This window comes from Indicator indicator, chromosome 20, assembly GCF_027791375.1.
Source record: "Indicator indicator isolate 239-I01 chromosome 20, UM_Iind_1.1, whole genome shotgun sequence".
Taxonomy (NCBI): domain Eukaryota; kingdom Metazoa; phylum Chordata; class Aves; order Piciformes; family Indicatoridae; genus Indicator; species Indicator indicator.
The window spans coordinates 17711901-17783633 of record NC_072029.1 but is presented as its reverse complement, the minus strand read 5'-3'; the positions used below and the strand labels follow the sequence as shown (position 1 = coordinate 17783633).

The window sequence follows — 71733 nt, the reverse complement described above, 5'->3', positions numbered from 1 at the left end:
GTGTGTAGCCTGCACTTAGGGGTGGGCACAGACTAAGTGCAGGTCACCCCACTGAACACCTCCCATGGCATTTCCCCACCAGGTCCCACAACCTCCACAGTTGTTTTCAAGGTTCCCTTTGCAACATGTTCAAATCATTCAGTCTTACAGGGGCTGAAATACTATCTCAGTGTTTGTTCCTTGCCTGGCTTCTTTTGGGGGTGTTCTTTTGGGAAAAGAATCAAACAAAACAAACAAACAAACAAAAAGCCAACCAACCAAACAATCCTAAATGCAGTGGGAACTGGGAGAGGCACTTGGAGGAGACCAGGAGGAAGTCCAGGTCTATGCAGCCTGAGGGTATGGCAACCACAGTCCCAGGACACAGCATGCCACCGTCTCCTGCAGAAGAGTGCAGCAGTGACATTTTGAGTCTGAGAAAATAATGGCAGCCTTCCTGAAAGCAAAGCCTTGTTCAAAACACTTAGGGGAGACCACCCAGAGAAGACATTCCTGGAGATCCCCATGAGCAAAACTCTTACATCCTAAGCTATCCTTCATCTAAGTTGCCCAAGGCAGGATGAGACCCATTCATAGGTTGTGCCCTTCGCTGCTGCTGGGAGCCAGTTACATTGCAAGAGCAGTCAGCAGTCAGGAGCAGTTACACAGAATTATTTATCCACATAGAGATCTTTTCATGAACAGTATAGTAAATCTTTTCATTCAACAATTTTTAGACAAGAGCTATTTGTTAATATGACATTTTTCAGCTGTATCAGTGCAAACATCCATCCATTTAGTTTTTCACACACAGAAAACTTCTTTCTCATTGTTTCCAAAAGAGAGGAGGAAGATGAATGAAAACTGGCTGTACATTTGTTGTTGTTGTTGTTGTCTGGAGTGTGTTTTGCTGCAAAAAGAAAAGAAGGTCAAAATAAGATATTGCTCTGAGCCTTTGATTTAAGGGAAAGGCCATTTTTAACTACCCAAAATGGCTTGATTCAATAAACATTGTCCAGCTCTAGTATCATGTTTTGCTGGTCAGGTTGCAGATGTTCAGTAGATCAGGCTGCCTTACCTTATCAGCTAACCTAAATGCTGTGGTTGCATCGTGCAGCAATATCACAACAAGAACACTCAGTCTTCATAACCAGCTCTTGTAGCATGCTGAACAATGTGGCTTGTTTTCTGCACACCCTTAAAACCAGTTTGGTTCCTTTTAGGCACAAAAAGACATAGGGGAGACCAGGAAGGGGATTGTGATGGTCAGCAGCATCCTTTGGGATGCTCTGGGGCTGAGATCCACCTGGCCTTAGATCCCTGTCCTCACTTCCCCCGTGGCAGTGACTATAGAAGGTGGGAAGGGTGCAGTCCTCTCCACTTGTCATGTTTATTTTGCCCTTGTGCTAAGAAGTTGTAATTTCTGATTGTTGCCTTTTCTTCCATGCCAGTCCACACTTTCAACAGGATTCCTTCCCCCTTCGCCAGCGGATGTGAGAGTGGCTTACAAAGTGATTCTGAAGGGAAAACTGCCAAGAAAGGAAATAAACAACCTAATAAATTGTTTTTTGCACCAAAAAAAAAAACAAAAAACCAACCAAACAACCAAAAAAAAACCCCAAATTCTGGCTGAAATTTCTAGAGCTGAAACACCACTCAGAGGATTGTGTGCAGTTATCTCCAGCCACTGGGTTTTCATATTTTTCTCCTAGAGTGTTTCTCTGCCCACTGTGTGGGTCTTAACAGAAGATAAATTTCTTTGCTGCTGTTTCTGGGGCTTCTGTGGTGTTGCCATGTAAAACTTGAGACGTGATGAACTCGAGATGTGAAATTTACTTCACATAACCAAACAAACTGCTTTGATAAACAGCATTCACTACAGCAAAGTAAGGACAGACTTGATTTCTATCATGCAAAATCAGATCTGGTGTCGGGATTCGAATAGCAATCAGCCAGTTTCCTGGGAAAGCCTGCTTGTTTGCAGCAGGCAGGATGTCTTTGAATATTTTGGGTGTGACTTGTTTGACAAGAGCAGACACCTTGAATTGCTCCTCTGAGTGAGTCTCCCCAGCCTCCCTTTGCTGTTGATGGAGATCTCACCATGTCTCATCTCCCCCATAAGCAGGCAGCTACACCTGGCCTGATGCCCCACGTTGTCAAGCCCTGAGCATGGAAAGGGTCCCAGGCAGTTAGCACAGATGTTGGGCTGAATGTGGTGTTTTCTGTGCTGGAGCAAATTCTGGTTGTTATAGCATGCTGGAGGGCACCTTGTTAGCAGAAATTATAAACCTAGACCTTGCACTTCTGCAAGAACAAACCTCCAGGTTCTATGTCAAATTTAACCCTAGCACAGATCTGTGTTCAATGTGAGCTCTGATTTGATGTGAAGTATTCATGAACACAAGCTGCTTTATCATTTGCCCATCATTCAAGGTCACATCTTCAGATAGCTCAGATACAAGGCCTTGTATCTGCATGGGAGACTTGGCCAAAATCTCACGGTTCTTGGTCAAACCTTGAGTTGGTGGCTAGGTGTCTTCAGGGTGAGATATCTCCCTCACTGATCCTGGTAGCCTGGTGGGGGACTGGAGGTGGTCTGGGAGTAATGCCGTGCAAAGACTGAGCATGCCTGCACATGTCCCAGCTCAGCACACCTTGGGCACTGGCAGACCTCCCAAAATATCCACTAAAGGATTAATTCCACTGCTCCAAAAGCTGCAAAGGGCAATATCTCCTGTCTTGCCAGTGAGAAATTGTCTCTTCTTGGCCAAGGAATTTCTGTGAACATCTTGGGGCAGGAATTACAAAGAGTAGCAGGTCTGGTTTGGCTGAAAGTTAAATCATTCCCAGCTGGCACCTGGAGCTGTCAAGATCCCAACCAAGCCCACCTCAGCATTTCCAACAAAAGAATCGAATTGTACCTGTGCGCTGCTTTGAAACCCACCAAAACTCACACATTACGTCCACTTCCTGCTCTTCTTGTGCTGTGCTGAATCTGTATTTGAGCTATACACAGCCTTAAGACACAGCATTTAATTTCTCCTGTTCAGACAGAGACAGCCTGTCTCATCCCTCTGCCTTGCATCCTCCAGCACAATGTGGTGTGGGTTATAAATGAACCTGAAATTCATGAAGCTTCAGACTTCCCAAAAGCCAGTCTTGACCCAGCCTCACATTCTGAATATATTAGTGGTTATTTCTGGTTTAAGAAAAAAAAAACCAACCCCAACCCATTGAAAAATGTTAAAGGGAAATTGCAAATGTTATGCTTGTCTGAACAGGAGTCACTCTAGGAAGCACACTGCAGACATATCAGTTTCTGAGAGATTTTTTCCCTCCCTCATCCTGTGTATGCTCAGATGAGGAATGCTCTGCTTTGGCTTATTCCCATCTTCTCACACACACACACTGCTTATCAGAGATGCACTAGTTAAGGTGGAGGAAATTAAGGTGACCTCTACTAGTTCAGGTCTTTATGCAATTTGAGATGGTCATTAGTCACATATTTTGGCATGCTGTGAATTAAAGGGAAACCCAAACTTCACGAGTTATTTCAGACCTTTTATTTTATATTTTGCTCTCCTTTGTGTGACTGAACACCCAGGAAAGTTGTTTTATTCATCTGGCTTTTCAAACAGATTATTTAAACAATTTAAAACAGCTATGTATGTATTCTCTGGCTCTTTTGGTCAATAATGTGTGAAAAGTCTTTACAGACTCAGTGGGAAAACAATTTCCCAGCTATTAATCAAGCCACTGATTTAGGAATTTTGCTCAGGGAAAGAACTTAGCCCTCACACAGGGAAAGGACCATAAATCTGTAAGAGGAAGAACTTCAGGGGCTCCGTTACTCATCCTCTTCCTGCCTGCACAAACAGTGACTTTTGCAGACCAGATGCAGGAGTCAGGATGGCAAGAGTGGCAGGGAAATCCACAATACCCTCTGAGGGTGGACGAAGGACAATGTAAACATGTTTGGCTGAAGCCAAGGAGGAAAAGGCAGAAAAGGTGAAAATCACTCCTGGGCACTTCACTTTGTGCTGGCACAGGGATGGACAATAGAAAATGCTGCTGTAGGGGTTCCCATATATGTGTCTAAAGGCTGCACAATGAGATGCCACCAAACTTCCCTTTGCAAGACACCTGAACCCACACCATGACCCTAACCCCGATGACAAGGCTTCAGAGACCACCTGCCCCTCCACCACCACCTCACCCCATCCTGGCCAGGACTTCCACTGAGGCTGAGCTGCCCCTGGGGACAAAATACCCAAAAGAAAAAAAAAATGTAATTTGAAAGGGGAGCAGTCAGGATCTGGGAGAGGAATCGATTTTGTGCCTTTATAGCTAAAAAGGGCTGTCCACAGCCACTCTGAGGAAGTTACCTCATTGTTGAACACATCTTTCTGTTAAGGAAAACATTGCCCAAGACAAAAAGGGCCAGAAATTGCTTTTTGTAGCTGACTTTTTGTGGGGGCCTGCTCAGTTTTTGCCTCTGTCCTAAATAGCACAACTCCCACTGACTTACTAGAAATATGAAGAACTAATGACTCAATTCCTAAGAATAATTTTGTGTGTCTCTATTTATAGTTACCAGTACTAACCTCAAAAGCATTGGCAACACCCAGTCCTTTATTTTTCCATCATGCTTTGATATCACACCAGAATAGCCTGGAAATCAACACTTTCCATTGCTCCTTGTTTATGGATATCTGCCTTTTCCTATCCCGATAGCTCCTAGCACTTAATTTCTCAGGAAGGGACATGAGCTGTCAACTATTTTCAGGAAGTGTCTGGAAGTTCAGTTTAAAATAGAAGTAGAGATGCTGGTGGACAGATGCAAACTTGTCCTTCAATGGTGGATTAGAGGCATGAGAGAGTACTTCTGAAGGGCAGCTGTGGGCTGGACGTGTCACTGTTGGAAATGATCTGGGTAAAGGCAGTCTCATTGAGGTAGGAGATGGAGAAGGAAGGACAGGATGGAGAGACAAGCATGGAAACTTGGCATGAAGAAGAAGATGTTGGAAACTATTTCAATTTACGGCAACCAAAGCACCTTCAGAATTTCCCAAACTGGAGTAACCAAAACTACCCTGATCACTTTTCAAAGGTAACCCATGGTCTTCTTGGGGAAGATACTCACCGGGCATCAAAATATTGAAGGCTACAAAGCCACTTTTGAGCATTTAGACCAAAGAAGTCAGCAGTGTGTATCTGTAACTAAATAGTGAAAGCCAGCAGCTGCGCAACTTCAAAACTCTGCAGAGAGTAGAGTGATCTTTTTGTTACAGAAAGGCCTCACCCATTAGGTGTCCCCTTTCAGGACACCTGTTGCTTTAGGGGAAATTGCTCCTGTTTATTCTTTAGGGGGGTGATCCCACTGTGAAAGTGCTAGTGGAAGGATGGGCTGCATTTTCCTCCCCATGGTGCTCAGCATGGCACCTCCACACCCACAGCCATTGCCAGCACACTGATGTAAGGTTACAGAGCATGTTGATATGGTGGTGGCATTGATGACTTCAGTGCCAAGACGCAGTTGGCTTTTCTTTGGAAATCATCCGATGTCCTTCCTGTGTCCTGCCATGGACTCCAGCATGAAAGGCAGGATGCTGGCGACGCCAGAGCATGATTCATCCTCTGGGAAAATGAACATGATGTGGATTTCTGAAGAAAGAACCCATGAGTAAGGGCTTTTTCTCTTTCTCTCTTTTTCTTTTTTTCAAGAAGAATCAAACCATGCAGTACAGAGGCACACGAATGAAGGTCACATCAGTTTGTCAGGGAAGAGAGACACTGTGGGAGTTCCAGTGCTTCTCCCCTCCTCAGAAGCCACAGAGCATCACAAAGTGCTGTGGGGATATTGCTTTCACAGGATACAAAAGCCCATTCTGAGCAAAGAGAAACAATATCAGATAAAGTGCCTTTCCTAACAGCTCACTGATAGCAATTGCTTCTCTGAAGTTTTTGCCTCTCCTGGTACAATATAATTTCTTTCAAATGTTTGACTGTTGCAGGATATTGTATGGAGGCTAAGATCTGCATGAATCACAAGTTTGAAACAGCAGAATTTCCCTTTGCAAAACTGCTGGTGTGTCTTTCCCTGCAGGGTTTTAATCTTCGTTTTTTTCTTTTTAAATTATTATTATTTCTTTAATATTACCAATTCTGCTTAATTACTGGTTCAGACAGCAAAACCAGCCCCTCTCTGATTTTTTAGGAGAAGTGAAATAAGCCTTTCAGTAGCAGCACCTCCCTGCCACATCAGGTGCTGTGAACCTGTTGCTATTAGGAATTATTAGTCACAGAGATGACTGATAGCACCCTCAGTGCCAGGAGCACTGACACATGTGCCTGGATGGGTTACTCTGTTCATTGGAAATCCTCTGCTCAACGCCCTCTTCCTGCCATCAGCCACCAACATGCTCTGGAGGCTGCTGGCTAACTTCTGATCAATGTGCCACGAGTTAGCACCAGCTTAATACTTACACAAGCCCATTTTGGCTATCCCTAGTGCAAGGAGGTGAGTCAGCAGCCCCAAAATGGGGAGGAAAGCAACCTTCAAGAGGAGTTACACTGGGTGTCACATGGGAGGCTGGTGGGACCTGGTGTCCATAGAATCACAGTGCTGCAGAATTATAGAATACTAGGCTGGAAGGGACCTCAAAGATCATGTGGTCCAACCTGTCTTGGCAAAAGCCCAGTCTAGACAAGATGACCCAGCACCATACCCAGCTAAATCTCAAAAGTGTCCAATGCTGGGGACTCCACCATCAAATGGGGAGATTATTCCAGTGGCTGATCATTCTCCTTGTGAAAAATTTTCCTCTTGTGTTCAACTGGAATCTCCCCAGGAGTAACTTGTAGCCATTGTCCCTTGTCTTTTCCATGTCACTCCTTGCAAAAAGTCTCCATTTTCTTTATAGCCACCCTTTAAATACCAGATCTCCTTTCAAGTCTCCTCTCAGAGCAGAGGATCTTGGAGGAGATGTGACCTGCAATCCTGTTCATGGTGAGATAGGGACTTGCCAAGGAGCACCTCCCAAGGGAAGGCAGAAATAAATCAGGAAGTCAAGAAAAAGCCAACTCAGTTTTCTAATGGGTGGAGAAAGGCTGGAGGAAATATCTCACCTGGTCACATTATGTCTAATGAAGGGATTAAAAATAAAAGGGAAAGAGTCAGGGCTGGTGACACACCCTATGACAGGAAAGTAGTAGTTAACAGCTCTAGAGAGGGGGATCATGACAGCATGCCCCAAATAACTACCCAGCTTTTGCAGGAGAGGTCATGCACTGGCAGTGCTGGCATAGAGAAGGGTTAAGGCTTGTACAGGTGTTTCCCTGTAATAGGCTCTGTCAGGTACCTTTGCAGCCTTGATGACCATCTGGTTACTATAAAGAAAGGTTTATGGGATCTCATCTTGATTTTTGACTACTATAACCTAAGTATTGAGAGACTGTAAGTTATGGCTTCATAAAAATAACAGCTTAATAATGAGAATGACTTTCTCCTTCCAGACCATGGCAAATTCAGGTGTATTTTCTCCCTTCATTAGGACTGTAAAATGAGACAATAGGGACCCAGGCACCTAGAGGGAAAAAAAACAACTCCACAAACTTCTCAGACCTCTGTTTTACAGCAGTGCATAAGCGTAGCTCAGCACTGTGTTCAGGGCAGGACTGAATCCCAGGCTCTGTTTTGATAAAGATGAAACTGAGGCACCAAGCTGTGAAATGGCTTGAACAGCATCATCCAGGCAGTCCTTGGTCAGAGCAAGAGCCACATCCTCAGATCTCACTCTCACTCCAGCCTACACTGCTGTAATGAAAGATACCAGCCCAGTTACCCAAGAACTGACCCCTTTTTTCACAGCTGTATTTAGGCTCCATCCTGGTCTTTCAAACTCCCTTTGTATTTCCAGAAAGCAATAACCCTCCTCAGACCCAACTGTGTCAAACCATCACACCAACTTCTCTGTGTTTTACAGAGTATCAAGACAGTGTGCAAATATGTGACTTTCTCCTTTCAAGAAGTGGCAAGCCCAAAACTGCTTGTCTTTCACCAAGGTATGGATGGGGGAAGGCCTTCTGCTACGTATTTCTTTAGGACACTGCAATCCTGGAAATATGAAATCAATGGGTTTGAGACTTTTCCTGGCATTCCTCTCAAAAAAAAAAAAGGGTTTAAATGAAAGATTGCAATTCAGATAGCTGAATTTTGGTGGGGAATCAGAGGAGTACACATAACTTCCCAGTTAAAATTAAGCTCCATATCCCTGCCATGTTTAGTCTTATACCACCAGCATCGCAGGATATCTGCACACAGCCTGTAAATTCTTTGAAGCAAGCCTTTAAAGACAATGGCATTGCTGTGGGAGAGAATCAGGAGGTATCTGTTTGCTTGAATTTCAGGAAAGAGCTGATAGTGTTATGGGCATTAGTGCTGAGCATGAACTGCTCTGCATCTCTTCAGATGAAAACCGTAGACAAACAAAGGACAGAGGACACACATCATACAGAGGAAGGATGAACATGTTTAATAGGTTGGATCACCTCCTGGAAGGCTCACTCTTGGTTTCAGCAGTTACAGAAAATCTACATGACCTGCAGAAAGGCAGCACCTCAGTTCCTGTGAAAGGGAACTACCAGGAGAATAACTGTGTGCAAGACACTGGGGTTGTGGGGGCCACTGGTAAGAGTAGGTAGGTTGGGAGGAAGTCATCAGCCCTGATTTTATGTTCCTGTAGTACAAATGACTCCATCTGAGTCAGCCAGCCTTTACAGGCAAAAGAGACAGTAAAATCATCTGAAACAGAGATCTGGATCAGGAGAACCACCCTGTTTCTATGACATGATGGGCCAGACACGTAAACCCAAGGGTGAGCTTAGAGGGACCAGCCAACCTCACCTCCACAAGGATGGCTGGGATTGCAATACCCCATGGGGCAGGAAAATCCAAGCATCTGGTCCTCCCTAAACCCTGCCTTTGCAAACTAATTCAAAAGAGTTGAGCAACCATGAAAAGACACCCAGAGCAGGCTGGACACCCAGTCCTAGCTGTAGGACCATTCCAGCACTTAACAACCTGTTTAGATAGCATAGCCATTAGCCCCCTGCATGGGGGCTTGACCATCCCAGAGACAGGGAGGGCATCACTGCTCCCATGTCCCATCCTTTATCCGACAGGGAAAACTCCCTCTCTTTTTCCGTCTTAGAGGCAGCCAGCTCATGGTCTCTTGAGATAAGCTGGAGGAGCCTAGAGTGGGCTGGGGGAGCTTGGAGTGGGACGAGGCACTGGAGACCTTTGGCTGCATGTCTGGGAGGAGGCAGGGATAGGATTATCTTTCTTATGCCTCCAATTTGACCTCTTTGCCAGCAGATTGTTCTGATTTTCCACATGGAGGAATCTAGGGACCCTCTCAAAAGTTCAAACTCCTGTCATCCTCCCCATCAGCAGCAGGAGAGCCCTGGGCTTCTGCAAAGCCCTGTCCCATGGGGAGCTGGACTGCAGAGCAGCCATAATAAACTCAGCTTGCTTCATGCACAAATTTGGGCATTTTATGTTGCCTTTATACTGGACCATGCATTTTTTTACTAGCCAGAAATTTCCACGGAAAACTAGGAATGCAGGTTTGCATTTTCTGCCTGTTTTACCCTCTCAGCCAAAGACCTGGGGGAAATTGCTAAGATGAGCTCAAGTCAAAAGCATTCCCATTTTTCTGATTGCAATGGAATTTTCTTTCAAATTTTCTGTGCAGTCAACAACCAAAAACCTTACAAGTAAAACAAAAACAAACAAACAAACAAAAAAACCCCAACAACCAAACCCCAGAGTTGTTTCTTTCAGGTTTTTGCTTAGCTTGGAAAAGCAAATTGTTTCCATCTTTAGTCAACCTGAATTCTTGCCATTTTTTTTTTTAACTTCCTTGGTTGAGCCAGCAAACCTGAAAGATCAGCTCTTTGCACAGCTTCATCTGACAACCTCAGTGACTTCCTACATGCTGGTGCAAGAATATGGACTTGGGTTAACCGAGTCTTGCCCATCAATGCAATAAAATACCACACAGTAAAACACAGGGGAACACCAAGTGCTGTCCTTCTGCCCTTTCCAGCTCAAGGAAGCATCAGGACAACTAAAACCAGAATTTCCCAGTCTGTGGCAGGAGCACAGAGGCTCTACAATCACCTATCTTAATAACAGGTCTTACCCAGCACAGGAGTGCTCTGTGGCATGCACATTATTGCTCCATCTGCCCTGGCTGCAAACATTTATTATTCTCCGTGACACATGCTGTAAAACTGCACTGAGGTAACTACATCTAGTTAGTAATTTCCATTCAGATGAGGTGAAGGAATTAATGAATTTGGAAGATCTCAGATCTTTGGTGATAGGGACAGGCGATGGCATGCTCTAAAATAACCACTCTCAACTGTGCACAAGCTTGAAACCACCCTGCTAAGCACAGGCAATCTAAGTGCTTAGCAAGGCAGAGGGAGAGCTCAAGCACCATTCAAACTCTCTAATAATGGTAAACGATTCCACAAATGCACGTGTTCAGGACTAGGACTGCTTCCAAAGCTAAGTGCTTATGAAAACTCCAAGTGCTCCACTAGTTTTAAATCACTGTGCAGGGCTGACTGATGTAAACTACCAGAACACTCCTCTTTTTCTTGCATTTTCTTCTCCCCCCCCACCCCCTTCTTCTTCTTCTTTATTTTTTTCTTAATGCACACTTCGATTTAGGAATAAGTCAAACACTTCAGTTTAGTAGTTCAGGACCATATTGAAGCGATTTAGAACTATGTCAAGAAAGAAACAGTAAATTATGGCTTTAAAGCCTTTTGTTTCAGAGCGTTTAAGGGGTGAAGTTTGCTGCTAGAGCTGGGATGTATTAGCAAGGGCTGGAAGACAGCGCCGGGCTGCAGGCAGGGAAGCTTATCTGTTTGATCACATACCTACTGCAGGACAGATCTGCCCATGTGCTGCTCCCTGCCCTGTACCTTTGATGTGCTGACTTCTCCTCTGATCCTTAGTGGCCTTTTGCTGCAACTGGAAAAATTCCTTGGCTTGTAGGTGTAATGCTAAAAGCGGTTGGAAGTTTAAACTTTGTGCATGGAAAGGGGGAAAAGATGCAGCCTCCCACCTAGGCTTTTAAAATGAGCTCTGCTGCAGTCTTGGCAGTCACCAACCCCGACAGAAAGTGAAACTTTCTGGTGAATTCATACCTCTCAAAAGATGGGATAAAACTGAAGCAGACAGCATAAATAATGGAAAAGTGAATTAGACTTTAAAAATTCTGTCCTGTTTAATAATTCAGAATGATTATAATAACACTGAAGGGAACTTTTTTTTTTCTTTTCTAATTACTTCTAGCTTGGCAATCTCCCATTGGTGCACACACATCTTCATCAAAAATCATCAGCTAACGAGAGCTGCATTAGTGTGAGACAAGTGGCAAAGTACATCCCTTCGGACATTTCCTCACACCAATGACCTGTGCAGCCTTCCCACACCAACGGCCATGCTGGGAAGGGAGAAGATGCTGTGCAGGACCAAAGCCCTGCCTCTGGCTGCAGCCTCATTTGGGTTTGCATAAAACATTCAGAATAAAACTCCCTCGGAGCCAGTAAATTGAAGCTGCTTGTCACCCTTGCTGGGGAGTGAGTGCAGCGGGAAGGAAACCAAGCTTATGGTCACAGAGAGGAGCTGAGGTTTCCCTCTCATGTGATGTGGTGAGGTTGAGGGACTGATCCAGCCACAGCAAGTGGGGGAAACAAGGACATGGGAGCATGTCAGGCTGAGTGCTGAACACAATAGCAGCAAAGCCTGAGCGGTGAGCCCTGCCTTCCTAGAATGATGGCAATCCTCCTTTGGTGACTCAGGTTATGCACACTACCTATACCCTCCCTTAGGAAGATGCTACAGGTGGAGAGAGGTGTTGGCTGCTGCTGGCATTGTCTTGATAGTGAAGATTTTAACATGGGCAGACCATCAGCATTCTCATCACTGAGTGGCATGTCTTCCTATGGGAACAAGGAGTTTCAGTACTGAGAGTGAGGAAACATTGCCCAGGTGATGCCTTCCATGAGACATGCAAAATGGCAGGTGGGTGAGGAGCAAAGCTCTGCAGATGTCAGAAAAGGAGAAGAGCAAATGCCAGGAGAGCAGTGATTGGTGTCTCAACTGACAGCTAAGAGCTGTAGGTAGCTGAGAGTCCAGCTGAGTCACAAGCACTGGCATAGCTAGAAGGAATGAGGCTGAGGCACAGATTGGGACAGTGAAGCAGCTAAGAAGCACACAGCTTGAGAGGAGCAGGAGAAAATGCACAAAGGGCTCTTTTGTAGCTTGTAGGTGAGCATGGCTCCACTTGTGAGACACAAACCTGTGGTCACAGGAGCCAGGCTGTGCTCTGAGGTTGCAGCCAGACTCATTTAGCATTTTTCAAGGCCGTAATTTACAAGCAAATATAAATACTGGCCACCCACAGAATATACCCAGCTCCTGTAGCAGAGCTGGTAGGTGGGGGAACATGGCCACCTCTCATCCACTACCTTCACTGTGCCATCTGGCTTGCTGTTGCCAAGCCCATGATGGCCATCTGCCTTGTGGCTGCCTAGAAGAAAATTAATATTTTTTTTTCTTGGAGACACTACGGCAGCTGGAGACATCAGCCAAGCAAAGAGGAATAAATTAGGCTCAAATTCCATTGCCAGAACTCAAAGAGAAGTGGTTTCTGGGTTAGCCATGCCTCAGCCTAACCACACCTGCAAGAGCAAGGCTTTCCAAATGTTAAGGAGCTGCTGCTATGCCGTGTTCGTGTTTTACCCTGGTACCTCAGCATGAGGGAAGCTCTCCTCTGTCAGAGGATGCACAGCGGGGCAGTCTGCTCCAAACTCTGCCTGGACTTGCTGGGGGACAGGAGGAAACATCCCTTCATCTGATCTGCCAGTTCCCACATCCATCAAATGAGCTCAACCATTCCCATTTCCTTTGCAAAATGCCTCAAGCAGGAAAAAACAGTGTAACAACAAAGCACAAGAAAACCAGAGTTTTCTTTGGTCCTGTTCAAACAACTGTGAGAAAATGCCACTGTGCAGGAGCATTTAACAAGTTATTTTCTTTGTAAAACCTCACCTTTTTGTACCAGCCAACATTCATTGGCCATCTTCAGCTAATTGCAACTCACAGATGCCCTTGCTACCACTGGCACATCAGCATGGTTCTGAGCCAAAAGCATCTTTCCTTTGGGTGAAGGCTCCTGAGGGTATGGGGACAAGGCCACACTCTTGCACTGAGGCCATTTTGGGCTTCAGGTTGGCATCCCCACACTCTGCCATCCTATGCTGTGCTGCCCTAACTCTGCATCTTTACATTTTCCTCCACAGGTGACCCCCTAGCAATCAGATCTTTCCTCTTCTGTGATTTTCAGGACACCAAACATATTCCAGCAGACACTCAAGGCTCTTGGTTTCATTCAGGTCTGGAGGAAGCTGTGTCCTCCTCTCCTCACACAAAAGAAGCACCAGGGCATAGATGAAACCCTCTGAAGGGATGGGAGTTTTCCAAACTGCTTCGTAAAGGGAGCAGCGCACTGTGAGAAGAGAAAGCTCCTTTGTTTTGGACAGCAGCTGTAATCTCCACATCAAGCACATGTTGGAATTTGTAAGTGGCCATTTAGCCATATTCTGACAGCAGAATGAGCAACCTCGGGGCGGCAGCCAGGACCTATTTATAGAGAGGAGGTCTGTGGTCATAGCCTTACCTTGGATGCACTGCCTCCACTCAAGAGCCCAGCTTACAAGGGAAAGTGATGCCAGACAGGCAGACAGTGAGGAAGGAAAAGAGTCACCGCTCACTCTGTCTGGCTTGCTTGGAGCAGAGTGCATGAAGTTTTACAACAATAGAAATCTCTGAAAACTCAGTTTCTTCCCAAGCCTAAGAAGAAAAGGAACAGCAGAAGGTAAATAGCTCTAGAGGTTCCTCAGGCCAAACCAGTACAAGCATATCAAGTTAATGGATCACTTTTGTCACAGTACCAAAGCATTGGGAAACCATGACCCATCCAGAAGGTCAGAGCTTAGCACACAGAGTTTACTGACCTTTTTGTTGACATTACTGATGACACCCAATGGCTTAGGAGGGTTCTTGGAACACTCATTGGGAGTTACCATGATTTGAAGCTGTCTCCTCCTATTGCATCAAATGTTGACACTTTGAGTCTGCTAAGTACAAGGTATTGGGTAAAACTCACACAGTGTGAGCTTAGGTGTCCTACAGAGATGGGCTGGGGCCCAAATCCAGTTGGAGGTGGTCTGGGACACTTGAGAAATGTAGGTTTTTTTCCATAACAATCAGGAGTCAGGAACCCATTGAAAGCATGAAAAGGGGAGGGGATACCAAGGTGGTGGTGAGAGCCCCTTTCTTTAGCAGAGGTCTGTGAAAGATTGTACTCAGAATAACAGGATGTCTTGGTCATGGCCTGTAGATGTGATAATCCAAAGGTAAACTTCAGCTTGGAACAAGGCATGGTAGAATAAGATTCAGCTCACAGCCAGAAAATCTAAATTGAGACATTTTGTTTCAATGTATTGTCTACACTGCACGTAGGTCAGATAGAAGTCTGAGCTCCCACTGCTGCTTCAGGAGGGATCACACTGGCCAAACATGGGTGGGTCCCTTCAGATATGTGGAACAGATCAGGTGTTTATAGAAGAGTGGGGTTGAATAGCTTCAGCCAGGTGCCTTCACCAAAAGATCCCCTTCTCTTGCTATAACGAAGAGGGAATATGTGTGACTGCTCCTGGAGAGCCCAAGCCAGAAGTAAGAATCATTAGAAGGGTTTGAACAGCAGTTGGGGGTTAGGGTTCAGAGCAGGTCTTTTCATTGCCTCGGATCACCCACGCTTCTCAGAGAAGAACTCATACTGTTGCTGCTTTTGGCTGGAACAGCTGCCTTCATGACCTGCATAGCAAAATCTTCCTAGGATCAAGAACCACAAGACATGTCTCAGGTCCATATGGACCAGAGGAAATGCTTGCATACACAACCCAAGAGCCTCGGCACTGATTCTTCCAAAGGAAGGACCTTCCCTTACATCTGTTGCTGATTTTTGTTTACCCCTTCAGTGTAAGAAACCATGCCAATGTATGGTGAACCTTTAGATCATACCTGGGATTCTTCACAGAGAGACTGATTGCCTATTGGAATGGGCTGCCCACGAAGGTGGTGGAGTCACTGTCCCTGGAGGTGTTCAAGAGGGGACTGGACGTGGCACTCAGTGCCATGGTCTAGTTGATTGGATAGGGCTGGGTGCTAGGTTGGACTGGATGATCTTGGAGGTCTCTTCCAACCTGGTTGATTTCTTCTGAATCTCCTCCTCCATGGAGGTACAATGCTCTCTGAATCAGGGGGACAATTATTTTATCCATTAGGTAAGAAAAAAGACTATTTATAGGAATCTCACTTCTAGCATTGAAGCTGCTCGAAGAAGCTTCCCTGTAATTCCCACCAGCACATACAACAGGGGGAAATAACCCTCTGAGATACCTTCTTTTCTTCTCTGAGTTAAAGTTGCTATAGCTGGTGCTGCAGGAACAGCTGAAAAAACCCTGGTGTGGGAGGGAAGCAGAAGCTGGCAGGTATCCAGTATTAGCTTCTGCTGTGTGGGGAGAGTCCTGCTTCCCAACAGATGCTTTGCTTTTACAGCTCCCAAAGCCCAGTTCCCTTATCTTCCAAAGACATCTCTAGCTACTTCTTTACTGACTGAATTAAGCACAAGCAAGGATTGAACTGGGAATATGTGTATTTTCTAATGTGCACACAAAAATCAACAGACTGAGAAGAAAATCCATACATATGGACACACACGTGTGTGCATGTTTGAGCTGTTTAAAATCAGTCTCCTAAGGCAGCTATCAAGCAAAAAAAAAAAAAAAATAAGTGGAAAGAAATAATTTAAGTACAAATAGCACTGATAATTACAAATGGGCCATATTTTGGTCTTGTCCCAAAACCCCACATTTGAGATGCTGACCCAGGTGGAGAAGAGAGTGTGAACTAGCTATAGTGTGATGTCTGGGTGTCCATGAAGAGAGTCAAAACATGACAGGGGAGTGAGAGAGCTGATTTTAACAATAAGTAGAAATGAGAAGTCAGAAATTGTAGGATATTGCTACAGGAAACAAAAGGACAGAGAGAAGAACTGTTCAGCAAATATCTCTGTACTAGACAGGTGAAACAGACCAGTGACAGAGTCCTATTATGTGTTGAAAATTAAATACCTTGACTCTCCTTGTGGTCATTAAGCAGCAAGTGACTAAAGCTAAATGGATAACTTGAACCCCAGGATTTTCACCAAGCTGCCCAAGGGCTATTAGTATTGAATTTCATTATTTCCAGGGTGTCTGTGAGTTAGAATTGGAGACTGTATCAATCCTAGCACCATAATAAACCACTGCTAACTACCTCAGTTCAGATTTACTAGATTAATAAAGACACTAATGTAGTCAATACCAATCTGCACTGCTTCATGGAAAGGAGATCCTGTCAAAGTAAACTTACCTTCTTGCTGTTGATAGGGACAACACTGTTAATAGAGCTGGCACTTGATAAGGTATCGATAGCACAGGGTATTTTAAGCTGATTAAATCCACTTGGCATACATAAAATCTGTTAACATTTGATAGATCTCAAACCCTAATTGCAACAGGAGACAGTTCACTGAGCTCTTGTGCTTCCAGTGGTACCTTGCAGACCTCAGGTTTTGGCCTTTCACGTTAACCTTTTTTTACCAATATTCTGGAGACAAACACATGAAGGGAGGTTGTAGCCAGGTGGGGGTTGGTCTCTTCTCCCAGGCAACCAGCAGCAGAACGAGAAGACAGTCTCAAGTTGTGCCAGGGGAGGTATAGGCTGGGTGTTAGGAGGAAGTTCTTCACAGAGAGGGTGATTGCCCATTGGAATGGGCTGCCCAGGGAGGTGGTGGAGTCACCATCACTGGAGATGTTCAAGAGGAGACTGGATGAGGTACTTAGTGCCATGGTCTGGTTGATTGCTTAGGGCTGGGTGATAGGTTGGACTGGATGATCTTGGAGGTCTCTTCCAACCTGGTTGATTCTATGATTCTATGACATTCCTTGTGTTTGTGAATAATGGAGAAATCTGGGAACTGCCAAAGAAAGAAGGGGTTGTGGTAGTGCTACCTTCATTGCAGGCAAACTATATTCAGTATATATTTTGTACATTTAATGTGCATGTATTCTTTGAGCAATGAAGACTTTCCGTGCATATTTGCTCTATAGGACAGTGCACCAGGAGGCAGAGATTTTGGAGAATATCTTCCAGGGGTTTAGAAGGATCATGAAGGTAAAAACCAGATGTCTGTATCTGGCATAGGTCCAACAGATGCAAGATTTGACTCAGTTGTACTCCTGTGGTTGAAGAAATATTAAGCAGTCACAGGACTGATAAAAGGGTTTGAATGTGTGTGGCTTTAAAGGGCCCTCAAGATATCTAGAGAAGTAAGGAAACAGCCGAGGGGTGATTTGACTCTGGTAAGTCATCAAAATATGACTCAAGGATATTCTGCTCACCTGACATGGGCAACATAAGATCAGGTATCAAAAAAACTAAGCTGTATAGCTGTATAAATTCATATTATAAAGAAGATATCTATTTTTTAGCAATAAGAACTATTAACTCCAGGAACAATTTCCTAAGATTTGTATTTGATTTTTCATCCACAGATTATTTTATTTTAAAACAGATCAGTTATCTTTTTTTTTTCCTAAAATGTATATATTTGAATGACAAAATTAAGAGTCATTTGTTTCAAGATGTAGAACTAGTACTTACTATTAAATAGAGAATAAATCTATTAGCCTTATATTTGCCCAGGATCCTGGAGATACCTAAAGGACCACGAAGCAAGCTACTCTTTTTCTTCAGCTTGGGCCAGAAGGCAATGAGCTGCTTGAAAGTTCAGAGTTAAATCAGTTTTTCTGCAGGTCAGTCTTTATCTGACAGGTCACAGAAATTGTTTCCACTTTGGTTTTGCTTTTCAGGTCCTGCTGGAAGTAGGCAGATTCTGTGGTGTGTGTGAAGCCTCAGATGGGCTCATCCAAATGGAAAAGTTTTTTAAAAAATAGAGAAAATAAATCTGGAGTAATTCTGTGGTGTCCTGTGGTCTGCATCTTCTGAATCAGGAGTTAATGACATACGTAATCACATTAACATTTTCTCTAGTTCAGATCAGTTTTGTTTGTGTGCTTAACTTTACACTTTACTATGTTGACCTACTCTTTAATGTAAAACAGGTGTACATAAACTTCCCACTGGACTCAGATAAATTCATCTGCTAACACACTAATAGTTACTGTATCAGAAGGGAGAGTAGGACCTGGCAGCTAGACTTTATTTTTTGTGTGTGTGTGTAATTAATTAGTTTGTCAAGCTTATTTTATAAAGCAGAAACTTGAGCCTAACTTTGCTTGTCAAGCAAAAAATACTATGGCTAGCTAGATTTTCCAAAGCACTAAAGAGTTTTGTTTCCCTTTGTGCCTTTGAAGAGCTCTCCTTCATATCCAAGAGCTTTGTCTTGACTAATATGCTCTATCCACTTAACTACAGCCAGGCCAGGGACGCCTTGCTCAGCTTCCAGGACTCACTGTGACCAAAGGACTCCTGTGCTGGCAAAAAGGCACAGACCAGTCAGAAAAACTGCAGCATCTTTAAGGTTCATTCCCCCCTCCCTCCTTTTTTTTTTTTTTTCCCCCATGTATTTAAAGACTCAGTCACAAAAATGCCTTTGGCTGCACCATGAAGATCAGACCACCACATGATGGCTCTGACCTATTTCTCTGTTGCAGGACGTGTGTCAGGTTGACAGCATGTTCTGAAGAGCCCTGGAGTTTTCTAGTCAGCTGGGCTCAGAGCAAAGATGGTGGATATGTGATGGTGGGAATTGAGAGAGCCCTTTCCAGACCCTTCCGTCAGGCCCAATATGAGCTGAATCTGTGCTGCTATGGTTTTGATTAGGCAAACAGAATCTGGGTGGACTGCATGTCAGATCCATGTAAAACATCTTATTTTCTCATTCCCAGCAGGGATTCCAACAGAGCTGCTTTGCTGCAGAAGAAAAGGGAAATTCTCCATGCCACTAGACCATCACAGATGCAAAGAACAAGAGGCAAACTTCTCATAATGCTGATCCAGATGTTTTCATAGTGGATTTCAGCTGAATGGAAGAAATTTCAAAGTTTTAGATTTATTTAAACTTCATTAAATAGGTGACTGAATGCGGGCAAATGATGGAAGCAAACTTATGTGAAAGCATTAAAGCAAAGCCTTCACATATCTCATACAATATATTTATCTTACACTTCACCTTTCTTAGCTTTAGGTTCTTCTGTTGGGCAGGATTCTGATTTGCTTTGCAATGTCAGTGATAAGCTCTGCTTTGTATATGGGGATTTTAAACCTTCTAAAGTTCTGAGAAGGTCTTTCTAATGTGAATGCTTCTTGTACAGTGAGAGTTAACCTTCAAAACAACTTGTGCCTACAAGATGAATCCAGATGCTTATTGTGCACCTTGTCCTCCTTGATGTGCTTCCATTAATGTTTCTCCTCCCTTTTTCACAGCACCATAGAATAATTAAGGTTGGAAAAGATCTGTAAGATCATAATGTCTGACCATCAACCCAACACCACCATGACCACCATGTTCCAAACTGTCATGTCTACAAGTTTTTTCAACACCTCCAGGGACAGGGACTCCACTGCTTTCCTGGGAAGCCCATTCCAATGCAAATACTCTTTTTTCACTTTTCCTAGCATCCTTTCCCCTTATGGAAATTGAAGTGCAGGATCAAGCCTTGACATACAGGAGCTACTTTTTGTCATGTTGCTTAAATTAAATCACCTTTCCCACTTCAGAGAGTATAGCCAGATTCGGTGGATCTGTGTGAAGACCAAAACATACCCAAAAGCTGGGCCTTCCAGAGAATCCTTCAAATATAAGGAAGTCAGCAGCACACTCGATGCCCTAAGTTGCTCCTAGCTGGAACAGAGAGAGAGCAAGAAGTGAGATGAAGTGCAGCAAAGGCTAATGCCTTCAGTGAACACGGATGCATCATGCATATTTTATTATTCCCTCTTTGTAGGATTCTCACAGGACTTCCTGAGAAGGAAAACTGCAGCACATGCATATCCTGGGCTTGTCAGACTGCTGCAAATGCACTAGATGGATGGGCTGTGCATGTAGAATGGATGTGACTGGGGCAGGCTGAAATCCCAGGCAAATGCCTGACATCCCAAACTCACAGAGCCATGATCTCCACTCAGAGGCACAAGGGCTGGCTGAAGAAATCTGGGGAAATATCAACCTCCCCCATTTCTCTTTCTTTCATTTTCTTACTTTGAGGTTTTATAGAGAACCAAAACCAGTTTTGAAGAAGGATTTTCACACGAGGAAGGGAGTTTGATGTGACTGGCCATAGCTCGAGGAAGGCTCTAGGCATTAGGATCCCTATCTGAACTGATGCTTGGCTAAATGTGATGGTTGCCATTTAGCTGACCATTTTTCTTTTAATATGTCTTCTTAATATTTAGGCTTCATCTCTGACTCCAGTCAGAAGGCTTGGCAGTCCATGTTGGCTGTGACTACAGCAGGAAACCAAACAGGGTCAGCTTGCCCTTGCCATTTTTCTGGCCCTAAGGATGAGTATCAGGACATGGCTTACATCCATGTGGTTACCCACAACACAGATCATATCCACACTGTTATCTCCTTTCTTCCCCCTTCCACAAAGGGCACAGAGTGGTCTTGCCTACAAGGTCACATATCCTGGCCCATTCAGCACCCTGAATCATGCCCAGATGGGAGCCTGGTAGTTTGCATGGGCCAGGAATCCTGCCAGGGAGTGAGCTAACTTTTTGGTGATCACAGAAGAGTGTTTGATCCTGTGCCCTGCTTCTGGTTAGTTTACTAGTGTAGACATGAGCACTCAGACCACCTACTACCAACTCTAATTCAAGTGTTGCCATCATCTCCATCCATGGTGTCTATGAGGAAGCAGGAACAAGTCTGCCAGCCTGGGGTGGCAGACAGCAGCTTTGATCCTTGCAGCAAAGGTGCCCCAGTGCCGATGTGTGTAGGCAGCCTGAATGTGACCTGAGTTCTTCTATCACTGACCCCTCCTGATAAGCCATGTCTGGGATAAGGAAGTGTTATTGCCCTATTTATACCTGACAGATCACACAGGGAGGTGGGTAAAACCATCCTACACATCTCCCCAGCTCCCTACCACCCTTGCATTGTGCCAGGTGGGTTCAGTCCTGCTCTGTTCCTTTTGCAGTTTAATCTGGGGTTGTAGATCAGTGACTTTTCCTCCCAAGATGATGGAAATCATCTGCTTTCAGGCTCTGCCCACTATTTCTTCATGATTTATTTATTTTTTTGGTGAGAATATTTATTAATATACCACTATTGCCTCTATTGTATTTTGGAGTGGCGAGACAGATGTTGTGTTTTAATTTTCATTTAGACATGAAGAATCAGCATGAAAGCTTCAAACTTTTCATCTTTGATGTCAGAGGAGCATGGAGGGGTGTTTTTCAGAGGCAGGCTAGCTAGGGAGTCTTGAGAATATATGAAGCTATTTCACTCCTCAGCCAAGCAACTTTCAGATATTAAAGAGAATTTCTTCACCAGATCTCAAACTGCTTCTTCCATCCAACCTCTAACTCTAAAGAAAACTGCCCTTTTTTAGTTTTGAAATTTCAGCTTCCTAAGGAGTCTGCTCAGTAGGATGTGCAATGTAGCAATAGCTTGCACAGCTTCCAATATGCCAGTGTTATAAACTGTGTTTTAAGGGCCTTCTTTTATTTAATGACAAAATAGGGGTTCGATCTGCTGCTGCAGACAATTTTACCATGCTCATTTGCACCCCACTACAGCAGCAGAGCATGGTTGCTCTTCTGTTAACATGGTGCTGGCAATTTGGATGATTTCTGTGCTTTTACTGTGCTTCCCAAGATCCCGGGAACTTTATGTTTAATTGATGATTTCTTTGCTTTTCTGGTTGCAGAGGAAAGCTCACTTACTGAGCAGGGAGTGATCTACAGACTCAAAAACCAGAAAGCAAGAAGAGAACTTAAAAGATGATTATTCTCCTTGCAAGCCTCACAATTCTTAAGCCAATCTTTTCCTTCCAGGGGGGCTCACAAGGCTGAAGTCTGACACAACCACAAGTGGATTTTGCTTTCAGTAAAGATACAAAGCATAAACTGAGTACCTGCAAAGGGGTGGGCCATTCTCAGCTCTCCCAGCCATACTGCTGAGGATGGGGACAGGATAACTCTCAAATCTTGTTCATTATGGACTTGATGGTATCTCTCTTGTAAGTTACTAAACCCATTCTGTTCATTTTGCAACACATCAATTTTATGGCTGAGGCTGAAGTATTTACTTGTCCTTGGGGTTTGCAGTTGTTGAGATACAGGATGGAAAAGCCCTCATGTAAAATGTGGCTGAACTCTGCTATCCATACAATGGAGAGTCAATAGTTCAGGAGTTAATTCATGAGAAGAAGGGAGTAAAAACACACCAAGGTCAGGATCTCATGACCCATGGTCTGTCTACAAGTCTATCTGAAAGGTCTTGTAATAGATAGGTATGTGGCTTGGAAAATGCATAATATTGTGGTTAAGAGAGGCATTTCACAAGTCTTGTAGCATCACACTACTGGCAAACTCTCTCAAGTGTATATCATATTCAGATCAGAGTTCTCTGTGGGATGAAGAAAGTTAGGGTGATGAGGGCTTTAAAACTCATGACACAAAAATTGATATGCCAAAAAATATTTACAAGCTGGTGAGCGTCCTATAAAATCCCTCCAGAGCTTTTTCTCTTCAGGCACCAAAGGAGCTGTGCTGATTTACACCAGAGCGTTGATCCTCTCCACACCATCTCCCAGCAACCAGGAAATGACAAGACCAGGTAGTTTCTCCTGGTTACCCATTTGCTGCTCCTCCTCACAGTGCCATTGAGATTTGCAGTGTCAGCAGTGACAGCTGATTTCCTGGCTTTCCCTCAGTTCCTCACTGGATTCATAAGATCCAGGTTTCCAGTTCTGCAAATCTCAGGGTGCAGGAAGTCCACCTTGAAGCATGATTTCAAGGTATCCTCCTTTCTGCTTTGCCTTTAAAATGTCAAGCTGCCCAGCCTAAAAGAGAAGCCACCACCTCTCATGAAACATGAACCTGGTGAGGCATGACAGCAAAGATAAGCTCAGCAGGGCTCAAAGGCTGCATGCTTTCTATCTGCCCAGCTGCCCCTTACCCTGGTGACCAGACCTTGGGATTCCATGCATCAACCTTGTTCCATGCCATAGCTTGCAAGCTGTAAGGGACTGGGCACGGTCTAGGAGCTGGAGCACCTTTGCAGGCTTGCAGGTTTGCTGTGTGGACAGCAGGTTGCAGTGATGGCATCCAAGGGGTTGATGGCATGGTCACACTTGGCCAGATGCTTTCTGCTGTCTTTGTGCTGAAGTAATTTTCCTAATTGGACCCAGGAGATGACTTAGCATTAAAAAAAACAAAGGGAGGAGGATGGGAGATGGGGTTCCTAAATCTAGGCAAGATTTCTGAGCAAGATGGCAGCACAGGCTGCTGTGAAAGGGGGGGCATGGGAGGGAGCAGGGAGGATTGGAAGAGGGGATGTTCTTGGCAGTCATTGCCTCAAGCACTTGCCTTATGATCCTGAGGTTGTTGCCAGCTTCTTGTGAACTGGGGTAAAATCACTGACTTTCTGTTCCTCATGTGCAAAACAATACTTTTTATACTTCCCTTCAGACCTGTCCTCTTTGTTTGCAGTGTGGGATGGTTATGACAGAGCATGTTTCTTGTTGTATGCAAGTATACAGCTCTGCTCACCAGGACCCAGGGGTGTTGCTGGAGCATTTATTCAGAGGAATATTCACACCCCAACCCTCAAGGAAGCCTTTGCCCAAGGAGGGCCTCCTCTTTTACTTGCAGGTTCTTCTTGCAGCAATTCGAAAAGAGGTAGGAGGAGGGAGGGAGAGAGCATTAATGGAACAAATGGTCCTAAAGCAGTTCCAAAAACATTTCCATCTTCCGGCAGAATAGCAGCTGCAGCATGTCCAACGCTGTGTTTGGTGTAATGGTCACCAGCTGTGAGGAACTGCTTTTTATTGACCAGAGCATTTCCTCAGGGCTGCAATAGATACCAAACACCTCCAGCTCCAAGTTTCACAGGTGCCTGGAGCTGGCTGTGCCTTCAACCGACGGCTTTGCCAAGGAACTCCTGAGGCTGCATTTCCCCCCACGCCACCCCTCTGCAGCCTCCAAACAGCAGCACTCTCACTTGGGATGGAAAGTTGGTGCTCTCTCTCCTTGCTCAATGCTGCCTGAAGCCCAGGGTACACCAGTCCTAAAGCCACAACAATTAAAAGATATTTAAAGAGGTAATATCAAAGATAAATCATGTTGCAAGAATAATTAAAAAATAATAAACCCTAAGACTTTTATTTCAGGAAGATCTTTTGAAGAAGGGGGCTGGATATGATCTTTTTGTGTGCTCTATTATAAGCTCTGAGTTATAAATAAATCCATATTTTAACATCTGGGATTCATAACATCTTGCTGACAGTCAAATCTCATAAAAGATGTGGTGAGTTCTACAGATGTGGGAAATCTCATTCAATGAGCTTCATAACAAAGGGAATCTAGTTATTTCTCATTATTTGTTAGCTCCGTGTCTCTCTGGCAACCAGTCAAAGTGAGAACCTGGCTCCAGAGAAGGGACAAAGTTGCAGGGTCATCCATGCTTTAATGCACCCTTGCTCAGAAACTCACAGCAGCATCATGGCCTTCAAAGCACAGCTGAAACGAGTACTCTGTGCATTGCGGGCTCCCTGCAGAGTGTAGGATTTTGATCTGGTAGAAGATGTCCCCGACCACGGCAGTGGGCTTGGAACTAGATGGTCTTTAAGGTCCCTTCCAATACAAACCTTTCTATGATCCTCTGATATGATCCCTCCCAGATGCTCAGGATTGGATATCCATGCAATAATGAGGAGTCCCTGCTGGGGGATGAGAAGGAAAGCACTGTGCAGGGTGTCAAGAAGACATTAGGCTAAGGGATGTGCCCAAGATTTGAATGAATGTCTTTTCAGTCCCAGCATGGGATTTTTTTGCAAGGTGAAACACGGGGAAGAAAGTTAAGAGAAAAGGCAGGACACCCCACCAACCCCTCTCACAAACCCTCCTGAACCACCACAACTCCTCACTGAAGATGCAACTAATCAAGGCTTCGGCCCCAGCTAACATTTTACAAGGAGCTGTTTTACTTTCCCAAAGACAGAAGGAGAAAGTATTGAAGTGTTTTCTAGCAGAACTTAATAACAGCAACCATACTACCACAAACTAGACCCAACACTTGTACTGTTGCAGGCGTCACAGCAAATTGGAATCTCCTTTCTCCTGGGTAAACCCAAGGAAAGTAAACAGTTTATTATGGTCACGTTTAATTTGAGCTTATACCAAGCTGGAGCATTGAAGCCTGTGTTTAATGTGTTTGTGGTGGTTGGGATGGGGTTTTTTCCCTCCCCAAATAGCTTACAATTGATTTTCCTCTTAACAAGTGTTCTTGTTCTGACAGTCTATCTCACTCTCCGTGTTCAGACTAAGAGGTTGTAATCTTCCAGTTGGTGATATCTGAATCCTCTAGCCACGGGCATGGCATGGTTATGTTTTCACTAAAAGAGGATTAGGACCTATTAATCAATACAGATGAAGTGGGCTAGCAGAGCTGTGACAAAGACGTGGTTATTTTGCACTGTCCTGGGGGAATGGGCAGGAGTGACAAGCATGAAAGAAAACAGCATCTCAACGGTGTTGTCCTCAGCCATGGGTTTTCTGCATTCAACAGAAAAAGATGGTGGCAAAAGAAAAGGTCACTCAAAGAGCTGCTGTAGATCTTTGAATGATCAAGTCTGCTATTTCACTGGGACTCATGCAGTACAGGTGCTGAAGAGAGAGAGTGCAGTGCGTGAGAGGTGACCAAAACACTCTCCTGCTCTTCTTGGTGCCAAATGTCAAAGCAGTTCATGGCAGAGGACAGAATTGCTTGTATCAGACAGAAGGGGAAACTGAAGGTGGTGGGATTTGTTTGTGAGCCTGCAGGAAATGGGAGCCAGGGCTGGATAACAGAAAATAGGCTTCACAAGTATAGTGAGTCCAGCCCAGCAGGCTGTGTTGTATGACTTACACTAAGAGGCTGGCAGAACTGTAGAGCTGAGCTGAAGCACTGGAACTATGAAATTCCAAGCCTTCAAATATTTGGATAGCCTATAAATATAATTTTAAGCTCCTAAACCCTCCCTGTCAAATTGTGTAATTTTATTTTTTACTTCTTTTTGGTTTCAGCCTTCTTTTTTGGTTTTGCTGAAGCAGCCTCAGCTCTGATGTCATCTGAGAATTTCATTTAACACAATGTTTTGAATCATTTGTGCTGGTTCTGGCAACTCTGCCAATGGAAACATCCCCTGTAGCAAGTGTGATTTTAAACTTCAAATGTGCATTTTTCCCCCCTCCCTGTTGTTACATTCAGCAAATCTCTTCCCTTGACTCCTGGCCAACTGTCCCAAAGGTCGCTTTGGGATGCCAGGAGAACATGGCTTGCCCAAGCAGGGAGAGCCCATCTGGAGAGAAGGCAGCTTCCTTGCATGTCCCTGTCCCCATCAGTCCAGCCAGGCGGGTAAGAGGAGAAGGAGGATGGGCTGAAACAAGGTCTGCTGCATGCCTTGGTCTTTGAACATGGCACAGTGGCTGCATCACCAAAGTGATAATGAAACTTACCAACTGCTAGAGGGAGAGGACACTGCTGGGAATGAAAGCTATGACCAACCCACACTCCATGCCTACCATTTTTTCCTGCTTTTATTATATGACAGTGTTTGTATCTCCTACCAACCAACATTGCTCCAGAAACTGATGTCCTTCTATTGGGTTCTTCTTTACCTTCTTTTTAATGGTTGCATGGAAGTAGGAACACCATGTTCTGAAGCCAAATAAGGCACAGATGCAAGGATCCTAGCCCTTGAAGCCACATTTAATACTCAACAGCCTTCAGATACCAAAAGCAAGCAAACAAACACGGTAAGCCTCAGATATCCCTGATGCACTACTGCCAAATGTCTTCCTTGTCACGACATCAGTAGTTGGTCCTAATGTTGCCTTTAGGAATCCTTGACCCTCACTGATGTGTCTCTGGCTTACCAAACCCAAAAGAGATACACTAAAATCCTCTTCATAAAGATCAGGACTGAGGGAATGAAGCTATGTTATTTCTAAACAAAATCCTCCCTGAATGCTCCTGCACAACAGAACCACCCACGAAACTACATCTAGTTGCTTCTCTTCCAACAGCACGAGACTTCAAAAAGGGAGGCGTATGAGATTTTGTGGCACTGTTATGGCTCTATGGATACTATTTGAAGCAAATGCAAACACACTGAGGCTTATAATAAGAGGGTGTAATAGATAGTAAGTGCAAATGACTCATTCACTGAGATTTTCCAGGATTAGACAGCAGCAGAAGGGCAACGGCTGTGTAAAAACGGACTTTAAAAAAATAATCTTCTAATAAGATTTTTATAAACTCATTAGTAAATTATCATGCTTGACTTCAAGAACTATTTCTCCCCTGCAGCGTTTTTCTCCGGAGTTAGAGCTGTGAACGTCTTCAACGTGCAGGACACAACTTTGCACCATGGGCAGAGCTGGGCAGGAAAGCGATTCATCAGGTGGGTGGATGAACAGCAAATCACACCTGTGGGGAGAAGCTGAGCCCTAAAAAGCTGTTTCAGGCCTTCTGGAACATTACCTTATTGAATTAAACTCAACCTCCTTTTCTATACTACTCTTGTTATCTTTTTTTCATTCTGTTATCTTGAGAAGAATAATTTCAAAACTCAAATCAGTGATATTTTTTTGAAACCAACCCCCTCCCCTTTTCATTGCCCTCCAGACTGTACAGCAAACGCTGGCTTACCACAGCCTTCCCCTAAATCCCATGTCTGGACACGCATGTGCATACTGCCAACACAGGGAAACTGCCACTTTTTTGGTACTTTTCTTAGAAGTCTCCTGGTGTCAAGTCATTACATGGTAATCTTGGCTTTAGTTTGGAGGAGAGAGCTCATTTTTTGCAGCTGCTGCAGTTGAGGAGAGAAGCCTTGCATGTGCAAATATTTAGGAGCCCAAAAAACAGAATGGAAACCAAAAGGACCCAGGTTTATTACTCTTCCCTGAACTCCAGCATGGTTGTGTTCCAGCTGGACCTGGCCAAGCTGCTTTCATTTTCTCTGAGCTTGTTGGCATTTTGGCCACAGTAGGAAAATGTTCATCTCCCTTTCTCCCTCTCTGTCTCTTGTTAAATGAGTTGTCAGTCATGTATCCTTGTTGTCTTATAAAGGTTTCTACACCCGGTCTCTACCACCCACAGATATCCCCACCACACATGCATTATGTTAGTAAGTGTTTCTGTAAGTGTATATATAAATCTCCTACGTTTTCATCTGCACTTTTTGGGGAAAGTAAAGGGGAAGAAGCACAAATGCAGTTCCTCAGTTTTACAGGATCATTGGGGAAAACGACCTTCAAACGAGGTGAGATAGATCAAAGCTCAAATCACCCTCCGTGCTGCAGTGGGGATGGGTTACACCTGTGCAGAGTTAATGTGTGAATCACAAGGTTTTGTCCTCCAGGACTGTGAGTCCTGCAGACTTTAGGAGACATACATACTTTTGATGGCAAGCATCCCAGAGAAGCACGATGTACCCTCATGCAGATACACAAGGCCAGATCAGGACACCATTGCTGTCCTGACCAGACCTGATCCACACTGCTGCCACCACCACACTGCTTGCCAGCCTTCAATGAAAGAGGTGCATTAAAATTTCACATTTTTTTAATGTGTAGTAAGGAGGCTAATGGCTCTGACAGAGCAGCCCCCAGTGAGGCAGGAGGTCTGCCCCAGTCTCTGCCCTTTGCATCCCACACAAGGCCAGGTGGGTGCTGAGGTGGTGGAGGCACAGGCCCCATCTCTGGGGAGGATTCACCTCCCACAGACTCTGCAGCAGGTAGCTGAGGGTTCCATAACTGCTCCATGGGCATGGAGCCAGAGCTCTAAAGCATTTTGAGATAAGAGCAGTATGCTGGGGTGCCAGCATCTGCAGGGACAGCAAAGAGGAAAGGCCCAAACTGGTCACAACTGAGCAGAACTGATGCAACTGGCTTCTTGTTGCAGATGCTGGGAAAGGTGGATGCTCTCAGATCCTTTAGGGTCAGGCCTCCAGATTTTAAAGGTAACCTGTTTTGGCTGGTAATGAAATTGCCAAAGGATCAATGTTTGGTCATAAATTATTAAGTGGTATTTTTCCCATGCAGCTTCCACCTTGCAAGGCTGTGCTTGCTCTGCCTAAGTGTGTGTGTGGGCAGTAGGTGCTGGCAGTGAGAGCGTTTAGGATTCCTATAGAAATTCCTTAGCTCCTGTGCAGGGTAATTCAGAGTCCTTGTGTTTAGATCTTGCCCACTGCATTGATTTAGAATCATAGAATGTTTTGGGTTGAAAGGGAATTTTAAAGGTCATCTAGTTCAACAGCCCTGCAGTGCACAGGGACATCTTCAAATAGATTAGGTTGGTCAGCATCACATCCAACCTGACCTCGAATGTTTCCAGGGATGAGGCTTTTACCACCTCTCTGGGTAATCTGTACCAGTGTTTCACCATCCTCATTCCTTCTACAGGATAAATCTCTCCTCTTTTAGTTTAAAACTATTACTCCCCATCCTGTTACAACAGGTCTTGCTAGAAAGATTATTTGCACCTTTCTTACGAACCCCTTCAAATACTGAAAGGCCACAATAAGCTCTTCCTGTAGCCTTTTCTTCTCCAGGATGAACAACCTCAAATTGCTCAGCCTGTTCTCACAGTAGAGAGGTTCTAGCCCTTGGATCATTTTTGTGGCCTCTGGACATGTAAAGGAAGCTGGTTATAGCTGACATAGGCTCATCCTCAGATGCTTGTGCCTATAGCAATCATTCAAGTCCCCAGCTTGGTGCCTCAGTTTCCCACTAGTAAAAACGAGGGTAAAAGCCAGATGCTGCTTGGCAGAGAGCAATGAAGGTGACACAGTCACACTGGGGAGTGCCAAGACCCCTGGAGACAGCAACTATGTCAGTGGCATTTCTGAGAGCTAATCAGCTTTAGAGTAGACCTGAATTTGGCTTGGAAGCCCCAACGTTGATCACAATCACTTCAGGAGCATGATCTGTCACCAAGACCATAAAGCATCAGGAAAGACAAATAATAATTAACCCTCCATGGCTAATTTCACACACTTACCCTTTTCAGAGCAAATTTTCCATGCTGCCAGGATCTGACAGTAAAACTCAGTGGCCCTGGGCATCTTGCAAGTGTCAGAAGGATAGTGATAGCTCACAGAAAAAAGCTAGCACAAAAATGCCCTTTTGATAGTTTCCATTTTTAAACAGTCATCCATAGCTCTGGAAACAAGAATAAAGCACTGAAGTGTCTCTGGTGGCCACTATGGCCACCAAATGCTGCTTCAGTTCTTGGTGACATGGGAGCAACCTTTTTTGTTGCAAGATTTGCTGTGAATTCAATCAGGTTAAATACACAGAGATGCACAGGCATTTACTTGTACCTATGTAATTTATGCCTGTATTTCACTGCTGGTTCAGTCCAGCTCAGGTATCATAAATGCTGCCCAGGACAAGTAATGTCCTAGCCCCATATTGTGGGCTTGCAAAAACCTTCTTTAGAGGAGAAAACTGAGCTTTAATCATACTGTTATTTTTAATGGCTTTGGATCCTGTCTTCTTTGCTCTGAAACAAGCACTTGCAGTGGCTTAAGGAGCCACTGCAGCCCTCCAGGAGCCTCCAGCCCTCCATTGCATTGGAGGCTTCACCCAGACAGTCATCAGTGGCAGGGGCAGGTGTGCAGATGCCCCAGATGTTCCCATTCACAGTCCAGCCCATTCACACAAACTTTGCATCAAATTGGCCTTTGCTGGGGGCAGGGTGGGGGTGGTAGTTTTTCAGACAGCTCAGCTATTTCCTCCAGAGCTCGTCTGTCACATCATTCTGAATAACTTTGCCCTGGACGGTGTTTTAGTGGGTGTGATGAAGACTTCAGGATTTCTCTTGCAAGGAGGGAGAGGCTGGCAGGGACCTGCCAGCAAAGTCCCATCCCCAGCCTGCAGCTGGGTAAAGCAAGAGAGACTGTGATGACCCCATCACGTGTTGTCCCCCCACCAAAGTTACAGGTTGGTGGCTTATCAAAGCTCACAGGGAGAGACTGTGGCAACAAATCTCAAGCGATGCCTGGCCAAACCCACTGCCCTACCCAGAACCAGGGCTAGAGCAGTTTCACTGCAAAGTGGCAAACAGACAACAAAAATTGCTTTTTCTCTTTAAAAGTTGCCACGAGCTAACTCAATGGAAGGGAAATAGCCCTCTCACGCAGTCTCTCTTGTAGTTTACAATAAAGAGCCTTTTGTTGCATTTTAATTTGCAAACTTTCTCTTCTGCCATTCTCATGTACCACAGTTCTGGCGACTCACATAATTATTTTTACAAGAAACGCTTTCAGACAAATAAGTCTGGGGAGGTTTGTAATTTCTATTACCTCATGGCGACTCTATTGATAGACAGCAGCACACCTTGGGAGAATTAGAGAACATAAAGTAATGGAGGTTTTTGTCCTCTCAAGACAGAGCTGCAAGAGCTGCCTGGCTCACTGCCAACACCACCAATTACCAACCTGGAGCAGGAGACAGGTCCTAGCGCTGAAGAATTACTGTTTTCCAATGAGCCTGGTAATGATGGAGCTGCACTGTAAGCTACCATTTCCCCCAGAGCCTCTTAGGCATCTGGGACTGTGACGCATTTTGGGTTGCCTTGATGTTTAGGACAGTTGTTATCCCTACTTGGGGGGAAGGATGGCGTTTGTGCTGCAGCTTCTTGCCTCTGCTGCTGTTTGCAACTCTTCTCTGCCTTCTTTATTTTTCCAGAAGCTTTTTCTGCTAGGAGACAGAACAGACGAGCAATAAAAGCAACTTTGGAATCACTGTCATTGGCAATTACTCTTGAAAGCCAGAGATTTAATTATTGTGAGGGAGAGATGCCCTTGGAAGAGAAATTGCAACAGTCCCATCACTTGAGACTTCTCAGAGCTAAAGCAGGCAACACACAAAATGTCAAGGAGCAAAAAACACAGCATTCCTGTACTTCCCACCTCCAGATCCTGGTGCCAGGGTTTCTGGTGACAGCAAAAGTGAACTATCGGTTGGGTTAATTGAGGACACAGGTGCCCCACTTGAATTCAGCCAACAGGTTGGTTGTTTTGATTTTTTTTGTCTGTCATACTTATTTTCCCTCCCTCTAACCATTACTAGCAAGTGCCTGAAACTACACAGTGCTTTCACAATTCCCATTTCATGCCTGCATTTTAAATTAACACTTATTCACTCAGGTGGATGATTTTTGCGTGTTTGTTGGGAATATAACAATTACATCAGCCCTCCCCTGCAAAGAGGTCACATTCTCCATCTCTCTCAAGCCCACAGAGTGCCTGTACATTAAGGAAAGCCCCATATTACAGTGTTCCTGTCTGCATCAAGGACTGACAGCATAGCAAAATGCATGAAGAAAGAACATTTTGGTAAATACTACCCAGCAGGTATAGAACAGCAAAGCATATAGGGCCTAAAATGCTATGGGTCTGATGGTCTTTCAGCATCATCATCACAGAAGCTCATGGAGTTGTGCTGGTGTAAAATCAATGAGGAAAACATAGGACATCTTCTGTCACATTTGCATGGCCAGAGCCAGTCAGTAAAGTGCACATCCCTTGCAGAGTTCCCAGTACAGGTGAACAGCCCAGAGTGTGGCTGAAAAGTCTTTGATTTGCCACTTTTACATCCATCTTTCAGGAGAAAAACAAATACAACACAACAAAAAGTCTGAAACAACTCAGTGCCCTTGTTCAACTTGTGTTTCAGAGATCTGGGATGGGAAGGAAGCCTGGCACCAGGCAGCCCATGCCACGGGAGTTCACTGCGATTGCACAACACGTTATAAAAGCTGAGGGTTCGTTTTATCTGAATATGAAACAGGAGGAGTTGGGGCCATAGGGTGAGTCGGAGCCACGGGGCCAGCTGGGGGTGATGCCAGCTGGACATGTGATTGCTCAAGTGGGGTTGGGTCAGTGGTGGTTTCTTTTCTCATGTGCCTGTATCTTCATTCTCAAATGGGTTGCTACAGCTCCTAGCAACACATCCACAGATGGATACAGCCCATAAACCCTTTCAAAACTGTGTTCATTTATGTGCACATAAGAGCAGGAAAAAATATTGTTTATCCAAGCCCAGATATTCCTGATTTATCCATCCCTAAGTACCAAAGGGCTTTGTACTCCAGGGAAAGCACTTCTGCCTCTGGGGCAAGCACAAAATAGGCATCAAGGAGCTTGACATCCAGCTCACACCTCTTATCTCACTGCCCTCTGAATTATGCTGCATCCTCCTTGGGTTCTTTCCTGCTGGGCTCCCTGTTCCCTGTGCTTGGTCTGAGGCTGCAGCTCTCTGCCAGGACACTTATCCCTGCCGCAGTCAGTCAGCAGGGAATTTCCTCCCACTGGAGCAGCACTGACATGGCACCCAGCCAGGGAAACCAGCTCCAGGCCAGTGCTGCCAGCAGCCTTTGCCAAAGGAGAAAGGGCTTTCCTGGGTGCAGAGGTTGTGAGCTGCTCTGGCTGCATAGAGAGGAGGATGATCCTAAAGCCATGTTAAAAACCAAACCAACCTGGCTAGGGTTAAAAAGAAACAGATTATTTTTTTTCCTCTCTCTCTTGAATTCATTTGTTGGAGGAAGGAGGCTCAAAGACACAACAACGTTGAGTCAAACTGAAATATTTCATTCAACCTACACAGGAAAACATTTTATTTTGGTTGAGGGCTATTTATTCCTCTGTGTAAGCTTCCAGTTATTTATCTAGTAGTGCTTTTAGGTTTATTTTAAAACAAAGGTTTGTTTCAAACCCCTCTTCTCTTTCACACACATGAATATGGGCAGTTTGGGGGCAGAATTGTTCATTGCCTGACTGAATCTGTAGATGATTTCTGCCCTGCATGGGACTCTATCCCATAGTGTCTTCACTTTCATTCAAACTAGTAAGAGATAAAATGTGCAACCTAGAGGTCATTGGCAGCCTTTGCAAACAGTTTCCAGGGTATTCCTTTTCCCCTATACCCTGGATTTCACATCAAACTCAGCTCATAGATGGTGACAATGACCCCTTCTTCCTTTCACAGACACAGTGTATAGATAGGTGATATTATGCATCTGGTCCCAGTTGCTCTTCAGTTCCCCAGGGTTTGTGCACTGAGACCTGCCCAGCGCCGGGACCTGTTTTGGGCTCAGTGATGGTTGGATGGCAGCTGCCAGGCTGGCAGGGAGGCAGCAACTGGCCAGGGTGTAGCCTCCGACGCAGAGGAAGTGAGGAGCCAGTGTATAACCTGAACTTGGTCACCCTCAACCCAAAACCTGAAGAGGAAAGCCTGCACGCATGACGTCTTCCTGTTAGGAAATATTAATCACAGTCGTGACCAAACATGGTAAATGAAACCTCAGGAAAACCGCTCCTTTGGTGATGGGGAGCTGCACACCAGCATATTCAGGAAGGCCATTGTGCCTCAAAGACAAGACCCACCCGTCATCAGGGCACCATCTACATTATGGATTGCCTGCACAATATTTGCATCTTTGAAGTAAGCTCTCAACTCATCCCCCCTGTGCTTCTGTACAGCTTGGACTGTCACCACTGTTTCATGTGTTGGAGACACAGGGAGGTGAGCCAGAGGTACCAGGGTAAAGCACCTGGAGATGAGAAGCATGAGGCAACCATAGGGGCATGGAAACAAAATCAAGCACATCAGCAAAATCAACTCAACAATGTTCTCAGTCCACCCTGGTTGCTCATGCTTGCACACCACTACATTTTGCTGTCCTTGAGGTGGTGCTGTTAGAATGACTTGGTGGGGCTGCCCTGTCCACAGGAATCACTGACACATACTGACTAAAGAAGCAAAACTCCTGATGGCACCATTTCACATGTTGGTATTGAATTGACTGTGGCTTTGAGGGTAATGAGGACCTTTTTCAGGTTCATATTATTACTTTTTTCCCCCAATATACTAGCTCCAGAGTTTGAAAGCTTTCACTGGTGAAAGGACTTAATGTGAAACTTTCACAGTGGCTTACACTAAAAGAACTGTACCACATTGAAGCTCTCACCTCTTCTTTTCCTCTCTTCATGGTCAGATTGGGAATGTTTCAAATGAGACATCTGTGTTACAAAAATAAAAGAAGAAAATGAAAGGCATCCCAAGAGGTTTACAAGTAAAATAATAAGTCCTAGAAAGAGATGCCAGCACTCTGGCTCACAACACTGTGTGGGAATCATTTTTGGAGTTAAGTGGCTCACAACTGAGGACAGGGGTATATGTGCTTGGGGAAACCCCTCCACACACCAGTCCAATCTTGGCCACCATCTTGTCCAAAGCAAATCCAAATTGACTGTATGATTTGGGGTTGAAGCTATGGCAAGCAGGATCTTGGCCTAGAAGGGTGAGCAGCCCCTTAGAGGCTGGATAAGGAGGTGGATTTAAGGAGACTCTGGTATGGTCATCTTCAGGATCATCCACGGAGTCAGATGAGACAAGTCCTCCCACCTTGTTGACCTCCATAGGGTCTCCTGCAGCTTGGCTCCACAAAACCTGTGGAGTACAGATGGGCCACGTTGAAAGCAGGCAGCTCCGTAGCTTAGAGACTCCGACCATGCCACTGGCTGTTGGCCCAGCTCCAGCTGTGGAGTAAAAATCCAGCTAAGTGCTGAAATTGGACAATGCCAAGTCAGTCTGCACCTTGGACTGCTGCGGACTTAACCCCAGCAGTGTAGCTCTCTGAAAGCTTGTGGTGGTCAAAGGAAAGTATGTGGAAAGTGTCAAAGGGAAAGTATGTTCATCCTCAGATGAACGTTGCAGTGACCAGAGCTAGGTGGTGACCTGGTGCAAGCTACTGGGCATCCTCCCCCATCCTAGACATGCTGGGAAACAAGATTCCAAAAACATCATGTCTCTTGCCTGTGGGACCTTCTGGGTGCCAAGCCTCACTTACAGGGCCAAAATTCCTTTCAGAGATCCCCTTTGGGATTACTCTTTTTTTGTGAGGCTCAAACTCATTCTGGTGGTTCAAGTTCCTTTGGGGGCTCAAATACTCCAACCTTTGCCTATAAGGCCCATAAACCTTTTGGAGATCAAATCTTTGTGGACCCAAGATTTCCTCCAGGGGCCAAGCCTTGCTACTATGCACCAAGCATCTTCAAATGGTCCCAAATCCCCCAAAGAGGTCAAATCTTGCTTGCGAGCCCCAAGCTTCTCCTAGGGCCTTTTGGGGTCCACTTCTTGTGGGGCTTGAAGCTGTTGTGGGGCCTCTTTCAGAGACCAGCCCACTTGTGAGTACCTTATGTGAGTTCCTTATGGGTTCTCCAATCCCTTTCAGGAATCAGCTTATGCTCATCAACCCTAAAACCTGGTGTGTGGTGTACAAATATGTTGTGGGATCAAATCCTTGCCTGTGAGTCTCCAACCCCCTTTACTAGTGCCAAGTGTGTTTGTGGGCCCCAAACCACTGTAAGACCCATGTCCCTGTAGTGCCCCTCTCCTGCGATACAAGCTGTGCCTGTGGGTCCCAAATCCCTCGTGGGTCCCAAACTCCCTGTAGCCCTCAAATCTGTTTCCAGGTTCAGACTTTGCTTGCCACTCTCCAACCCCCTTGTGGGTCCACAGTCCCCTGCGGTGCTCAAATCGATTGTGGGGTCGGAGCTGTGCCTGTGGGTACTCAGTCTCTTGTGGGACACCGACTACCCGTGGGACTCACATCCATTTTGCAGTCCACGCCTGCTTACGGTTCCCCAAGCCCCTGGTGCTCGGGCACATACCCCCGCTCCCTCCCCCGCTCCGCGGGCCGCCTCAGCGCCGTGCGGGTGCCGGGGCGGTGCGTACCGCCGGCCCTGACTCAGCGCCCCGCCCCCGGGGGGCGGCAGGAAGCCGGGCGGGCCGGGCCGGGCCTGTCACCGCCTGCGTCAGAGCCCGGAGTTTTCCACTGACGAAAAAGGGCAGCGCGGCGCGGCGCGGCGCAGCCCCGGCCCCGGCAGCGGCAGAGCGGGAGCCGCCGCGCCAGCCATCGCCGCTGCAGCCGGAGCCGCGGCGCCGACACACGCCGCAGCCAAGGTAGGGCCAGCCGGGGGGCAGCCGGCGCCGGGATGGGGCTGGTTGAGGTGGAAGAGGGGGGACTCGATGCTCCGCCGTCCGGAATCGAGGGTCGGGGTTCGGCGCTTGTCGAGAGGTCTCCGGTGCAGTGTCCAGCGCGGTGCTTGGCTCTCGGGTTGTCCGGTTCAGACCTACATCGGCGCTTGGTTGTCCGGGGTCTGGTGCAGTGTCCGGCGCAGTGCTGTACTTCGGGGATCCGAGTCGGAGCCCGTCCCCGCTGTCCCGATATTCTGGTGTCCCGCTCTCCCGAGGGTCTGTCTCGGTTCCCCCGCCGTCCAGGCGCCGTCTAGCCGGGCCGCTCCTGCCCGGGGGTGATAGAAGCCCGGCGCGGCTGGGGCTGAGGCTAGCCCGGCGTGAGGGTCCGGGAGCCCCCAGGGCAGAGGGACCGCATTCCTCGGGGGGCCATTGGGGCTGCCCCTGGCTCTCCCGCACTTCTCATCGGCAGAAGACACAGCTCTATCTATCCACAGAAACGCCGATATATTTATTAGGAGTAGCGCTGAGTTTCCCCTCTGTCACTTCAGGCTTTTCTCCATCTTTACGGCTGCGGTTCAAATTTTCTGATGTTGAAAGAAAGACTGCGGGGGGGGGGGAGGGATGTTAGAGGCGGGGGCAGAACCTTGCCGGCTCGTTCTTCCCCGAGTCCTCCCGGCCGGGAATGCTTTCCTGTCGCTACAGCAACACCTACCGACCGGCGCACGGATGGACCGACGGACGGACGGACGGAGAGCGGGCACCCCTCCTACTCTGTCCCGCCGCCTCCAGAAATAAAAATTGGAGGCTTTCACAGCGCAGCTGAGAAAAAGTGAAAAAGAAAAATGAAAAAAAGAAAGGAATTAAAAACCCCCAAACCTCACCAAACAAAGCAAACCAACCCCCCCAAGAAAATCAAACTAACCACCAAACTACTAGGTTTTTTTGTTTGTTTGTTTGTTTTTTATTGTTTTGGGTTTTTTTCCCTTCTTTCTCAGTGCTCCCGCCCTTTTCCCTACGTATTCTCCAAAGTGTCTGTCACCTCTGAGTTACATAATATCGCTGTAGGAAGAGGTGACACAGAGGGACGACCCATTCCTAAAGCAGCCCGGTTTTACTAGCGTCTGTACTGACAGCGCCTCGGTGGGATGGAGAGAAAAAACCCTCACAGCCATTTACAAACCTCGAAGTCTTGTCATTTGTTACAAGCAAACTCATCAGCAATGATTTCATTATTTTTTTTCCCCACGAGAATTTTGTTTTCCCCTCTCCTGAACAGTTTGCAGATGGAGCTGGAGAGTTTTATTTTCATAGAATCGTGGAATTGTAGATTCGAAGGGACCTCAAGGATCATCTGGTCCCACCTTTCCTGGCTCAGGCATGGTCGGGATGGTGCTTTTGCTCTCCGTGCAGAGAGACTCTGCAGCTCTCGGCAAGCCTTTAATAATTCAGCATAGGAAACGCGTTCGTATATATAGCAGGCAAGGTAACGCACAGCGTGTACCTACAGGAGGACAAATATGGAAACCTGGTGTGAATTATTCATGAGGTGTAATCAAATAGAGGATTTTCCTAGACAAAGCACACTTTGCTGTTTTCATATTTATTACAGCGCAATCTGCGTTGGGTACATTTGAACCTCGTTTCATTTGGGCCGTGTCAGATAACCTTTAATGTATTTGCTAATGTTTCTTATTTACCTTTCAAGCTGTCAGCAAGAAATAAGGGCTTGATAGACAAATCTTAAAAGCCTTTTGTATTGTGGCCTTTTGAAAATTAGTAGATGGAGTAAATGCTTCTGCTGCTCTTCCTGGGGAAGGCATTTTGCCTGTTCAGTCCCTGGCAGGAGGATAAACTCGTGGTGCTGTGATCTGATTCATGCTCCTACTCCATGGCACGGGGTACTTTGGGTTTTGCTGTTGCATAGTAGGCAGAGGCTATTTTTAACCCAAGCAAGGTTATGAAACCTTAGACCCAGCTGGGTGAAAATAATCTGGTCTGAACTGGAAAGCACAGCTTGCGTAGCTGGAAACACGCGGGACCATCGCCTGGAGGGTCCTAATGGGATGATCCTGCTTGCCATGGCCCAGGTCAGCCCTGAAACTGGGAAATGTTGTCATCGTGGAGGCTGTCACAGCGGCGCTGGGGAAACCACTTAAGAAAATATGCAAAGAATTAAAATAGTTAAATGAACGTGCGGTGAATCAGTGTTGATAGTGCGTTGATTATTTGAGTAACCCAGAGGCGTTACAGGAATTACCACTGCTGTTAGACATCAAGAATCTGCTATGGATAAATGGGAAGCTCAGCCCAGCACCAGTTTTTGGTAATACTTGCACCAATGTTGTCTGGCAATAAACAATAAATAGCAATGTGCAAATAAACACTGGGCCCAGAAACTCCCCCAGGTTTAGTTCCACGAGTTGCATTTGGAGCTGTACCTGACTAAAATATGTGGTGGTGTTTTTTAAACTAATATTTACTCCTGCTAGACCTGCACAGCCACTGTGGCTCTGGGGGAGGGAGTGGGAGCTGCTCTGACTCACGCCTCAGCAGAGTTGTTAACTTGCTCCCGGCACCCCAGCCCTTGTCCTGGTGTGCCAGCAATAGTCCACCTTGGCTTCCCAGGCTGCAGGCAGACGGCTGTGCTTGTAAAGTCAGCAAACCAGCTCAAAAAGTCACTGGAAAATAAGTACTTTTTAGGGCATTGCACTGAAAGGTGATTTAATGTGTTTGGGTTTTGTTTGTTTGTTTTTCCCAAATTGTTTTGCAGAAGAAAGTTTGCTTTCAATAGCTTATGCACAGATTTTGGATCCTTCCATTTTTAAGTAATCTTCACCAATGGAAACCTCCAGAATTATGATACCCTTGCTTGTAGGTGTGCTGCAATACCACAGCTGCTGGACTTACTGGGAGAAATTTCCTTTGCTTCCCTTGCCCTGCTGCTTTCACCTGCCTTGTGCAAAGCACACAGCCCCAACATACATACACCAAAACATCTTCCCCGTGCACTTATGCATGAAGCCATGAATCTTCTCTGTGCAGTCTCTTACAACTAGAGTCACTGGACACTGTTAGGGGTTTTGGTTGCCTTGGTCTGCGCTTGGCTAAACAAATGCTAAACCTTCTTAAATCTAAATTACTCGAAATATTTACTGTCGAGACGTCGTCCAAGAGGAGGATAGTTAAAACATTAATTCCTCACATTCCAGTGCATTAGGGCTTTACCCTGCGACTTGCCAAGCGCCAGAAATGGGACTTTGCAGATTCAATTCCCTTCCCCCCAACTAGACAGCCACCCCACTACCTCCCCCCACCCAAACTTTAATACTTATTAAAAAAAAAAAAAAAAAAAAAAAAGGAGGGAGAGCAAAAGAAAGGAATGCACATCTGGGCTAAATATTTGTTAGAAAGTATTCCCAGGATAGTGGGAGTTCTGGTGCCAGAGAGGAATTCCTGCGGGTTTGATCCATTGCATTATGTACTTGTTCCAAAAGCTGTTTTCAGTAAAATAGATGAGTAAGAAGTCTTAGCCAAGAACAGAATGTCTTTTTTGGCAACTAAAAGGAAGATAGGATTATTTTATTTCAGGTTATGTAAAAAAAAAAAAGAGAGAGAGAGAAGGTAGTAAAGTCCTGTGCAGTGGTGCCTGGGAGATTTGCAATGGCAAGCACAGAGATAGAGCATTTTTATTTTTTTTAAGCTGCTGTGCATGTTTTTCTGACTTCTTTTTAAGGCATCAATGTGGATTTAAGATTATTTGTGGAATTTCTGAATTGGCCTCTGAGTGTTTGTGGCTGAGTGGGCAGCATGGCTTTTGAGACAGCATCCAAATCACTTGTGTGAATTCTGCTCCCGAATGCTGGGATGAGGAGGGGCACAGAGAATTGTCTTTGCCTTGACAGCAAAACCTCTGTCTGGAGGATTTTTTGGGAGTGGATACAAGTAGACACCATTGGGTGGAGCCCTACTACATGGCCTGTATCTCCTGACAAGGATATGAAAACATCACCTGCAAGATGTCACAGCTATAAATCATCAAAGAGAGGGAAGGCATTATGGGGGGAGGGGGAATTAATGTGTTTTGGCTGGTGGGCAACAGGTTCACCAGCTTTTTCTCATTGAGAATCATGTTTGCATGGCACCTACTTTGCATTAACAAAACAATCAGTGTTTTGAATAAGACTGTGTGCCAAAAAGTTGTTGTTGTTGAATTTTTTTTATATGCATTTGGCTTACTCTGATAGTTGGGAGATGCACACACCTCCCTTCGTTCTCCTGCCAGACGTGGTTGATCAGCAATGATAGTATTTTCAAAGAAATAAATGAAATGGCACCATTTTCTACACAGCTTGCCTTGGCTCTGACTTTGTGGTTGTGTTAGTTTGGTTAGCTGGCTTGAAGAAAACACTGCGTTTTTTTTCTTGCTGTGTGGTTTTGGGGGGAGGTGACATGGCTCATGATGGGTTTGCACTGTTGGGTTTGCAGGTGGCTTGAGCATCAGGGCAGCATTGCTCTGCAGCATCACCATGTCTCCTTTCTTGCTTTGCTGGGGGTTGTGTAAACCAGGTAAATCCTAGCAGAAATGGATGCCATGTATGGTTTGATTTTTCGTCTGGACCTGGGAGTTATTCCAGTGGTGTGATCTTGGCTGCTTCACCACCCTACAATGTCTCCTGTGTCACTTGGATGTGATCAACATCACACCTCTGAGGGCTTTTGCCACTGGACATGTGTCTTATGGGCTTTTCAGGGAGTTGGTTTCTCCCTTCCTTACTAAACAGTGGCATACTTCAATGGCAGTGTTGGAGGTGTGCTTTGGAGCAGCGAGCACTTGCTCTGCAGCATGAGCTGATGCTCTTTCAAGCCACATGTGGGATCTTTTTGCAGTTTCTGGCCACTCCAGCTGGATGATGGGGTCAGCTGGGATAACCAAAGCTCTGGCTATAGCCCAAGCTTTGATTCAGATTCCTGCCCTGGATTTGGAGGGTTTCCTTGCTCCTGGTTGTTTCTTAAAGCAAATATGAGACAGAGTAGGAGGTAAAAAAAAAAAAACAAAAACAAAAAAAACCAAGATTGTAAGTGCAGCCAGGCACCTGGTTTGGGCTGCAAGCTCTACACTGCCAGGACACAGGCAGGGAAGGGGTTAATTCAGGTGTCAGGTAGGACATGTGCTGCTGGGGCTGGAGGGTGGCCAAATCCACCTTCTCCCCATCTGTTTTGGATTAAGACCAAAAAACCAATCACCCCTCCATGGCAAAACCACCTGCAGCTCCAGGGCTGCTGAGGAAAAGGAGGAGGGATGGGGGGGATTGCCTCTCCCTGGCCCCCATAGGCACATGTTGTAGTGAATGATTAACTTTAGGCTGAGGAACTGCTTCATCCAGGTTGGGTTTTTTTTGACCTTTTAGGGGACTATTGTCTCTGGGGAAGCTGTTGGTAAACATAATTAAGGAGGGCTGGTGCAGGACTTTGAAGGCACAGCGTGTGCTCCTGTCCTGCTACATGTTCCTGTGCAGTGCTGTCGAGATAGTGAAAATCCCATCACTGGGGGGGTTTGAAGCCCGTGTGGTTTCTGTGCTGTCTGCTGAGGGCTGTTGGGAAGGTAGGTTTAGTGTTTTTTCCCTTTTTGTCAGAGACTTAAATTAATTTCAGACATGCAAAAGAGAGTGAGAAAGTGCTACGGTTACAAAGAACCAATTTAGCTGGTGGAGGAGTTTCAGCTGGCAGGTTCCTGTCACTGCTGTCTGGCACCCCAGTATCTGCACTTTCACCATCCCAGGGCTGTATGTGTCTGTCCCCGTGACATACAAATTTTAGGGATGCTTTAGGTTTTGTGTATTGCCTCTGGTTTTATTGAAGCACATTTCTGGGTGTCTTCCCTCCTTGCCGGAAGGAGTTTCTGGGCTAGGGCAGCATCTCCCCCACTGTGGCTGTGCTTTACACACAGAGTCAGAGCAACACACTCCTCCAGCAGCAACTTGGTTGACCACTTTGGGTAGTTTCAAAATAAGGTGGCAGTGACTTCTGCAGAAGCAGGAGCATCTGATGTGGTGTTGCCCATGTCTAAAAGGAGAAACAGTCCATCATTTATGCAAGAGCGTCCCAGGATAGGTGGACTCTGATATCCATTAGCCTATGGTCGGCAAAGTGTGTATCTTTTTCAGGAAGACAAAAACCCTACAAGCTTTATGAAAGCAAAGGTTAAAAGATGCAGCAAAGTTGTTGGTTGTTTTTTGTTGTTGTTGTTGGGTTTTTTTGGTTGTTTTTTTTTTTGGGAGGGGGGAGGTTTGTTTGATTTGGTTTGGCATGCATTTGTTTGTTTGTTTTCTTCCTAAAATGAGCAGGGGAAAAGCATGTAGGAAATTTAGGAATCTAGGCAAGTACAGAACTCCTTTGTTTTTAATTAGCTGCGTTGTTTTTAATTGCTACTATGCTTGATACATAACCCAGCCTAAACAAGAATAGCTTATTGAATGGGGGACTGACTATGAAAGGCACCGTGAGGAGAAGGGCTGTTCTTCACAGTTGATATATTTGTATTTCAGTGCTTCATTTAATAAGTCTGTTTCCCCAGGGGGCTGTAGCAAGTAAATCATGCCAACAGATTGTTCTCTGCAAACTGGCTTATTTTTGTAATTAGCAAGATGTTAAAGCTGTAACTGCATAGAAAGTGATCTGGGTGAGGAGTTAACATAAAAGAATTAGTAAGCAAAATGTAATACTTATTGTTTGATAACATTTGTGTTGACTGAATTGGTTTCTGGTCAGTTTGTTGTCTCTGGTAGTTGGGTTTTCTGCAGCATAGTAAAATGAGAGGGAGAGAGATCAGCAGGTGCGCACAGCAAGGGTGGTGAGGAGTGGGTTGTGGGGGGAGCGTTTTTTGGGCATTGCACCTGCATGGCCAGGTGGACTTGGTGGAGAAGCCTTGATGGGGGTTAAAGCCATCCTGCTTGTCACCAGAAACTGCTATTATTTCCCTTGCTTGATTTTGCTTTTCTCCTTTGTTTTCCAGTTATATGAAAAATACGGCGTCACCATGAGTGGAGTATTGAAAAGGAAGTATGAAGAGCTGGGGGATGACACTACCTACTGCTCCTCTTCCTCCTGCTCCCCTCTCTCCTCCTCAGCATCCTCGGGCTGGGAGTCAGATGAGGAGAGCTCCCATGGAGAGCCCAAGCTCAGCTCTGCCTTAACACCAAGCTTCACCCGTGAGTATCCCTAGCAGCCCCTTTCCTGGGATCAGACATGCTTCTGGTAGCACGGTGGTGGATCAGCACCATGCAGAGACTCCCTTGGAGCACATCTTTACAGGTGGAAGCAGCCATAATGCCAGCTCCCTGTCATTACACCAATGCAACTTGGTGTTATAATCAGCCAGCATCCTTAGGGTAGTCTTCCTCACCCCTTCCTCCCAGCATTTATAGTTCCTTTATATTTTTTTTTCCTGAAGTCCAAATGTCCAGGAACAGAAACCCAAGGCCCATGATGTGCAGAGGAGTGCAGGTGCCTTCAAGCCAATGCTGTAGGACGATGCCACCATCCTTCAATTCCCTGTCAAGTTATTCCATAGGCAAAAACTAAAGAGACAGCAAAGACCCATAAGGCTGAGTTTAAAAAATGATTAACCAGTAGTGTAATTACCATTTCAGAACTCGTTTCCTCCGTAAGTTGGGTACTTTGCCAAAGAACATGACACGTTTAACATTGCCTCCGCTGTTAGTACAGCTAAATGCTATTTTGTTTTCCCAGCAATATCAGTTTTGAGAGCTTTTAGGGAAACACAAAGAAGGCAAGGTTGTAAAATTCTGTATCTGCCATGTGAAGGGAAAATTAAAAAATACAATAGGGGAGCATCTTCACAGAGGAGAAATAGTCCAGCCTAATAAATTAGACTGAACACCCACTGTATGTAGCATTTAAGGTCCACTTAGCAGACATATACAAACACACAGTGGTCTGAAAAGGCTTTAGAAGTCTTGTAATAATAAAGAGTCTCATTCTTGCTTGTCTTCCCAGGTTTTGTGACATAACAATGAACTTTTTGTGTTCTCTGGCTCAATTGGAAAAGGGTCAGGAATGGGAAAACCATTTTGGAGGAGGGGTGCAGGGAGAGAAGAGCAAATGCCAAAGAGCAGCAGCTCAGCCGATAGATGATGGTGGTGGTTAACTTGCCTTTTGATAAAGAGCTAATGTTTTAGAAGATTGACTCAAGGTTGTTATGAAAATGCAACGCACAGCGCAAAGATATCATCAAAGCGACTGCAGAGCCCAGTGTGAAACCCTCAGCTCTTTAACAGAAGCTGCTGATGCAGCTGGGTGAACATTTTTTTTTCTTTTTTTCCCTTTTTTTTTTTTTTTATATGAAACTGTAACGCTGTCTTTTGGCAAATGAGGCTTGTGAAATGTAGGTGCAGCTAACTGTCCCATCTTGCACTTTCCCAGCCTTTGGGGCCAGCCAAACCAGCCGAGCCCACTTGAGTTTTTGGCTGCCTCCCCACAGTAGGGCTGCCTGTGATTCTGTCACCCAAAGGCTATCCTTTCAGGGTTATTTTATCCCATGTTTGGCAACCAAGACATCCATGCACCAGCAGAGAATGGAACTAAAAAATCCCACCCCTGAATTTGCGTGTAGCTGGCTCTCATTCCTGAGACACTCATGTAGCAGCAAAAGCATCTCTGTAACCCAGTGCCACTGCATTTTGCTTTGCTTTCCATGGCCAGCAACGTTCATGGAAACTCACTTGACTCTGAAGCTGCCCTGGCTAATTAGTCCATCTTCATCTGCTATGTTTGCACGTGCAAATGTGCAGAACCAGGTATCTCTAGAGAGTCTCTGCTTTAAATGGTGTGTAGCATGTTTCAGCAGTTTAAGATAAACCAGAGTCATGTATTGCCATGTTTACCCTGGGATCACCTGCATAGAGATTAACATCTTTGCAGCTGCTCCCAAACGAGTCTCTGGAGAATGAGCTACAGATTCACAGTTCCTCCCAGTGGATGGTGAAAGGAAGTACCAAAAAACCACTCATTTTGCCTATTTTCTGCCCTGCTACAAAAACTGGAGCAACACTGTGCTGGAGTCTTAGTGCTCTGGCATCCTGGGAGCAGACCATGAGCTCCTGAATGTGGAGCAGGGTGCTTGGGTTTGGAGCAAGACAGGCATGCAGGATGGTTTGTTGCTTGTTCTTTATGCTCTGCTGCATGTGAAGAATAAGCAAATGTATGTTTCCTGGAGGAAGTCAAGCGAGAAGGAGAAGCAGCAGCTGTTTTTTAGGGTGAATCTGATCAGTGACTCTACTGCATCAGGCCTTGGCTTAGTTTCCTCCATATTCATCCTACCTTTGAAGTGTTAGATGCTAAAATGCCACAAGCCATCGAGCAACATTGTAACCTTGTCCCATCGTGTCCCTTTTGAGAGAATAATTGCAGGTCCTGCCTGTTTGTGGTATTTACAGCCTGATTATAATACTTCTAACCTGCCTGCAGGATGGCAGTACTGACTTTGTGCCTTTTTTCCCTTCTCCCCCCACTTTTAGCCACATCTATCCTGAAGAAATCCAAGCGACTAAAGAAGAACAATGTGGAGTTTGACCGGGTCACTGTGTTTTACTTCCCACGCTGCCAGGGGTTCACGAGCGTGCCTAGTCGCGGGGGCTGTACCCTGGGGATGGTGAGCAAACACAGCTCCTCCCGGCAGTTCACCCTCGCCGAGTTTTCAAAGGAGCAGGAAAATGTTCGTCGTGAGAAACTCGAAGAGAAATTGAAAGAGGAGAAATTGGAAGCACTGAAATGGAAAGTGAGTAGGAGCGTGGGGTTGGGTTGGTGAGGAGCTGGTGGATATCGTTAGTAAATGGCCCATTTTTAGTAGGAGCCTCTCTGAGACCTGGGGGCATTAGTCCTTAACCCTGTTTGGATCTCCAAAACACACAGGCTCCAGTGTGGGATTTTCAGCTCAGTTCTCTTCCTTTGAGAAGTGACTGAGCTCCACATGTCAGGTGACTGTCAGGTCTTTGGGGGGCTCTGACACAGATATTGGTCCTGGGGTCAGCCACCATGGAGGGCAGATGTTTTCTTTTTTGTTTCTCCTGACCTCCCAACAGGTCCTTAATGCTTTGCCCATTTTTTTGCCCCTAGCTAACCATGAATGGCACGAAAGAATCAGAGGAGGCTAACCAGCTCACCATTGAAGACATCTCTGATGACGACATCGACGTCAGCAACATGGACATAGAGGATGGCTTCTTCCTTCAGCCCTACCCTGCCAAGAAGAGACGTGCACTGCTGAAAGCCATGGGGGTGAAGAAAATTGACAAGGAGGAGAAGCGGGAGCTGCACAACATCCGCCTGTCCCGTGAGGACTGTGGCTGTGACTGCCGGGAGGTCTGCGACCCAGAGACCTGCAGCTGCAGCTTGGCAGGCATCAAATGTCAGGTACTGCCCTCGCCTCTGGGCGCAGGAGAAAAGCTGCAGCTCCAGTTGATGTTTATGTTAAAGCAGCAGGGTTTTGAGCAGGCAGGTCAAAGTTAGGGCAGCCTGTAAAATGTATCTGTTCCCACCTGCGCTCAAAGCAAAACAAGTGAGAAAAGCTCTTGGAGATGTTCCCTGGGCTGCAGAGCAGACACTGCTCAAAAATGCCTGCTCCCCAGGTCACACATGCAGCCATCCCTGCACTGCCACTGCAGCTGTGAGGATGTGCCTGAGCTCACAGCCTGAAAGTGCCTACCTCATCCATTCCCAGGAACCCTGTATCTGCTTTTCCTTCTGTAGGTGGGCCACGTGGGAATGTCTTCGCTTCTTGCAAATGAAAGCTTCTTGCTCCTCATGCGAGGCTGCAATTTCTCCTCCTCTTTGTTTTCCCTTGCTGTGTGTCACAACTCCCAGCACTCTCAGCCAAACGTGGGAAAGTCATCAGTCCCCAGCTAGCAGATCCACCTGTAAAGTGGAATAATCCCTCTATATTCCATTAATTTACCGTAGTTTTCGTTTTATCTTTTTATGAGTGCCTGCCCAGCTGTGCTTGGGAAGCCATACTCCCTGTTTTGGGTGCCACTTGCTCCCTTCATGTGCTCTTGGCAGGCTGGGAGCTGTGTAGGGTGGGAGCACCCAGGCAGACAAGTGCTCCGTGTATGCGTTCCAGTCCCCCTCTAGTGGCTGCTGTTAACAGGGACATAAAGGTGCTGCAGCCGCCTGTTGAGCAATTTGTCCTTGGCTCAGTGAGGGGCAGAAGCTCACAATATGAGCAAGGTATTGAATATCATGATGCAATATATAAAAATTCATATTTTTCCTCGTGTCTCCTTTTGGAGTGTGATATTTTGATTTTTTTTTCATAGAATTATAAAATCGTTTAGGCTGGGAAAGACCTTTAAGGTCATGGAGACCAACTAACCTAGCAGGGCCAAGTGCACCACTAACCCATGTCCCTAAGTGCCACATCTGCATACCTTTTAAATACCTCTAGGGAGGGTGGCTCAACCAGTTCCCTGGACAGCCTGTTCTCAGGGCTTGACAACCTTTCTGCTGAAGAAATTTTTCCTAATATGCAGCCTAGACCTTCCATGGTGCAACTTGGGGACGTTTTCTCTTGTTCTATTGCTTGTTACTAGGGAGAAGAAGGTGACCTCCACTTCATAACAACTTCCTTTCAGGTAGTTGTAGAGAGCAGTAAAGTTTCCCCTGAGCCTCCTTTTCTCTGGTAAACAACCCCAGTTCCATCAGCTGCTCCTCATAAGACTTGTGCTCTAGACCCTGCACAAACTTTGTTGCCTTTACTTGGACACGCTCCAGCGCCTCAATGTCCTTCTTGTAGCAAGCACCTGAACACAGTATTGAAGGTGTGGCCTCACCATTGCTGAGTAAAAAGGGACAATCACTTCCATGATCCTCCTGGTCACACTAATGCCGTTGGCCTTCTCTGGCCAACTGGACATGCTGCTGACTCATACTCATCTGACTTTTGGAACCTTTAAACTTCCGTTATTGTATGGAAATTTAATTTTTAATTAGTTTTATTATTATTGTTATATTTTTAGTCTGCTTTTAAACTCCTCAGCTGGTACTTGGTTTCCTAGGATGCAGGCTGTAAGTGGTTTCAATTTAGTGCTGCCAGGTTTGGTCCTAACCTTCTGCCTCTGTTTCTCCCTGTGCCAGATGGATCACACCTCCTTCCCCTGTGGCTGCACCAAGGATGGCTGTGGCAACACTGAGGGCAGGATCGAGTTCAACCAGGCCCGTGTGCAGACTCACTTCATCCACACCATCATGAAGCTGGAACTAGAGAAGCAGCAGCGGAGCAATGAGAAGGTGGTGGAGGCTGAGCTGCCTTTTCGGGAGCGGCTCTCGCCTTTGGGATGTGCAGCAGGGAAGGGCTCTTTGGAAGAGCGTGCTGTGCCACTGGCTCCTGCCTTCCAGTTCAGCCCTGACCTGGAGGCCCTGGGAGAGAACAGCTGCAGCAGTGACATGACAGACTCCTCCATCTCCTCCCATCCGAGTGAGGACCTGGAAGAGCCTTATGAGAGCCTCCCGTCTGACAAATCCCAGTCAGATGTGGACGATGACGGTTTGGCACGCATCCTCCACTTCAACGACTCGGATGCTGAGGAGGAGGGTGGCAATGGCCAGGATGACCTGAGCTGCTTCCACCCTGCTGACTTCTTCATTGAGGACCACAGCAGCGAGGCCAAACCTGTCCCTGGCCACTTGTCCCATCTCTCTGAGTGCCTGGACGAGAATGCTAACCAGGACAGCGGGGGTTTGCTGGAGGATGCTGCCCACGAACGCTGTGATGGGCTGTCCTGCTGCGCCTCGTCCCCAGCAGAGCCCTGCTCCAAGAGCTATGCCGACCTCAGCCTTTCCTCTGACTCCTTGGATTTCTTCCAGTCATTCTCAGACTATAACTTGGGACCCCTTTACAACTCCTTAAAGGAGTATGAGAACCTTGATAACTTCTCAGCGTTACAGTTTCAGTTGCCTAATTTCCCTGGCTTCCCGCAAGCTGGAGATCAGGGCTCTTGTTTCTTGGAGTCCCTCATTGGTTTGTCCGAATCCGTCCCTGAAACCCCAGCCCCTTTCACAGACAATCAACTTTTGGAGGATGCCATCAAGTCGTCACTGATGGAGACGGTGAAAGTGTGAAATGCCCATGTGGCTCAGGTGGCAAAGACTTGTGCTGAAAGAAAAAGAGAACAACAATTGGATGAGCAAATGAAATCTGAAAGGATGATGGGCTATTCAAAAATAATGAGGAAACAAAACACCCCCAACAAAAGACTTTCTAAGGAAACAAACTATTTTTGGTCTTTATAGAACTTAGACATTTTAACATACTGCAGCTACAATCAGTTCTCTTCGCTGTTTGTGCAAAAATTTCTAAGCTTTCCTGATGGTTTGTGGTGGGGAGGGAGGGAGGGAAAAAGACTTTCGCCTATGGATTTCCTTGTGTTTTGTATGAAAAGACCTGTTGAGAAATGCTCCTTGCTAACCTTGCCAGTTGTACACTCAGCCCCTTCTAGAAACGTTTCAGTGTTGCAGGAACTTTTTAAGACAACTTTTTTGAAACTGTATTTATTGTGGAAAATTTGTGGTTTGGCCCAACGTTGCTCTTACGTTGAAATCAGCCAAGGTTTACAGAAGAGATCCATACACTTTATACAGAATCGTTCTTCATCTATTTATTGCTAAAGTTCCAGAATTTAACTAGCCACCGAAGCTTGAACTAGCATGAAACCTTATTTAAATTGGTAATACCTCAGATGTATTATGTGTACAATCATTTTTTTTTTTGCATAATATATCTGTATTTATTTATTTTCTACCTGTAGTACATGAATAGCACTGTGGTTTATCAACAACCCTTGTGGAAGGGCAATAAGGTCTTCAGCAGCACCTGTCCTAAAGACAACCCTGGGGTTTTTTTTCTGAATCTGAAAGATGTTGACTGTTTGGTCTTCACTTTACATTTCTAATAGTGCAGGGTAGGAAGGGAGGGACAGGGGAAGCATTCATGCAATGTCCTTTGATTTCTATCAGCCCACTAGTAGACATGATGATGGTGTCTGAGCTCCATAATACTGCCATGGAGAGCAACACAAACAAAACTTTCAACTGGTCAAGAAATAACATGAACTAGCTGTTAAAGAAACCAAAAACCCCACCACAACAACAAACCAAACCCTTTTTCATAAATTATTTTCTAATTTATTAAATTTCCTAAGGATTTGGCCATGGTTGACCTGATCATTATGGTGCCTGAATGTGCAGAGGAACCATTAATGGTGGGGGTGTTGGAGAGCAAAGCCAACAACAGCAACACTTTGCTCATGCTCCTCAACAAGTGCTCCTTGGGATTCTCCAATGTTGAGAATACTGCAGCTCCAAAATCTAGCGGGTCAGACTGTTTATACTATTTGTTTTTTTATATAGGCAAATCAAGTAAACTAGATGAATAGGAAGGTTATTGGATTATTTATCCCTTGAGTATGATTTTAGAGGGAAGAAAAATTAATGCCTCAAGACAAAGCTGAAAAACTTGAAGGCTTTGTTTTTTTTTAAATGAGAGGAAATCATCATGTTTAAAAAGGATATTAGAGGCCCTCTTGTCCTTTTGCTGTTGAAATCAGTCCAAGAACATGACACTATTTGGCCACAAGATGTAACTGAACATGAAATCTGTACGTCAGTGGTACACTAAGTGCCTGTGCCAGCAGTATGGGAAAACAAACCCAAATGACTTCAGAACCTTCTGGCTTTAAATCTGCACTTGGAAAACATGAAGTGTGGTGATGGGAGTGATTCCTGACATTACTGGCACCAGGAGTTGTCGCAGCACCACTGCTGTGGGAGCTCCTTGGCTGCAGAGTCACCCAAATAGGGGTGAAAAATTCCCATAAGTCATCTATTTGAGGATTTTTCCACTGGCCAAGCTCTTTATATCCCCAGTGACAGGGATGGTGCTTTTTGGGTACCTGCTGCTCCACAGGTGCCTCATGCAAAGCTGCTGGCAATTTAGGAAACATCTGGTGTAGGAGTATGGCAAAGGCTGGGTGGTTTGGGGTTTTTTAATCCTTATTATTATTTAATTATACATCTTCTCTGATATTGGTCAACTGGGAAGCGGAGCTGACCCACCATGGTCATGAGTGGGTGGCTCACCCTATGCTCACCACTGCATCCTCCCACAAAGCATTGCCTCTGGGGACCTCCCCACTGGGCAGGAGGGCAACTGTAGGAATACTACTGGCAGATGGAGGATTTCCTGGAGAGATTATATATATATATAATTATTATTATTTTTATTTTTTGTTGGTGTCATCATCGTTTCTTTAGACTGAAAAAAAAAAAAAATCCCCTTCAGTTATCTCCTAGGTGGTAGTTTCTATCCTTCAGACTGCATCCCAAATACTGACAGTTGAAAGTCTGGTACTGTTCTGTATTTATTGGCACTAATATATTTTGTAACATTCCTAGGTTTCTCTGCATATATATATATTTATATATATAAAATATATACTTATATTTTATATATATATACACACACACACTTGTTTTTTAATGAATGATGGGGATGGACTCCTGCCTTTGTGGATTTTTTTCTTTTTCTATAATTTATTCTTTTTATTTGTGTTGGTGCCAAAAAAAAAAAAAAAGAAAAGTTTTTTTTTTTCTATTGTTTTATTTTGTTTTGTTTTCATCCCCCCCAGGGCACTGACTTGTAAATATATTTTTTTTGTTGTTGTTTTTGTTCTTCTTGGTATCTGTGTAAAAAGTTGCCTGTTAAACAGTTTAAGAACTGGGTATTTATTGACACAATCTGTAATTATCTAATGTATTGATTGAAACGCTTCAGTTTCAACATAGCTTTATTTTAGCTTTCTTTGTGTATATATTGTGATTATGTTGCTTAAAGGTACAAGTTAAAAAAAAAAAAGCTTTATTTTTACCTTATCCATTTGCATTTGTTTATAAAAAAAAAAAGCATATTTGTCTACAGCTGCTGTCTCTCATTTCATCAAAGCAATATGAAGAAATTTCCATTACACTTTCAATAAAAGAATTTTGTTTGAGTATGGCAGCACCTTTGCCACCTTCATTCTTTACTGTGGCTCAAAAATGTGGATGACATTGTGTACACTGCACTTTGTCACAGTTGTCCTTTTTTTGCTTGATTTTAGCTTTTTTGGTCTCTTTTTGAAGCTAATGGGTGTCTTGGGGTTTCCAGAACAAATTCCAAGTTGGGACCATCCTATGAGGGCAGGAGCAGCCCTTGTCCCTGACTGGCATCCTCCAAGAGGCTTCTCCTGAGCTTGGCAACCCCTGTTGCTTTTCTCAGTCTCCCAAAAGCAGCCCAGATAAGAACAAACTCATGGAGAAAAGGCATGGGGGAAAGCCTGGAAAAGGGAGCACCAGCATGGGGCCAGTCCCATAGTGGGAAACCAGCTGTAGGGTCAGTCCCCAGACTGAAGGGGACATCTTTCCTTGAAGAGGCATGAAGCTGAGGCAGCTCATCAATCCCAGCAGAGTCCTTTTCCATACATGGCAGCTGGGTATGCAAAGACAAGGGGGTGCCTCCACGGTGTCCCCAGATTCATCACAGCCTCAATGTAACCTTAACACCAAAATGTGGCAACACTACAAAAGCCCTGGGAGGTCGCATGGGAGAAGCTCTTGGGGCAGTGGGAGATGAACAAGGCATAGCCCAAGGGTATCCTCAGAGTTCATCTGAAGATGAACTTCCTCACAGAGGAGCACCCAGCTATGCTTTCAAATTCTAAGCAGGCCAGGAGAGAGTCTGGGCTGCTTAAGAGCAGTTTCTCCCAGGGCTGGGACTTGAAAGGACCTTTTTGGCAATTTGCTTAATTAATTTGAGCTAAAAAATGTGATTCAACCTCTTGTTGGCAGAACTAGACTGATGTCCTGGAGAAATCTGAGGCTCACAGGATACCTCTGCCTATTGAGCTGTGCTATGGCAACGTCCCTGGTGCATCACCACATGCTAGCACGTGGCAGTTGTCCTGCATGAAAATGTTTGTTTAAGTTGCTTCCTGTTCCACCAGTGTCACTTTTTTTTTTTTTTTTTTAAACCCTACTAAAAATGGCAAAATTGAGTGCCTGAAATAGTGTCTATCCTTGTTTCCTCAGCTTGCTTGGCTCATGGATGCTGGCTGCCCATCTCCATGAGATGATGGAAGAGAGTGATGGTGGAAGTATTCCCATAGCTGAAGGGCATATAGAAGAAATCTTGGGAATCTCTGAAACTTCATTCTCTTGTGTGCTACAAACCATTTCTTGTCACCCCATGGGCCCTTTGGGATTGGAAGGATGCAGCTAAAAAGAAGCATCACCAGCGCCTTTGGGGAACAGCAGGGAGAATACCCTTGGTCCTGGTCAAGGCAGGGAAATAAGGAGGGGGTGAAGATGTGTGCCAGCCTGTGGTACAAAGCTGAATCAGGCCCAGAAACCTGGCTGAGGAAATGCATACCTGTCCCGTGGGCTTGTGTTCAACAGCACAGGCATAAATCATGACCACTGGCACTGACCTGAAAGCAAGGGAAATTGACCCAACAATGCCATTGTCTCATTTTCCATTGGGAATCCATTTCTAACAGTTGCCATCTGCCCCTGGAGCAGAGAAGCTCAATTAATTGAATAAACTATTTGTTACAAATTATTTGCTCAGCCATAAAAGCAGCAATATTGAAAAGAGTCCTGTCTGTGGCTGCCCTGCAAAGTGTGGTGAAGCCCAGCCCCAGCTTCTGCTCCCAGAAGGATGTGTCTGGATGTAGATTTTTTCTCCTATGGAGTTCATGCCAGTAATTCCCTCTTACATTAAATATTTTCCGACTGGGAGGGGCATACAGCTCCAGCCATCACACTTGTGGGTTTTATACTCACAGTGATGACTTTGTGCCGTTCCCCAACAAATGACATCATGGCCTTGCAACCCACCACCCCCAAAGAATGGTGATGGAACAGCCCTGAGGTGCTGAATCCCATCAACCAGCTTCTGGCATGGGAATCACCTGAGTGGGGTGTGTCTGTCCTGCTGTCTGCAGAAGGTCAGCCATGGCCAGGGAGCAGACTGAGGGTTGCATCTGGTTTCACCACTTTAAGATGCAGCCCCATGAAAACGTAGTGGCAGGTGGTGGTACTCCTTCCCATCATCACTGGGAACTGGTGATTCATTGATCCCAATTAAACCCGGCTGTACACTCCCCACCTTGCTTAGGGCTTCATCACCCTCTTTATCTTCACTGATTTCTTTTCTTCCCCCTTCACACGGCCACTCTGTGCACCGTGCTTGTAACGCCCAGAGGCACAGAATTACTCATCGCCTGCTTTCGTTTCGTTTTCAGATGCCTGCAAGAGCTGAAGCCTGTGCGCAGCTGCCAGGCTAGAAAGCCTTTCTCGGCAGGTGGTGGAGCAGGCTCCGGAACAGGGATGAGTCAGCCGACCAGCCCACGGCCGCTGTGGATGGGGACAGGCCCTGACGCCAGCCCCTCCAGACCTGGCGCCGGGCGGCAATGGGGCACCCGAGGGCCTTTCTCGGCAGGAAATGCTATAAAATGATAGACAGGATGGAGTTTATCTCCAAAGAGGAAAAAACCAAACTAGAGGCTCCAGGGCGAGGTGAGGGCAGAGGTGTTGGCTCTGCAGCAACGGGGCATTTCCACGGGGCATGGCAGGGCTTGTGTCTGCTTTAGAGGCAGCAGCTTTGGGAGGAAACACGTTTTCTCTTCACTTGTCTGGTTGATAGAAGAAAAAGGCAGGTTTGCACTGCATGGCTGAACACTGCAGGAGGTAAAATTGCCCCATGTCTGCTGCAAAGAGCACAGAAGTATCCCAGGTTTGAAACCCTTACCCCTAGTCCTATCACTACTCTCCCTGATGGAGAGTCCCTCCCCAGCTCTCCTGTCAGCCTCCTTTGGAAGGCTGCTCTAACGTCTCCCTGAAGCCTTCTCTTCTCTGAGGTGAACAACCCCAACACTTTCAGCCTGTCCTGATATTCAACATCACAGAAGTCTTCACTGCCCTGTCAGTAAGTGTCCTCTTCACCAAACCAACCCACATCACACACTAGAATTAAAGCAGTTTGATTTCTGCCCCATGTGAGGGTCCCTCTGTCATCACCATCTCTGGAGGAGACGTGAGTCCTTAGCATCTGGAGAAACGATGATGCTAAATGCATTGCATAAATGTAAATATTCTTGCTTCAGTGTTTTTCTTCTGCAAAAATTCCTGCTTTGCCTGAGCTCTGGCTGACAGGACACTTCAGATAAGCTGTTAGTAGAGAGAACTAAGTTTTCTCCTTCACAGCTATGACCAGAGGAGTCTGCAATGCTGCTTAATCCACACTTTGCCGTCAGCCTGTTTTGCACCAGTAAGCCTGCTGCCGAATGGCAGTATTGCCATCTACTGGGCAGCTGCCTCCTTCACCCAACTTCTGAGGTGGCCACATTGCTCTTGGGCAACACCTGTCCTCCTCTGTGGGACCAGAGACAATGTGTATCTCAATAAGATATCATATTAAAAACTAAAATAAAACAAAGATTAAATCATAGAATGTGTTGAAAGGGTCTTTAAAGATCATCTAGTTCCCAACCACCCATCTTTTTTTTTTTTTTCAAAGGTCTAGAGGAGAGGTGCAGATGTCCTGGGGCATAGATGTGTCTCCATGGCTGGCCCGGCACACACATCCACAGCTGGAAGAAAACTGTCTTCAGAAGGTAAGTGCTCAAAAAAACTCATAGCTACGCCTACACTTTGGCCAGGGAAGCTGTGTGAGGGACCAAAACACCTGTAGCCGGACATGTTCTGACTCCATTGCATTAGGAAGCGCGTGAACCCCACCAAAGCACAAATATCTGTGACCTGTGAGCTGAAATACTTCGGCATGAGCATGGAGACTGTGGAGACTTTCAGGTTGGTACAGCCAAGGTAACCGAAAGGCTCAGCATGACCTGGGGACCCAATTCATAGAAACATATAATTGTTAGGGTTGGAAGGAACCTCAAGGATCATCTAGTTCCAACCCCCCTGCCATGGGCAGGGACACCTCACACTAGATCAGGTTACCCAGAGCCACAATCAGCCTGGCCTTAAAAACCTCCAAGGATGAGGTTTCCACCACCTCCCTGGGCAACCTCTTCCAGTGTCTCACCACCCTCATGGTATAGAACTTCTTCCTCACATCCAATCTGAATCTACCCACTTCTACTTTGCTCCATTCCCCCTAGTCCTATCACTACCTGACAGCCTAAAAAGTCCCTCCCCAGATTTCTTGTAGCCCCCTGAAGATACTGGAAGGCCACAATAAGGTCTCCTCGAAGCCTTCTCTTCTCCAGACTGAACAGCCCCAACTCTTTCAGTTTGTCTTCATAAGAGAGATGCTCCAGCCCTCTGATCATCCTGGTGGCCCTTCTCTGGACATGCTCCAGCACGTCCAGATCCTTCCTGTAATAGGGGCTCCAGAACTGGAGGCAGTAATTCCCTGGAGATCACATGAGCCACACACCAGGGCTAAAAATTACAGGAGAACCCTGCCACCAGGAGGAATAACATAAAATGACCTTCCTCCAAAATAAACCTGCTGAGATACCCTGCTTAGGAAACTATCACCTATTGCACTCCCCTGGAAATAAATACTTGGCTACTACTTTGGAGTCACTAGCAATGAGAACTTAATGGTCCTTAAGTGCCTTTCATAGTCAAAGCATCCCAAAGAGCTTTCCAGCAATGAAAGCTGAATATCTGTCAGGAGGCAAGGGAGCCCGTTGTAGCTGTTAGACATAGTCCCAAATCCCTGTCTCAAATCACCACCATTTTTGTCTGCAAGTGATCAAGTGAATGACTGGGTGAAGGTACAATTGCAACTGCAGATTTTGAGGGTTATTCTGAAAAATCATGGCAGCCCCAGGGTAGGATTTAGATAAAGTATCTATAGCCAGAACACTTCTGTTCAGCTGTGGTGTGACCGAAGTCTCCATTGTTGACCTTACCTCCGTGTGGGTTTAAAATTCCCCAGCTCTGTTGTGTTTTGGCCCAGCTGAGATGCTCCAGGGTATGAAGACATCTTCATAGGGCTGGTGGAGGTAAAAAGGGACCTCAGGAGAGCTGTGCCCCTTTGATATGGAAGGATGGGGTGAGATGGGATGTCCTCAGAAATTCCTAATGGCACTAACCATTGTATTTGATCCCTGCACTCCCTAGCTATGTTTCACATCTACAGCCTTGTCTCCCCAAATAGCTTAAGATATTGTAGCCACTCTTTACACCTCACCTGAGTACCCTACACTTATCAGGACCAGCCTCAGGAGATGTCTCCTCTTGCTGCAGTTGTCTCCTTTTTCTGCTCCCCCTAATGATGCAGGAAGAATCAGTTTTCCAAAATCTAGTTCATTCCCTGATTTAGCTTCATCCTCACCACCTAGCTTTGAAGAAAAGGATGAGAACTCTAAGTATGAGCATTAGAGAGATGTGCCCAGTTGTGTTTTCCTAGTATCACTGGATATTAGGTGACTGTGACACTCAGTATCCTCACACAGTAAAACCTGCATGAAGCATGCCATTTTTCACAGGCTTCCTGAGGTGTGCTCCAGGGATCACAGCTTTGCCTGGCAGCACTGAGGTACCAGTAGCTCTAGCAAGGCTCTTGGACAGTGAGAGGTAAATGAGGCACAGGAGAAGCACATGCACCCTGTCCATGTGCTGCCAGGCTATCAGCTTCCTCTCATCCTACACAATAAATCATGGCTGAGCAGCACAAGCTGTTCCTGTCATCAAAATGTGGAAAGAATAACTTGTCTTGGCACCAGGGACGTGATAATGGCCCTGAATTAGAGCTGTACGTCTCAGGCACCTGATTCTTCTGCTCCTGGTCATGCAGCCTCATGTTCCTCCTCCTGGCTGTTGCAGTAACAGGTCCAGGTCTTGCTCATGCAGAGGAAGAATTTAAAGGAGCAATGTCCAACCTAGCTTTCAGAGCAGATTGTGACAAGAGGTTTCAAATACCTGATGACCATGGCTACCTTGTAGAGACCAGGGGCAGTTACATGGCTGCAGGCAGAGACAGGGACAGCCTGTTCCTCCAGGTATGAACAGAGGATGGCTGTAGTGTTTTGGGTGGTAGCAAGGCACATGAATACTCAGTAAATTGCTAACAGAGTCCCAGAGTGCTTCTGGCCTAGGGAGAAGCAACATCCCCAGCCGTTCCCAGCTCTGCTCAAACCAGGCCAGGAAGGAGGATTTGGGACTCTGTGTGACATCCCCAAACCCCTCCATGGCCCATGCAATAAGCACACAGAGATAGACTCCCCTAGCCCAGGCATCAGGCACTGCAAAACCACCAGGCACTCTGAGCACTGAACTTCACATCATCAGAATAATTCTTGGAAGTAGTTTTTTTAAAAAAAATCTCATTTCCTAAACCCTTTGATCTGTGTCTTATTAATTCCTTCTGAAACTCAAAGGGAAAATCTTGAACATAGCCAGGCCAGGATCTCAGATGCCAGCATGTTTCAAGTGCTCTTATAAGGGACATTACTCCATCACTGAGCCTAACAGATCCAGGCTCTTTCAGGAGAAGTTAAATACTTGAACTTGATAAAGCAGCAGGCTGTCTTGAAAGGACCCAGAACCATGCAGTAATTTTAAGGGATAGGAAAGTTTTAACTTGTCAAAAGAGGAGAGTTACCAAACTACTGAGCAGCCAGGAGACACTGCCAAGTACAGTCCAATAAAGCAGAGAGCTAAAAATACAGCTGGGACTCCACTTCTTCACAAGCCTGAACGCTGCTGGTTTCGTTTTCGGTTGCGCTTGCTGTAATAAGGAAGATTTATCTGTTTGCAAGTCAGACCTGTGGGTAACAGCAGTGAAAAGCAGCTCCTGTGTGTCACAGCTTCTCTGTATGCCTATGAGCAAACACCAAGGCCAGAGTGCAAGGCTGTCATTTTATCATTCTTGGCCCAGAAGCCTTCTTTCTTAGTTGGTGATAAGTGTACTGTGTATCGCTTTGGTTTGTCAATGCCCTCTAGTGGCTTTTGGGGAGAAGAAAAGGGCATTGCCAAAAAGAGAGGGGGGCTGGCAAAAATCCTGCTAGCACCCAGTACTCTGCATTGGTGAGGCCACACTTTGAGTACTGTGTTCAGTTTGGGGCACCTCAATAAAAGAAAAATATCGAGGTGCTGGAGCAGGTCCAGAGAAGAGCAACTAAGCTGGTGAAGGGCCTAGAGAATAGGGTTTGTGAGAAGCAGCTGGGGCAACTGGAGCTCTTTAGTCTAGGGAAAAGGAGGCTGAAGGGAGATCTTATCACTCTCTACAGCTACCTGAATGGGGGTTGTTGTGAGGTGGGTGTTGTTTCTTCTCTCAAGTAACTAGTAACAGAAGAAGAGGGAATGTTCTCAAACTGCACCAGGGGAGGTTTAGGCTGGATTAGCAGATTTTTCTCCACTGAAAGGGTTGTCAGGCATTGGAACAGGCTGCACAGTGCAGTGGTTGAGTCATCATCCCTGGATGTGTTTCAAAGCTGTGTAGATGTAGTGCTTGGGGATGTGGCTTAGTGGCAGACTTGGTAGAGTAGGGTCTGTGGCTGGACTCAATAAACTTGAGGCCACATTCACACTGAATACAGCAAAAGAATCACATCTTTTGACTGGTCATGCTCTGTTTGATGTACTTCCAACATGCAATTTACCCTCTTGGCTGCCAGGGCACACTGCTGAGTCACATTGAGCCTGCTGTAAACCAGCACCTCTAGATCCTTTTCTGCAGGTCTGGTCTCCAGCCACTCCTCCCCCAGTTCATACTCATGCCCAGAAATGTCACATCATTGCTCTGCTGACCACCCCTGCTGCTGGTGGGTTTATCCCTATGGGATCCCTCAGCAGAAAACCCCACTGTGGTAATTTTCTGCAGGGTGGTTTTGGTGCCAAAACAACGGCCCTAAAGAGTTGTGCTTGCTGCCTTCAACCCAGCCCCAGGTTAAGGACACAGCCATCACTTTACATTGTCATGAAAGGCTGTGTCACTTGCTGCAGCCTCCTTCCCTGGTGCCTGGGTCTGAGCCAGTACAAATACAGCAATGGCTCACTGGTTGCAATCACTGATAATTTATTATACTCTTAGCCAAACCTTGCAACTCATAGTCCGAAGAGATGAAAGAAGAGTTGATGAGCAGAGATACTTCTTCAATTCTAGCCCTCTCATATTTGAGCACCAGTTGATTCCTCTCTAGAAACCCCCATTTTCCTCCATAGTCTGGAAAACACAAGAGGTAAATTCAGTAGAGAGTGAGAATAACACGTCTCCATCGCATGGAAGTGATCTGAAGAAGGGGCCAGGGGACTGCTCAAGCAACCTGTTCTCACCTACAAAGCTTTAGAGACCACAGCAGTCTTCTTCTTCCTTGCAATGATTTAAAATACCTCTCCCCACTTTTCTTTCCAGTAGGCCTTGTATTTTACAGCAGCATTTTCACAAAGCCATGCCCTGTGCCTTGTGTTCCTTGTGACAGACATCATTTCTGGGAGCAAAAATCTCATTGCTCATTACCAGATGTAAAGCTGAGAGTGCACAGTGCAGCACCTGTAGAGATGCTTTATGTTTGCTGCATTTGCCACAGCAGCAGCTAATGGTTTTCTGCAGTAAGGTTTTGTCTGTGTGAATGGTAATGGTCACTGTTTGGACAGTTCCTGCTTGGCTTGAATTTCATCTGTGGTCCTCAGGAGAGCATTTCAACTCCAAGGTGGCAGCTTCCTTTGACTACACCAGAAGTACCATTGAATATCCTGATTTTAGGCCTCCCTAGATCTCTCTGTTCAACTCCTAATGGTTTAATAAATCAAAGACTGATTCCTCTGGCACTCTCTTGTCCTCATGGGAGATGCATCAGGCTACCTTGCAGGCACAAAGCAACTTACACTGTAGATCCAGTCCACATAGGCTGACACACGTGTGAAGACTGTTGGCTTCTTGTAGGTGTTACAGTAAGGAACAAGCCCAAAACTGACAATCCCATGGACTTCCCAGTGATCGTCTCTGTAGCAGCTGAGAGGACCCCCAGAGTCCCCCTGCATCAGAGGAAGGAGTGGAACATGTTAAGCTAAAGTATCTGAGCAACTGAGGAATGACTGGACAGGATTGAGGAGCAGCTGGGAAGAAGAAAAGTGACAAGCATGGAGGAGCACTGCCTAGCCCAGGATGCAACATGACAGCAACATTGGAACAGTGGTAAGATGGAAGTCCTACACAACTTTACCCTTTGGATGAGGGCAGAGAGAACTGCCAAAGCCTCAATCTAGTAGCCCACAGGATCTGGTCAATGGGATATGCTTCTGGAAGAAAGGGCAAATCTCCCCTCAAAATCAGAAGAGAGATTCACTCTGAATATTTGTGAGTTTCTGTCTGCTGGCTGGTTGGTGGAATGTGGAGCACTCTGGTTTAACTATTCAGCAGAAGGCAGCACAGGGGCCAGGATTTGCAGAAAAACTATCACAACAGGTGAAGAAATGGCAGAAACAGGTCCCAGCTGAAGCAATAGCAAGGTCATATAGGAAGGAAAGAGAAAGGGGGGAGTTTGAAAATCTTCAGATAGTAACAGTTCTTACACTGCATCCAGCCCTTGTGCCATCTCCACCTGCACAGATCATAGTGGGTTTTGCTTGAGAACCCCACCAGTCGTCCTGGGAGCAGATCTCATGGCCAATCACTGGCAGCATCACCTCCTGCAGTCTGTCTGCAATTCTGCCATCCGCTAGCAAAGAAAGGGTGAGACTTTGGGAAAGGGTGAGACTTTGGTCCAGGAGCTCCAGGGGCTGAGGAGGAACCTGCCTCACGCAGCCTTACCTGCACCGTGGTCCTCTGAAACCAGGAGGAACCCTCAAAACTCCTCCTTCCCCCTTGCTTACCACTAACCAACCCCTATCCAGTTACATAGCAGGGATAGAAATCAGGCAAAATGTCTCCTTGAGGTGGAAGCACTCCCATCTCAACAAACCCATTGGCATAGCCAGAAGATTTGAGGTGCAGCAGGGCAATGTCATAGCTGAAATGGGATAGAGGTAAAAGAGTCTTTACTGAAAATCCTCAATTAGTCATGAAGCAGGTGGTCCTCACTCATATCTGATTCCTTATACAGGTCTTTAGCCTCTGTTGAGGATGGACAAGCACACTGCAAACATCATTAATTAATCCTTATGGCTATCACAGGAAAATGTGATCAATTAGGAGAGAAGAGGCCATTAGGTGCCAAAGGGCTAAACCCCAACCCAAAATCTCTCTCTGCCTTGCAGACACCCAGCCTCAGAGTGAATTTCAGTGGACTCTGGGTGGGCAGGCATGCCTCTGATTTAGGACAGTCCTTCAGCATTTCCTTGCTGGCAACTTTATCAGGCACAAACAGCGGTGTGACCCTTGGCAAGCCTTTGAATCTGCTCTGCATCCTGGATCCATCTGCGAGCCCTCTTGTTCCCCCATCTTGGGCAAAACAGGACTGAGGTAATCCACACAGACACTGTGTTACACTTCCACAAGAAAAGGCCTTCTGGGAAACCTCCACTGCATCATCTTGCAGTGCTTCCCACAAATCCAGCCTCACTGGGAGCTGGGCTGAATGAATGCTAGTGGGACAGGCTGCCAAGCATCCTTCAGCCCGTCAGAATAATTACCCATTGTCAATCTCACTGGGATTCCAGCCATCATGAATGAAGATTCTATCCACATCAATACAGTACTCAGTGCCCTCCTCCTCCAAGAGACTGTGCTCACCCAGAGCCACTCAGTAGTTTGTTCCTGGTGGCCTGAAAGTGAATCGCAGAATATGTGATGAATATAAATGAAATGTAAATGGGATGTAAAAAAATCCACTCCCCACTGCTAGCTCTGCAGTGTAATTCCTGCACCACTGAGACCTTGCACCAATGTAATCATTCTACCTTCCACCAGAGGATTTTCAATGGACTGTAGCTACAGCTGAACTCAATGAACTCAATGGTCTTTTCCAATTTAAATGATTCTAGGATTCCAGGAGTCCATAAATGCTCTTATGAATTAGGTGAATGGTGCCTGCAGTTTGCTGAAGTAAGTGAAAGTGCAGCATCAGCAAACCATGCTGAGCTTGGTCTTGAACGAGAACATTCATTTTGCATCTCTGCATCTGTCTGAAATAGAGTTTAAGGATCAGCTTGTTACACTTTACTGTAAGGGCACCCACCAAAGGCATAAGTAGTTAAAGAGGAGTGTTGGCTTACTGGTGGCACACTCTACTGTTTAGGTGGTGCATATTGGACATGTTGCAAAGCAAATTGTACAGCGTGGGCCATGAGTGAGGAAATGCCTCTTGTTCAGTCTTTCCCTCTCTATGGAGGTTCCTCAACATGCAAATGCTCATGCTCATGCAAATACACCTCCTCTTATGCAAATCAGCAATCAGCTTGATTTCCACTCCCAGGAAGTCAGCAATTAATATGTAAAATCAAGGCTAAAGCAAACTGAGTTCTCCAGTTCCCTTGATTAAGTGTGCAGGGAAGTGTCCAGCTGTGCAAGGATTGGTACAAGAGGGGAGCTCGGAGGATGAGAAGGGTCTGGCTCCCATCTGCAGCAAGAACAAGGATTAGAACAGAAAAGCTTTTTATCTTACTCACATGCTGAGGCAATGGGCTGCAGTCAGGACCCACTGGCCACTGATAAGGGTTCCACCACAAACGTGAGCGTAGTACCCTGAGGAGTCATCGTAGGCAATCTGAAGAGATACCTGCACCAAACAACAACATATTTCACACCCAAGCCATGCTGTGCCTCTGCAGAAATGATATGTGTGCCTTTGGACAGTGGAAGCTGTCAGTATAAGACACCAGAATTACCTGCCACTCCCAGTTGTGTGGTTTGGCCTCATAGCCTCCAATTACTCGTCCCGTTTGTACATCCTTCTGAAGAACATCCCTTAGGGGACTTCCAGAGATTGCCCCTAACCACACAGGGGAAAAGAAAAAAAAAAAAAAAAGGCAGCACAGTTTGTCATGTGGATTCCTAAAGAGCATCAGTCACCATGGGTTACTGCCAGTGAGAACCTCGTGCTGTGCAGGGCAGCCACCTAAGCAAGTCTGAAAGATCCAGTGATTGAGACTTGCATGTGGTGACCCTGCGATTGCTCTCCATCCTGGAGGCTGTCTTTAAAATCTCCATGGTTGAAAAATGCCATAAAAAGTTCTCACATAAACTGACTTGTTTCCCATACTCCCTACAACCCCACCCTAACTGCCAGGTGGTTGTGCACCAAGCTAAATCACCTTTCTTTCAGGGTTGAGGTTTCCACTCCCCTGCCCCAGAGAACTACCAGATGTTTCTCATGGAGATCTTGTTCTCACACTACAGACAAAAGCTTCCAGCCAGAACTGTTGTGTCCACATTAGGTTTTGCCCTAGCACAGTAACTATAGAGAAAAAGATGCGTAAGATTTAATCTGCACCACATAAAAGTTGAGAGGTTCATTCTTCCCCATCTCAAATATTTCAACTGCAACTTACCCAGGCAACTAAGAAGAACCAGAAACTGAAACATCTTTAGTTGAAGTGGTAGCATTTTACCCCGTGAAAAAAATCTTTTTATGCTAAAATAATCTGATAAGAAGCTGTGTCTAAATTTGTGATCAATACTATTTATCTATACTCATAACTTATTAAACTGATCAAAAATTTTCCCTATATGGAAAAAAAAAAAGAAAAAAAAAAGTGGGAACAGTGAACTCTTCAAGGCAGAGCTCAAGGTTAAACAAACACCTCCACACTGCACAGTTCCCACAGGGCCAGGAAGAAAAAAAAATAAAAATTGGAGTGCTCTCAGATCAAGTCAAAACCAAAGCAGGCCAAACCCAGGCTTGAGAAGCCAACACTCCAAACTAGCAATGGTTGATGCAAGTGTTGTAGTGCCTTGTAAGAAATGTACCTGTCAGTCCAGCTGTCTGCCACTCTGTCCAACATGATCTTTGTCAACTAGACAAAAAGACCAATAGCAAACAGGGAGAAGTGTAACCACTCAGGGTGGCTCAGTCTTGGTTGGACATGTTGAACCTTTTTTATGATTTTTTTCTGCTTTCTCTTCCCTGCTGAATAAGTTTTCCTTTTCCTGACCCAAAATGCTGGCTCTCAGTGGCCAGAGGGGAGGTAGGGAGCTAGGCTATGACTAAGAGGGATGCTGCAGCTGGAAGAAACTTGGGCTATCTCTGAGAAATTGGAAAGGTCCCAGAATTACAGAATGGTGGAGTCTGGAAGTATGGAGGTCATCTGGTCCAATTTCCCTACTGAAGCAGAGCCACTGAGAGCTGGTTGGCCAGGACTATGTCCAGACAGTTTTTTAATATCTGCAAGGACAGAGACTCCACAACCACCCTGGGCAACCTGTGTCCAGTGCTCAGACACCCTGAGGTATCCATGCCAATAGCAGGAAGCAGAGCTACCATGCTGCTGATCCTACGTGGCCTGTCATCCTTCTGCTTGCCATCAGCAATTCATTGCTCATTGCTTTTACAAGCTGATCATTAAAGAGCCATTTCTCCACTCCTGTAGCAACACACATCAACTCAGAACCATCACTTACAATGATCAGTTGCCCAAAATGTTGCCCAAAGGTAGATCTGCAAATTAGTTAAGAACAACAACCACAGAGTTCTGTTCTAAACCCCATGTTTTGAATATGACAGTGACTGAGTTACCACAAATAAAGTCAGACTCTCCTGAAGACTGATTTTCACAAAACAACTCACTTCAAATCCAGCCTAGGGTGATTCTCACCATGCTGTTCTTATAGCTCTTCCCCAGCAATGCATCTGAAAAAATCTCTGCTCTGCTCTCAGTAGTTGGGCTACCACCTTTTCCCCACCATGCTGATTGTAAAGATTTCTTTGGCCAGGCTTTTAGCTGAGAAATTTCTTTTGTTGGTTATTTAACAGACAGATGAATACAACAGGTACCATAAGAATAGTTTTACAGTAGGCAAAGAAGGGATTCTCTGTTCAGTTAAAATGCACTCTCGCCTTTTCTTTTTAGAGGTGAAATTAGATACATTCAAAAAATAAAACCACAAACAAAACAAATCAAAGCTAGAATGAACAGGCTGTGAAAAAGGTGTTTCCTTCTCCCAGGGAGCTGTCTTCACCAGGGTGAGTAGTAGGAGCCAGGGGGGCTGGCTTCACTCTGCAGGACTTGTTCCATCCACACAGGATAGAGAGAAGTTCCCTCCACCAGTTCAGCAACATGGCTTTCAAGGTGACAGTCAAATCACTTGAGCACAAACAACTAACAGTGCCCTTTTTGGTGACTCTTCAGCATCTAACAGCATCCAGTTTACTGCTGATAATAGTTTTAGTTCACTCCTGGCCTTGGCAGTCTCTTTTTAGTATCACATGAGCTTGGGTGATTGTCAAAATAATTCAAATGCTTTCCTTCTAAGAAAATATAAATCACATGAAATGCAGCAACCACCCTTCATATGTTACTGATTGTGTCCTATCTTGCACTGCTGCATGACAAAAAACTAATGCAAACCCAAAGAGGTTGTCAACAGTATAGTCATTTTTATAGTAAGTACCCAATTTGGCATTAAAAACACTGAATACATAGGTGCAATTTATATTCTTGCCCCCAAGTTCCTACAGACAGGTTTCTAGGATCTCATAATATAGAGGAACTTATACAAGAGGTCTTTATATTATGGTGACATGCTACTGACAAACTAGGTGGGATATATGAATCAAAAGCTCTTATACTTCAAACACCTGTAAAAACTTCTCAGCTTGTCTGAACATTGAGCACAGAAGACACAAAATGAAAACCATCTCCCATGTTACAAGCAAAGAGACAATTTCCAGGAACAACCTTGTACAGCTGGGTGCTGTCAACTGACAGAGTTTCCTCAGTTCAGTATGAAGAACTTGGATTATGCACCTCTTAATTATTCAAAACACTGCTAATCAAATCAAAGGGCTCCTTTGAGTAGCAAAACATGTTGCCCACTCGAATATGTTTAATGACTGATGATTAGTTTTGAGCATTCATATAGCTCTATTAAAATCATTAAGCACAGATATTCGTGCAGAAGATGCATGTGATTAAATATTTTGATAGCTCAAGACCAGAGTGTTCAGCGAGTTGAAGTTTCACACTGCGATTTCTCAATATTTATTTGACTATATTGAATATCTTGGGAAAGGAGCAAAACATCAATAATTCAAATTATTTATGTACAACAGAGAACTGAGAGGTAAGTCTTGAGAAATACTGTCCTATTTATTTGCTTCTAGCAGCAGAGCAGCTTGATCTCTGCAGAACACTCGGTACATAATTCAGGCTCTTGTTTCAGTTAAGTAACTGTTGTGCTAGAAAGCAGTTTACTGAAATCCTCAGATTTCACAACTCTTAAAGAGTTATGGGTGTGATTTTCTACAAGAAAATAAAGTGTAGGCTTCAGGAAAAAAAGAAAACAACAGTCCATGAAGCTTTACAAATACTGGTACTCCTAACTCCCCTGAAACAAATGGAAAAGCTTACTACTAATGACATCAGAATCTCACCCAGGGTGTTTACTGGAAACGTTCTCTTTGACCTTGAATACAAAGGAAATAGAACAAGATAAATAGCCTACAACTGGTTGGTGGAGAAGCCCATCTAGCCTACTCTCAGTTCAGCATGTTTGCAGTGCCTGGTATTTCAGCCAAATCAACAAAAGCATCTGAGAAGACAGCAGTTGAGGAATATGTGTACTTGGACTCACAGCAAAGAAATTTTTGACTGCAGATCAGAATTTCTCTTGCTAAGAAGCTTCAGGTGTGCTCTCACCCAGAAGGAAAATCAACACCAGCACCACTAGACAGGGACAGCAGTGCCTGGGATGGGAACTCTGGTCTGAAACGAGGACAAGAAGATCTGGAAGGAAGGACAGTGCTTTTGGGCTTATTGGATACACTCAAACTAGAAGGTCCCTGGCCAGAGTAACAGCAGCTGAGTCTCTGCTGGCAAACCCCACTTGGCAAGTATCCTGAGTGCACCAGGTGCTGTAATCCTGTCCTCAGAGCCCTGGGTGTTCAGCTGCCTCTGTTCAGGAACAGCTCTGATAAAGTGAAACTGTGACCTTGGATCATTTCTGTGAGAAAATCATGCTAAATGAGAAAAAGAAAAAAGCTGAGATGTCTCATCTGAGGCCACACCCATTGAGCCTGTTGCTCAGGCCTTTGTTACTGGTCCTTGCTTGAGCTACATTGCTTAGGATACAATTCTCCATCCCTTCTTTCCTCACTGCCCATTTCATTGTCATCAGGTTTAAATTAGCCCTTTCACTAGTACATTTGAAGCCCCTGGCAGGTAAGACATTAAGCAATACAGTTGATGTTAAATGCTTGCTGGTAAAGAAGATGGAAACCTTGAAGTACCTTACTTATTGATATTATAGCAGTGATATTACTTGTTGCTATGTGTGGTCGGTGGATCTTCTTCATGCAGGGCTTTGGCATATTCCACAAGAATGACAATTTTTGAGCTTTCAGATCACTGGGAGGAACCTTCCAACCAAGCAAGGAGGCAACCATGACTATTAACTAGGGTAGCAAAGATCATCTGAAAGGCATTTTTGTACATCTCTTCTACAAGTTTGCCATTGATAAAGAACACCCTGAACTTTCTACCCAAGTGACATATTCATGCTGCTGAAGTGACCGGGAGAGTTGGTAAAGTGACCAACTCCATGTTCTGTATCTTTAATATCACCAAACCCAAGTCAAAGCCAGAACACCAGAGGTTTAGTTGGCTCAACCAGAACTTTTCTACATTTATCTTCAGACCCAGAACTCTGTCTACACCAGAAACTAAACTGCAGCAGATGTCTACATTGTGAAACTGTTTGCTGTGGTTTTGCCCCATGTCAGCCACTACAGTCTCAGACAATACTTGGTCACATTTTCATGCATAACATGGGCCACAAACGATTCCAATGGGCAACTGGGTTGCACACACTGGTTTAAAGATGAAAGAGTTTAATCACAAGGACGTGAGATGTTTCTTGCCAGATGGACTCAGGAATAAAGAATGAGTTCCACCCATTTGATTTACTAATAGACTCAGAATGAGGGTTTTTTTGTTGTCATCTGAAACTCTGTCCAGATGCTTCCTTTGTAAGCCTGCTGCTGATGGAAGGTGAAGCTATTAATCTTTTTTTGCAAAGTCTGGACACTGCAAAACAATAGAGCAAGAGAGCTCTCTACTGGGCATGGTTTTGACCCATGATAAACAAACAGAGTTCAGCCAGACTGAGACAAAAAGGGAGGAAGCCTGTCTTCCTCAGGGGGATTATCAATGACAAATTTATTAATAAGTTTCTGAATACTGTGTTCAAGTTCCTTAACTCCCCAGTGGTTTCTCAGCTTCCTCTGCTCTTTAACACTAGCATATAGCTATTAGGAACCTTGCTCTGGAACTTTTTCCAGATGAATTTTGATATTTCCAGGTAAGATGTTCACCTGCAGCAGAAGCAGGTTCTAATTGGAATCTCATTCCTTCCCAGAGGGATTAAAGGAAAAGGGCTGCAGCAGAGCAGATGCTCAAATTGACTTGTGCAACTTCAGGATATGATGCTAAACACCTACTTGTCTGCAATAACAGACCTGACAGATTCTCAATGAACATGTGCTGATGCAGAAAGATGGGAATAGAAGGGAAAGAGTAGATGGCTTTAACATCTTGAACAAGAACTCTGAATGCTTGTTTTAGTGCTAAAGGCCCAAGGTCCTCAAGCACAAAGTTGAGTGCTGCTGTCCGTACTGCCAGCTTCTAACAGGTTCATGCTGTTCTTGAAGAGTTTGTGGTGATTGAGGGTAAGCGAACACTGAGCTTTAAAGATGTTGAGGCAACAATGGCAACACTATTGTCTCCCTGGTGAGTAACAGGATGGCTCCTAGAAAGTGGTGAATCAAATTAGTCTTTTGTAGAGTGCAAGGACTTGGTTCAAGCATTGAAAAAGGACAGTACAAGAGTGCTGTATTTGATAATTAAATGAAAATGCTTCACAAAAAGTCCAGACAGCAACCGTCCTACCTTACAGACATCCTTACAAGTAGAAGTCTTGGATTTGGTAGAGACAAAGCATTGCTCAGGAATGTGGTCTTAACCCAAACAATAGAAGGATGGCTAAGTTCACCAGAGCAGGAAAAAAAAAATTACTTCCATAAGTTATAAACAGTCTGTCAGAAAAGTTGTGGTCATGTAGCACATGAAGAGCCAAAGTCCAAGAGGATTCAGGCAAATCTGAATCATAATGTTGACAGCTCTCTGGCCCCAGTCACTGTCCTTCTAGCTTTGTTAAACTATCT

The 71733-nt window shown here is 45.4% G+C and overlaps 2 protein-coding genes across 2 annotated transcripts; one reads left to right on the top strand and one right to left on the bottom strand.

Moving 5' to 3' along the window:
* Nucleotides 1-43044: 43044 nt before the first annotated feature.
* Nucleotides 43045-50536, top strand: CSRNP1 (cysteine and serine rich nuclear protein 1). Its single transcript, XM_054390137.1, has 5 exons — nt 43045-43056; nt 44403-44598; nt 46927-47186; nt 47525-47821; nt 49541-50536. Exons 1-5 carry the CDS (start codon nt 43045-43047, stop codon nt 50522-50524), a joined length of 1749 nt encoding a protein of 582 aa, XP_054246112.1. The 3' UTR covers nt 50525-50536.
* A 9624-nt stretch (nt 50537-60160) lies between these two features.
* Nucleotides 60161-65614, bottom strand: LOC128973715 (chymotrypsin-like elastase family member 3B). The gene is given in 6 exon segments (XM_054390104.1): nt 60161-60223; nt 62303-62452; nt 62990-63135; nt 63290-63426; nt 65024-65133; nt 65594-65614. Coding segments are annotated over 6 exon segments (627 nt in total).
* Between the last annotated feature and the right edge of the window lie 6119 nt (nt 65615-71733).

Coding starts and splice junctions, on each gene's coding strand:
- CSRNP1 (XM_054390137.1), top strand. Junction 44,599..46,926: donor CTTAACACCAAGCTTCACCC/GTGAGTATCCCT, acceptor CCCCACTTTTAG/CCACATCTATCCTGAAGAAA. Junction 47,822..49,540: donor TGGCAGGCATCAAATGTCAG/GTACTGCCCTCG, acceptor TCCCTGTGCCAG/ATGGATCACACCTCCTTCCC.